Source organism: Lithobates pipiens, unplaced genomic scaffold (assembly GCF_037356315.1).
Source record: "Lithobates pipiens isolate NorthernLeopardFrog02 unplaced genomic scaffold, aLitPip1_a1.2 Scaffold_8, whole genome shotgun sequence".
Classification (NCBI taxonomy): domain Eukaryota; kingdom Metazoa; phylum Chordata; class Amphibia; order Anura; family Ranidae; genus Lithobates; species Lithobates pipiens.
The window spans coordinates 441,649,744-441,721,100 of NW_027507903.1; the positions used below are offsets into that span (position 1 = coordinate 441,649,744).

Here is a 71,357-nt window from a genome sequence, read left to right on the forward strand (position 1 = left end):
GAGGGGGGGACAGTCCGGAACTCCGTATCCAAGCAGGCGTGCAGCGTGTGTCAGCCTGCCCACTGACTCGTGCCAGTGCGTGCCCACGTGCACGGCAGAAGTCATGTGACCGGTTGCTAGATGCGGAGCGGCCCCTGCCTAGCAACCAGTCACTCGGCGGCTGAGGAGCAGCGGCGAACTACGCGCTGCATAGCCTCAGCCCTCAGGCAGCTAATGGGAACGGCGTTCCCGCTGTGGGAATAGTACGGGAACGCCGTTCCCATGCGTTCCCGCAGGACTCGAGCCCTGCTCATGTCCATTCAGTGATGGGACAAATACATCCCTCGCTGGCCCCTGTCCTCTCTGCCCCTCCTGGGCTATTTTTGGGTTCCAGATTTTTAGCCGAAATGACGTGCACACAGGAGATGGTCATTCTGGTTCAGCTGCAGTGTGCCAGTGTTGCAAACCTATCAGAAATTTACTGACACGGCACCCAAAATGTACTGGCACAGCCAAGTTTTTTTTACTGGCATTTCCAAAAGTTACAAAATTACAGTGTTAAGGGGAAATTTCAATAACTAAGCTACAAACTATGCAATTAACAATGTGATTTAAGGTAGATATTAAGGCAAAATATTTTTTTTTCTTATTTTATTTGCAATATAGTAAGTAGCTCAAGAGGGCAAGAAATTGGAATGGGCACACACACATGAAATTTACTCTCACAGTGACACTGACAGCAGTGTGCAGCAGTACAGATGATGATGCCTCACGGACATGGTACGTCCCCTTCTGAGTCACAGTGACAGTCTCTCTCCACACCAGGTGGTCCCTTTAGTCCACTCCAGTCCACACAACACTGACAGTCCGGCTCCCTGCTTGCCTTGCTCCCTTCCCAGAGACCCACACATGAGGCTCCGGCATCTCTGCTCAGCTCCCTTGCACCATGACATCTTGCAACATACTCAGGCACCACCTCCGCCGGTTTGGCCCTCCCACCGATGATGCCCAAATACACTGTAGCGGGCACTCTGATAGTCTTGGCCGGCTCCAAACTGTAACTATGCATGCACAGTTCTGAGCCGATCATAACAGCCATATTTTTTACTGGCGACCTTTTCCTGTCAGTGGCATTTACTGTCAGTACAAAATGGGCACTTTTCAACTGTCTGTCAGTAAAAATACAAACAGTTTGCTACCCTGAGCTGCACATGTATATGCATATATTCAATAGCAGACTTCAAGCCCCATACACATGATCAGAATATTGTTTATAAAATACTGCTTTCGAAGCGATAGTACACAGCTGTCATCCAAAATTTTATGAAGGTTCAAACGTTTTCGTCTACGATTTTCATTTAATCAGTACAGTTTTCGTCCGAAAATACATTACAACACATTACATCACTTCTGAAATTTTATTCCGTCGTAAGAGAAACTATTTTTTTTCAAAACTAGCATCCCAAAAAAAAAAAGGACAATCATTGGGCCGATAATCTCATGTGTACTAGGCTTAAAGTGGTTGTATACCCACATTTTTAACTTTTACCTACAGGAAAGCCTATAATAAGGCTTACCTGTAGGTAAAAAAAATATCTCCTAAACCTGTACGGTTTAGGAGATATTCCCCTCGGTATGCGCCGCTGACTGCAGCGGCGCATGCGCACAAGGGGTTTCTCGCCGTCAAAATCCGGCAGCAGCCGAGCGGCCGGACTGAAATCTCCCGCGTGCATGCGCGGGAGTGACGATATCGATACCCGGAAGAAACGCCGAGGGAGCATGTCAGCTCCCTCGGCGTGGATCAGGCCAGATGTCGGGGCCTCGTTCTAAGGTAAGTATTTCATAATGAGCTAGTATGCGGTGCATACTAGCTCATTATGCCTTTTGCTTTGCAGGTTTAAAAAAAAAAATGTGCGGGTTTACTACCGCTTTAAGTGTGCTTTTATTGCAGAATAGACAGCAAACCTCTTCTTCTGCAACAAAGAGCTACCTGCTTGCAGTTTTTACATTATAGGTTTAGTTCCACTTGAAAAAGCTTGAAAGTCCTGAAGACACAGGTATTGGAATACAGACAAGTCCATTTTACAGCAGCAGAGGGCAGCATAGTCCACTATTTACATGTAGATGTCATTCAATTGAAAAACTAATACTACACAGGCTTGGCAGAAATTACATGTCATTTGGCTGGTCACACTCTATAGGGAGAGAGATAAGGAAATAAATTTGTACAATGAGATTGTAATCTTAAGTGTTTTTCTTGGCCTTCTTCCTAGCTGCTGTGCTTTTATGTGCTGATAAGCAGTGATTGCAGTGTGGATGTATATATAGGGAGAGGAGATGTAGGTGTGATGAATCCTCATTGTAGATCCTGAGCTGCATTCTGCCAGTGGCTGGACTCCTCCTCTGTGCAGTAACTATGGCTAAGCTTGCCCTTTGCTTTCTGGTTGCTTTTGCAGCTCTAGCCCATTTCACTGATGCCCATGAGTGGAAGACCTGGAACCTTGCTACGGTAAGCGGGGAAAGGGGGTGTCAGTATTTTTTAGGTCAGCAAATTTTGCATCACACAATTCAGGCTTATTCTGTAAGCATAGCCCTCAACTGTCCCTCATTAGAAGGGACTGTCCTTGTGGAGCCAAGCTCCTCTGTTCCTCTTAAGCTGGGTATATACAGTTCAATTTTTTTTTGTTTAGCTGGTGGGTTAAATAATGAAAAAACAAAAAACGGATACCGCCACCCACACAAGCAAGGTGGATGGCGAAATCCTCTGCACTGTTCTATTTTATTCTGACAGCAAGGACACTTCTGTCAGAAAACAATGATCAGTGCTGCAGGGATTGATCAAATTTAAACCGGAACTTTACCCATAACAACTTGATAAAAAAAAAAAAATGTTCTCTAGCAAAGAACATACATTCCACATTAATAGCAATGCTACCAAAAATGAGTGTGTGCTGTAAATTGCCCCCAGCATGGTTCTGGCTTCTTCTTGCTGGAGGCTGCCATCTTGCTAAAGCCCAGCGCCCCTGAACAGCAGTAAACCATACAGCGGAACTAAACCCATCAGTTTAACAGTTTTAAAAAAGTTACATTCCTGGAATGCCCAGATTTCTAACTGTCACATTTGCTTGTGTCCTCAACCAAACTGTCAAACCATCAAAGCAGCTTCCTTGGCTGTAAAGTATAGAAGGGTTTAATTCCACTTTAAGGGCCAGTTCACACCACATGAAGTCCAGTGTGTTTTTCTTCTGCATCAAAAACACATGGGAAGCAGATTATATGGTTTTCAATGGCATAATTCACACCAGTACTTGCAGTTCCAGTGCTATCCAGTTCCAGAAAAAAAGGTAGAGCATGCTGCATTTTTCCTGTACTAAGCTGTACTGGAACGCTGTAAAAACTCACTGGGACACACCTTAATGCACCAAAAATGCACTGGAACACGCTTGCCCTTATTTAAAGTGGAGTCCCACCCAAAAATGGAACTTCCTCTTTTCGGAATACCCCCCCCCCCCCGGGGCACATTTGGCACCTTTCAGGAGGGAGGGGGGAGAAGATACTTGTCTACTCCAGGTATTTGCTCCCACTTCCGGGCATAGATAGCCGCAGTGGATATCTATGCCATGTCCGGCGCCTCCTCTGTCCGCCACTCCCCATGCTGTCTTCTGGGAGATACACAGGTCCAAGAAGACATCAGTGACCAGTGGGATCGCATAGTGCGACTCGTGCATGCACAGTATTGAACCAGGCTGTGAAGCCGCAAGGCTTCACTTCCTGATTCCCTTAAAGAAGATGGCAGCGCCTCCACCTGAGGGCCGAGGGACAGATCGGTTTGGGCACTGACATCGCGGGCGCTCTGGGCAGGTAAGTGTCCATATTTCCATCTGCAGTATTTGTAGCTGCTGACTTTAAAAAAATAAAATAAAATTTGGTGGAACTCCGCTTTTAAGATTAAGAAAAAAGTGGGGGGAAAAAAGCACTGGACTGTACAAAAATGCATCAAAAATGCACTGGAATGCATCAAAAATGTATCAAAATCACGCAGGCAAAAAAGCACCTGGAACGCATCCAGACTGCATTTCTATGGTGTGAACTAGTCCTCAGGCTGTCAACAGATCAGCCTCTACAAATTCGGCAGTGCCTAAAAATAGACAGCAACTGAGCATGTGCAGAGCAGGGTGAGACAGTGTATAACTGGATTTTAAAGCGGTAGTAACCCGCTTGGTCATTTTTACCTACAGGTAAGCCTATAATAAGGCTCACCTGTAGGTAAAATGAATATCTCCTAAACATGCACTGTTTTAGAGATATTCACCCTGCATGCAGCCAGTCATGTCACCGGCAAATGTGCTCTGAAGATCTGGCATTCCTTGCCGGACCTTCAGGGCTTCATGCCCGAACCATGGCCTCCCATACGCATGTGCGAGAGTGATGTCTTCGCAGCTCCGGCCAATCACATAGCCGGAGCGCACAAACCCAGAAGACAGACAGGGAGGTCATATAAGCCCTTTCAGCTGTGACCATACAGCTCTGGAGGGTTTCATTCCAAGGTGAGTATTTCATGATGTGTTAGTATGCAATGGTGCTATAGTCAAAAACATTGACAATATTGCACAGGCCTATCAGGGCTCCAAGATCCGCTGAAGCATATGCCTTATCCACGGTTACCTGTGCCAATCCGAATCCTGGCAGCCAATGTAAACTGGCATTATATAAGCAAATAGCAGTGTAGTATTCTTTTCACAGATCTTTTTGCCAAAACAACTTATATCCAACAATCACGTTTGGCTAGCATTATATACATCGATGTGGGTGACAGGGGCTTCTGCCATTGGTATTGTTTTTGACTCTCCAAGTCTTTCTTCTCCACAGCAAGTAAAAAGTATCACCTGGGAGAACTGTGATTCGGGAAAGCTTCCAGGCACAATCAAAAGTCTGTCCATTAGTCCTGACCCTGTATCCATCCCAGGAGAAGTGGTCGTCTCCATGGTACTGAACACTGAAGTCCCTCTAAGCTCTCCACTCCAGGTGAGAAACCATCCTCAACAGCCCAGTTTAGAAAACCTGCAAAACCAAACATACTGGAACCATTAGATGTAACCACATTGCAGTGTATATGCTGATAGACAGGGCTTTTTTTCTCAGAGAATACGTGCAGCACCCCCCCTCTTAGAGAATACAGAACCTAGTAGCATTCTGTGGTGCTAAGTAATTCTTATGAAATTTGTGATGCCCCGTACACACGACCAGACTTTTCAACATCAAAAGTCTGACGGAATGATTCCGGCAGACTATTCGAACGTGTGTGGGCTGCAGCGGACTTTTGATTTGCAAAAGTCTGACAGACTTTAGAAATGGAACATGTTTCAAATTTTTCCGACAGAACTCTGCCGGACCCAGAAATCCGCTCGTGTGTGTGCTAGTCTGACGGACTAAAACCGACGCTAGGGCAGCTATTGGCTACTGGCTATGAACTTCCTTATTCTAGTCCAGTCATACGTCATCACGTTCGAATCCGTCGGACTTTGGTGTAATTGTGTGTGGCCAAGTCTGTTCATTCTGAAAGTCCCACAGAACTCTGTCAGAATTCCGTCAGAACTCCGTCGAAAGTCTGCCGGACTTAAGTCCTGTCGTGTGTACACGGCATTAATGAGAACAAGAAAGGCATTAAAATAGATCCCCTGCCGTCAGCAATAGTAGAGCCCCCCCACCCACAACAATAGATCCTCCTTTGCAATAATAGACCCCCACATTAACAATTGACCCCCCCAACAACAATAGTACCCTCCCTCCCTCTACCAACAGATCCTCCTCACAACAAAGGACCCCCTGCAACAAAATAGTGTCCATCTGCAGCCTTGTCAGTGTCATTTGCAACCTTGTCATTGCAGCCTTGTCAGTGTCAAACTGCAGCCTTGTCAGTGTCCATCTGCGGTGGCTTTCGGCGGCTCACATTGGACTGCATGAGCGGCTGAGAGGCTCACAATCGGCGGGGATTCGCGTATAACACGCACTCACAATATTCCTCCGATTTTAAGGGGGAAAAATGCGTGTTATACGCCGATAAATACGATATTTAAGTTTTAGCTTTGCATAAACTTTAAAAGAAAATCCCAGTTTTAGTAGGGCTGGGCTAGCACATAAGATCCTTACTACCTAACCTAAACATGTGGCAGCGGTAGTGGCACTACCTGGTGAACAGGTTAAATTCAGTGCTTTCTTCATCTAGTGCTCTGACATGGGTTTGTTGCCTGTACCCTGTATGGACCAGGGCCAGCTTGAGGCATTTTTCACCAGGCTGCTATCTATACACCCGACATCACCAATATCCCAAGGTGCTTGGTTCATGGAGGGCCGGAACAAGGGGTGGGCGAGAGGGAGGCTGCCCTGGGCGCAATGGTTTACTGTAGGGATGAGGGCTGACAGGAGTAGTGACCGCTGTAGTAATTTTGACAGTCTGGTTACTGTTGAGCGTAGGATCCCCTAAGCCTGCACATCATAAATGAGTGGGGGGGGGGGGGGGTTGGTTTGACAACTTTGTCCTGGGTGCTGGATGACCCTGTCCCAGCATTGGGTTCAAGTACATGTATTTTAGGCTAAAATTATAAATGTTTATGTCATGATGTAGCAGCAACACTTTGGACAAGGTGTCTGCTATGTACAAATTTCGTTTTTTCCTCAGAACAGTAAAGGGGTTCTGAGGGCTGATTTGTGTAGGTTTAACTTTGGCATCAGTTTGGCTGGGCTGTGTTAGTGTTCTGCCTGGTCATGTGTACAGTTGGACAGGTGCACATGACAGGCCCAGAACCAGGCCTGGTTGGACGCTTTAGGTATCCACGTTCCCCAGAGCCAATCAGTGGGTGCGTCTGGCCCCGCCCAGGAGTCTGGGGAAGGGTACTTAAGAGGTTGAAGTGACATGTTCAGGGTTTGTTCGTGAGGCCATAGCTGCCTGTTCCTGGATCTAAACCGGGGTAGCCCCGCGAGGGGTCCTGGTCACGGGAGAGTGTGTCGCCCCACAACATGGTCGGTGTGACTAGCCCCATTAGACACGCATGGTCTGGGGTAAGGATCCATCTGTTCTCGAAGTCTCGGAACCGGCTGGTCTGAGGCGCAGTAACTGAAGGAGGATTCAAGCCGTCTGGGTGTGCTCTCAACTTGGAAGGGTACCGCAGCCCGTGTAAGCGATTGGGGGAGGACTCTTCGGAGGAGGCCCAACAAGCTGGCATCCCAAGAAGTGCCTGGTTGCTGGGTTGTCAAGGACACTAACGAATCCACGCTTTTCCAGTACTGCCGAGGAGACAGAGAAAGTTCCAGGTACTGAGGAAAGGTTCCTGTTCATTTTCGGTTGCAAGCTTTATTCAAGGTCAAAGACTTTGTAAGTTCTGGATCAAAGTGCTGACTGCCATAATCTCTGGCTAGAGATTTGTTCAGCCTTGAAGTGCCCAGCTGCGAGTGGCTACTCTCTGGGTTGTATTAGAGACTTTCTGGTGATTAGCAGTTCAAGGTGCCCGAGTTTCTTCACCCTTGCCCTCTGTTTCCATACGAGACTGTGTTTGTTGGATGTTACCCCTGCAAATAAAAACCCTTTCTAAAGGACTTTTACGGTGTCAGTGTCCAAAGTTGTTGGGTACTAACCCTGGGAACCCCTAGACGTGGAAGAACAAGCCAAGCGGAGGTAAACGGTAAGCTCAAAAGTCATGGCCACTACAATGGCTATTCAACCGGGCAGTGTTGTCTGGTCTGATCTTATTGTACATTATGTTTTCTGCTACCATTATTGGCTTACCATACCTTGTTTTGCACTGTTTCTCTGCGTAAAGACGGCCATCTTGGTAGAGTCAGGGCTTTGCCTCCTCATGTCAGAACCTCCAGCATGGAAAACAGTGAACAGCACAATAGTTACATCACCAAGCCTTGCCCCAAATCTTCTGAGATTAGCAGTCAGAGAGAGAGAGTCTCTATCATTTTCATGTACTTCTCCCATCTGAAATAACTGGTTGATCCTGCCAGCCACCTTCCCAGCCAACAGCCTGCATCTTGTCTGAGGCTGAACAGACTATGGAATACAGGTACAGTGTGTGTCTGCAAAGTGTCCTGTAATCCTGCCCCCACTTTCAGGAAAAGGAGATTCATAGTCCCATGACAGCACTTTTTAACCTTCTTAAAAAGGTAAGACATATTTTTTTTCTGAAACTAAGCAAAAGTAGTTAAGGTACCTGCATAGTTATAACTGTATTAGAAAGTGTCTATAACTATAAAGTGTCTATAACATTATATGTTCACAATTACTCTCACCGCTTGTGGACCACCCCACGTACAGTGCATTGAAAAAGTATTCATAACCCTTGAAATATATCACATTTTGTCATGTTACAACCAAAAACGTAAATGTAATTTATGTGATAGACCAACACAAAGTGGTACATAATTGCGAAGTGTAAGGAAAATGACTAATGGTTTTCCAAATTTTTTACAAATCAATATGTGAAAAGTGTGGGGTGCATTTGTATTCAGCCATCCTTCGTCAATACTTTGTAGAACCACCATTCGCTGCAATTACAGCTGCAAGTCTTTTTGGGAATGTCTCTACCAGCTTTGCACATCTAGAGAGTGACATTTTTATCCATTCTTCTTTGTAAAATATCTCAAGCTCTGTCAGATTAGATGGAGAGCGTCTGTGAATAGCAATTTTCAAGTCTTGCCACAGATTCTCAATTGAATTTAGGTCTGGACTTTGACTGGGTCATTCTAATACATGAATATGCTTTTGATCTAATCCATTCCATTGTAGCTCTGGCTTTATGTTTAGGGTCGTTTGTCCTGATGGAAAGTGAACCTCGGCCCCAGGTCTCAAGTCTTTTGCAGACTCTAACAGGTTTTCTTCTAATGCCCTGTACACACGATTGGAAATTCGGCCAGCAAAAGACCCATGAGAGCTTTTGGTCGTAAAATGCTACCGTGTGTATGCTCCATCGGACTTTTGCTGGCCAAATTCCAGCCAGCAAAAGATTGAGAGCAGGTTCTCTATTTTTCGGTCGCAAAAAGTTCTGATCGGAAATTCAGATCGTCTGTACAAATTCAGACGCTCAAAATTCCTATGCAACAATTCGACGCATGTTCGGAAGCATTGAACTTAATTTTCTCAGCTCGTCATAGTCTTGTACGTCACTGCGTTCTTGACGGTCGAAAGTTCAGAGAACTTTTGTGTGACCACGTGTATGAAAGGCAAGCTTGAGCGGAATTCCGACGGAAATTCCACTCGTGTGTACGGGGCATTAGATTGCCCTGTATGTGACTCCATCCATCTTCCCATCAACTCTGACCAGCTTTCCTGTCCCTGCTAAAGAAAAGCATCCCCTCAACATGATACTGCCACCACCATGTTTCACTGAAGGGATGCATTTTGCTTTTAGGCCAAAAAGGTAATTTATTTTGGTCTCAACTGACCAGAGCACCTTCTTCCATATGTTGGCTGTGTCCCCCACATGGCTTCTTGCAAACTGCAAAAAAGGATTTCTTATGGCTTTCATTCAACAATGGTTTTCTTCTTGCTGCCACTCTTTGATAAAGACCAGATTTGTGGAGTGCAGGGCTAATAGTTGTCCTGTGGACAGATTCTCCCACCTGAGCTGTGGATCTCTGCAACTCCTCCAGAGTTACTATGGGCCTCTTAGCTGCTTCTCTGTTTAATGCTCTCCTTGCTCAGCCTGTCAGTTTAAGTGGACGGCCATGTCTTGGTAGGTTTGTAGTTGTACCATCTCTTTCCATTTTCGTATTATGGATTGAACAGTGCTCCGTGAGAATTTCAAAGCTTGGGATATTTTTTTATAACCTAACCCTGCTTTAAACTTCTCCACAAATTTATCCCTCAGCGGTCTGGTGTGTTTCTTGGCCTGCGGATGCGGTTTGTTCACTAAGGTTCTCTAAAGCCCCGTACACATGAGAGAACTTATGTCCGACAGACTTCCAAAGGAGTTCCGACAGAGTTCTGACGGACTTTTCGACTGAGCGGACTTGGCCACACACAATCACACTAAACTCCGACGGATTCGAACGTGATGACGTACGACTGGACTCGAATAAGGAAGTTCATAGCCAGTAGCCAATAGCTGCCCTAGCGTCGGTTTTAGTCCGTCGGAATAGCATACACACGAGCAAATTTTTTGGAGGGACCGGGTCCGGCGGAGTTCCGTCGGAAAAATTTGAAGCATGTTCCATATTCTAAAGTCCGTCAGACTTTTGCGAATCAAAAGTCCGTTGCAGCCCACACACGATCGAATAGTCTGACGGAATCATTCCGTCGGACTTTGGATGTTCAAAAGTCCGCTCGTGTGTACGCGGCAAAACAATCTCCTCTGAGTGCTTCACAGAACAGCTGTAATTATACTGAGATTAAATTACACACAGGTGGACATTATTTACAATCAGCTTCTGAAGGCAATTGGTTTCACTGGATTTTACTTGGGGTATCAGAGTAATGCACGCTACGCGTTTCACATATTTATTTGTAAAAAAATTTGAAAAACCATTTATCATTTTCATTCCACTTTACAATTATGTGCCACTGTGTGTTGGTCTGTCACATGAAATCCCAATAAAATACATTTACGTTTTTGGTTGCAACATGACAAAATGTGGAAAATGTTAAGGGGTATGAATACTTTTTCAAGACACTGTACATCTACTGAAGCAGGGCGGCCCTGTGCGCTGGATCACGTATCTGGCATGCCCCCTGCCTCCCCGACTGCTGTGATGTGTTACAGCTCAAGCCAATCAGTGGGCCTCCGGCCAATGATTGATGACCAGCTGATCGGCTCCATCATTCACGGAAGAAAGCTCTGTATGGTAAAGAAAAAAGACATGACCTGGCATAGCTGCAGTACCAAGCCTCCATCCCTAGTAACATGCATAAAACATAAAAGAAGAATATTCGGACTTTAAATGAGGTATGCTACTGCTAAATAGAACAGTGTATGGAGTATTATATAGTAAAACCTTTTTATTTATCAAACGCAGTTTCTTTGGTTTAGAACTGAATGATACAGTTTCCAGAATATAAACACAATGGTCATACATACTGATATAGATAAACACAAATGCATAAATATATGTTGAATATAAAGAGTAAAAGCTGAATTGTCTTGACATCCCATCAATAAAAAAAGCTCTATGCGTTTCGGGAATCACGTTCACTCATCAGGAGTATGGATGCAAACATTCACTGTAGGTACAAAATCAAGTTTATTAATATGAGTATAAATATAAAAAAAAACCTTCAACCCGAAGGGAAGAATAAATTCCCTGGGTAGTTTTTTCTAAAATCTAATACTCGCACATGAGCTTATGAGATATATGTCGGCTCATGCGATGATGGAGGGATGAGGAAAGGGATCCCCACTAAAATGTTGGGTACAGAGCTGAGGCAGGAAAGACCAGATCCAGGGGACAAGCAGAAATCGGGTCAGGTGACCACAGTGCAATCCATGAGTTAGATGGTATAAAATGCAATGGACCGCATCCATCTGGAATAAAGGGTATAATTAAATATAGGTGTGAGTGAATGTAGTGATGATATGTGAAACGGTGAAAGGAGCAGTGATAAGTGTTATGCCGCGTACACGCGACCGGACTTTGACGGAATTGGTCTGGCAGACAATCCAACGGACTTTGCAGCTGAGGTCTTTCAAACGAACGGACTTGGCCGCACACGATCACTCCAAAAGTCAGACGGATTGGAACATGATGACGTAGAATAAGGAAGTTCATAGCCAGTAGCCAATAGCTGCCCTAGCGTCGGTTTTAATCCATTAGCACACAGATCAACGGATTGTCCGCTAAAAGCAAAGTCCGGCGGACAAATTTGAAGCCAGTCTTATTTCTAGGTCTGCTGGACTTTTGGGAAGAAAAAGTCAACTCGAGCCCACACACAATTGAATTGTCCGACGGACTCTGGTCTGCCGGAAAGTCCGATCGTGTGTACGCGGCATTACAAAAAAAATAAAAGACAAAAAATTGCTAAGCAACACAGAGCCCTGTACACTGATAGGTGATCTTGCTGATTATTTATTCCCTGCAAAGGGAAAAAAACAAGACCACTTAGTAAAAGCAGCACATATTACACATTGTAAAGCCTTGTACACACAATCGGATTTTCAGAAGGGAATTGTGTGATGACAGACGTAAGTCTAGCGTAAGTATGCTCCATCAGACAATTGTTGGCCAACTTTCCGCCAACAAATGTTGGATGGCAGGCTAGTAAATATTTGGCGGACAACAGTCTGTTGTCAGATTTTCCTATCGTCTGTACACAAGTCCAAACACGCATGCTCGGAATCAGTGCTCACCAAACACGACATTAGCAGAAGGTGCCCAAAGGGTGGCGCTCGAGCTGAAATTCCATGTAGTACGTCACTATGTTCGTGTTTGTTGGCCAACAATTGTGTACCATTTTTATGTAAGAAAAGTTCCTGGCACACGCCCCCTTCGAAAAAAAGTCTGGCGCTTTGTCTGCAGAAAATCCAATCAGGTGTACAAGGCTTTAGGCACACAGTTAACCCATTGATCACTCTTACATGTTAACCCCTTCCCAGCCAGTGTCATTAGTACAGTGACAGTATAGTATTAGCACTGATCACTGTATTAGTGTCACTATTGATGTCAATGTCAGCTAGTGTACCCCCCAGCCAGTGTCAGCTAGTTTCCGATTGTCCGCCACACAGTCCTACTATAAGTTGCGAATCACCTCCCTCATTAGTATAAATAAATAAAAACTCCGGAATATATACCATAGTTTATAGGTGCTATAACTTTCACGCAAACCAAATAAATGCTCACTAGGATTTTTTTTTTTTAAACAAAGACATGTAGCAGAATACATTTTGACCTAAATTCATGAAGACATTGTGTTTTTTTTTTTTCATTTTATTGGATATGATTTATAGCAGAAAGTAAAAAATATATATATTTTTTTTTAAATGACTTTTTTGTATATATTGCAAAAAATAAAAATACCATCAAAAGAAAGCTCTATTTATGTGAAAAAAATGATATAAAGTTAATTTATGTAGTGTTGCATGACGGCACAATTGTCAGTTAAAGTGCTGAATGGCAAAAAATGGCCTGGTCATGAAGGGGGTAAAACCTTCTAGAGTGCAAGTGGCTTAGGTCATTGTTGTAACCCCTTCACAGTGCCATGTCCGAACAATAAGAAAACGTTAAAATCATGTGTTTGATACCACAGCATGAGACACTCCCACAATAAATGCAATGTATTTTCACTTCTATAATATATATGGGTTGGGTAACATGCTGATGAAACATAATCCATTACGGAGGTGCCCATGGCTCTTTTCTAAAAGAAAGATGTGAAAAGGCAAAACAATTAAGTTTAACATTGGTTTTTCTTTTCCTATGAACAGATCAAAATTACTGCAGAGAAGGAGCTGTTTGGCGATTGGCTGACTGCCCCCTGTATTGATAAGTTTGGCAGCTGCACCTACACTGAGGTTTGCGATCTGCTGGATGCTTTCTTTAAGCCAGGAGAGCAGTGCCCAGGACCCCTAAAGACTTACGGACTTCCCTGCCATTGTCCATTCAAAGCTGTAAGTAGCCTCACTTCAGGCGGTTGGTATTGCATAAGGTGAAGTGCAAGTATAGATCAAACGTAAAACTTCATGTGCGTTTTGCATATGCTCCTGCAACGCACAAATGAGAACCTAGCATAATGGTGGCAGTCTCTCTTGTGTAGGTATTTAATTTCAGTGTTTAAGGTGAACATGTGCTATGTACATCAAAATATTTACATATTCTGGATATTCAGTAAAACCTTTTTAAAACAAGCCTGCATTTATCTCTGTAGCTAAAGGCACTGTGGGAGATTGCTTTTCAAAATTCACAATGGAAGCACTAAAATATCAGCTTTTTTTTTTCTAGCAGAGCAGATTTTGACAGTCTAAAAAAAAATTGCAAAAAAGCCCCAGCAGATTTCTAAGCTGTTAGAAACTGAATGAAACCCAACTTGAAAGTCTTGTTGTTCTCTTTGAGGATCTTTTAAAGGATAACTTCTCCCCCTATGGGTTTTGTTTTCAATGGAGTTATCCACAAAAACATATTCACATGCCCGGCAAGTCCAGCATTGCCCTGCTGTAATCTGTTGTTGAATTCTGGGTCTTGTGCTGCTATGCTGCTATCTTTCCTAATGTCATCAGAAGCCATCTTTTTTCCTCTGGGTTCTTGCAGCCCACCCCTTGGTGACACCCTCCTCCAGCTGCAGTGTGCAAGCAGATGCCCCACAGGATATCTAATGTGGCTATTCCAGGAGGCTGTTGGAGCAGATAGCAGGGGATGGAGTGAGAAATAAAAAATAAAAAAAGTAAATATACAAAAGAAATGTCAGTTTTTTTTAGATTTTTTTGAAATGAAGGTTCGCTTTATGAATGAATTACTTCATAGAACAAGCAGCTAGAACGGTTATTCTAACCTCTTCCCTGCTGCTCTATGGCCAATATATGGCTACAGCACGACTCTCCAGTTCTAGGAGGGCATTCCTGGATGTCCTTCCAAGAACATGTATCGGGAAGTGTCTGTGATTGTTGTGTCCCAGCGGATCACAGATTGGGGTAAAGGACCAATCATAGCGTTCCCCTTTACCATGTGATCAGCTGTGTCCAATCACAGCTGGTCACATGTAAACAGACTTGCCTGTTATGAGCATGCCCTTCCTCACACAGAGATAGCGAGTGAGGAAAGGAGAGCCAATCTGACAGGGCAAAGTGAGTACAGCATTTACGGTTATCCGTATAGCCCGTCAGTCCAGCTTTGTCAGTGGCTCACTAGCAATCCCTATCAGTGCAGCCTCATCAGTGCACATCAGTGAAAAAATTACTTATTTGCTAAATTCTTGGTCTTTTAAAATTTATTTAGCAGAAATAAAAACCCCAGTGGTGATTAACCGCTTGCCGACCAGCTGCTGTTATTATACTGTGGCAGGTCGCCATGATCCCGCAAGCTGTCGTAGCTATATGTTGGCTCCTTTAAGCAGGATAGCAGGCGCGCGCGGGCCACCGGAGGCGTGAGCACACGCCCACTGCACTGCAGGGGTCATGATGACCGCCGGCCACGAGTGATCGCGTGCATGAGAGGCAGAACAGGGACGTGTTACTTTATGTGAAGAGTGACAGATCGTGAGTTCCTAATAGCTAGGAACCACAATCTGTCATCCCCTCTAGTCAGTCCCTTCCCCCTACAGTTAGAACACACACCTAAGGAACACATTTAAACCCTTGATCACCCCCTAGTGCTAACCCCTTCCCTGCCAGTGACATTTATACAGTAATCAGTGCATTTTTATAGCACCGATTGCTGTATAATTGTCAATTGACCCAAAAATGTGTTGAAAGTGTCCGATGTGTCTGCCGTAATATCGCAGTCTTGATAAAAATCACAGAACGCCGCCATTACTAGTAAAAAAATAATAATAATGCCATAAATCTATCCCCTATTTTCTATATGCTATAACTTTTGCGCAAACCAATCAATATATGCTTTTTGTGATTTTTATTACCAAAAATATGTAGAAGAATACATATAGGCCTAAACTGAGAACATAAAAATTGCTTTTTTTTTTTAAATTGGGGATATTTATTATAGCAAAAAAGTACAAAATATTGTGTTTTTTTCAAAATTGTCGCTCTTTTTTTGTTTATAGCCCAAAAAATAATGTAGCACTAACCCCCAAAGGAGCTGCTGGTTTTATTGCGCTTACTGTTACCTTCTTGACTGCTTCTCCATCTAGGGTTTCTCATGGTAAATGGCCCAAGGAAATGTAGAAAACTGACACTGAATCTTCTTCTTTTGAGTTATTTATTTGAAGTATAAACAGAGTCTCTCAGTTTAGGGTAGAGGGTTTGGATTAAGTTCAGGTACTTTGGACTGCAAAAAATGATAAGTCTCTTATAGGAGAAATCCAGAGAATAACCGCTTCACAGCTGGATTTCACAACCCCCGGATAGACCTCCTCTCACTAGGCCTAGCAGCCGGTGGGGTGTTAAGTAAAGTCTCTGCCACAGACTTGAATGTAGAATACTTGAGAAAAGTCTCTGCCACAGACTTGAATGTAGAATACTTGAGAAAAGTCTCTGCCACAGACTTCAATGTAGAATACTTGAGAAAAGTCTCTGCCACAGACTTCAATGTAGAATACTTGAGAAAAGTCTCTGCCACAGACTTCAATGTAGAATACTTGAGAAAAGTCTCTGCCACAGACTTGAGTGTAACTGAGGGACATAGACAAATTTTCAGTCAGGCGATACCGTATGAGTGTAGATCCACGTAGTGTCCTTCAACTGATCCTCCAGGCTCCTTCAGAAAAGCCAGCCTTGCGCACGGCCTTCTCCTGAAGAGTCCTCCCCTGGGTGCTTCTCGAGTTGCTGGGCCTCTCCCTTAGATGAGACGGCACCGGACCAACTTTGAATCAATAGGACCCGATATGCATTCAGGCCTGTCCCTGCAGTTGTGTCGCCTAGCCAGCCCAGAGACTTGGAAATGCATGGTTCAGCACTCCAGGCCAGGAGGGCCATGGGGGCTGGTCAGGAGGACCAGAACCAAACAGACAGAAAATATGCTCTGGACCAGAACCCGGGGACCACGTGATGTCAGTACCTTAAATACCACCTCCCAGAATGCACAGCAGGAGAACACTCCCACTGGGCTGGTTCCGAAAGAAACATGGCATTCAATACACCCAGCTAGACTGCATTCCCAAACTTGCCAGCGGTGACAGCGACACCTGCGGTCAAGGAGAACCCAGTGCAACCCAGCCAGACTGGTATTGAAACCATACATTTTGTAAAATTAGCCCCAAAACCCAACACTGGTTTTAGGAGAATTAACTTTGAAAAACATACAGCGCATGCTCGTCAGGAGCCAGCGCTACAATAAAAACCGCAGAGATGATCAAATACCACCAAAAGAAAGCTCTATTTGTGGGGAAAAAGGACATCAATTTTGTTTGGGTGCAATGTCACACGACCACGCAATGGTCAGTTAAAGTGACGCAGTGCCAAATTGCAAAAAAGTGCTCTGGTCAGGAAGGAGGTAAATCCTTCCGGGGCTGAAGTGCCACCAAAAGAAGGCTCTGTCTGAAAGGATACAAATTTCATTTGGATACAGTGTTGTACGACCTTGCAATTGTCATTCAAATTGTGACAGTGCTGAAGGCTGGAAATTGGCCTGGGCAGGAAGGGGGTGGAAGTGCCCAGTATTGAGGTGGTTAAAGCTCCCTTTTTACTTGTTAAGAATATGCAATGTCCATGGTCTGAGTGCAGGTGCATTTTAAAGAGCCTGAACTATATAGTAATAGTATCCTTTTCTCCTTTTGTTTCTCTCATCCAGGGATCCTACAGTCTCCCCACCACCAGTTTTAAGATACCCAGCTTCTCTCTACCATCATGGCTTGCTGAGGGCAACTATAGAGTTACTGGAATTCTCAGCCACAACAATCAGGAAATTGGATGTGCCAAATTTACTTTCACTCTGGCTGAACCCTCCTCCTGGTGGTGGTAAGAAGGATGCCTATTTCACTGGAAAAAAAAGAAGACATTTTATCACTTACTTGATTAACCCTCAGCTCACCTATGACAATACAAGACTCTACCCTAGACAGCCTAGCATGGCCCCTGCCTTCCTCGTTGAGACTCGTAAAGCAGATTATATATGGCTGTCTTCAGTGCAATTTCATTAAGAATCAAATAGCTTGGAAAACCAATTAGAACAGTTGATTTTTCCACTCCAGGATCAGTTACTTATGGATTATTTTGTGAGATCACAGAACACCCACCTATAGACTTATTTTCCTTAATGTGGACCACCACATCCCCACCGCCCAACATGCACACTTGTCATTTCTTTTCTCTAGTTTTTCTTTCTAAAAGTCTATTCTGCAAAATGAACTACCTCCCTTGCCTCTCACTTGCTATAGAAGATCCTACGATCCGGCCCCCTCGACACCACAAAAGCGTGTCCACATGTCACGTGTGCAGGAGGCATAAACAAATATATGGCTGAATGACAGGATTTCTTTAATTTGTTCATTAAAATGGTATCTTCCTCCTGCACACAAAAGAAAAAAGTCTATGTAATGCTGTCCATACACGGTTCGAATTTCGAAAAATACGAATTTTCGCATGAATTTCACACCATTAGTGGGCTGCAGCAACGGTTGATTTTCGTGCGGCAATCAAATTTGAGGAATCGGACATGTTGGAAATTGTTTGAAAAACAAACAATTTTCTAATCCATGATGGGAGAATTGTGCGAGAAATGTAATAAGAAAAAAAATGCGCATGTGCAAGGAAAGAGAATTTCCAGAGAGAAAAGAAGATTCCCGGGCCACGAAAATTATTTTCTGTAAGTGAAATTGAGGACTTGGTCGGCGAATTTCGAAAATCAATGGTGGCACCATCAGATCACAAAAAACAAAACAAAACGAGCTTTATGATTTTGAAAAGAAAAGTCGTTCGAAATTCGACCATGTATGGCCTGCTTAAAAGTACCCGAGATCTTGCATTTTAGCTCCAAGAGTTGCCTGAAAGGAACTAGAGAAAACATCCAGGAGGCACAGACAATGAGAGGGGTAAATACCATTAAAGTAGGTGCGTTTGCTGCTAAATGCAGTGTTTCAGATGAACATTGTTTATGTTTTTCTAAATGCTTTAGAAGGACATAGCACATGAAAGGTCCATTTTAATAGACGCCATCTCATTCTCACACCAGAGCTTTAAAGCGTAATGAAACCCATAATTAACATGTAATATAGACTTAACAGTTCTTCAATATGATGACTTCCTTTTTGTTTCCTTTTTTAGACTTTCTTTTACTTGCACCTGGTGATCTGGCCATTAAGTCTGTTGTTTTTCAACAGAACAAGCTCTCCTGCAAACATAATGGATAATAGTGTTAAGACAAACCATTTACCACGGGGTACTTACAGTGATAAGCTTTCATTTATTCATGTAAAACCTTTACCATAAAAGAAAAAAAAAAAACCTGTTGCTGTAACTGCTTGTGTAACTGTAGTGTGAGCTGGAGTTTGGCTACAATTTATTAGTGTATCTAAATCTGCTAGAACATCGAACACTCCCCTCCCCATGACTGAGAATGCTGCTGCCTTAAAGTGTCCCCGTGCTCCTTTATCCAGAGAGGGGGCATTCTAATATAGGAGGTGTGTTACTGACCACATCACCAGGTGAAAACAGGTCAACCCCCCCCCCCCCCCCCAAAAAAATGTATCCACTACATCTAATGATTGGTAAGCTGCAGTATATACTTCCCCCGTCCTTGTGAGCAAGCCAGTAGTGGCGAAACGCGTGAATTAAAGGAATTAAAGGGGCTTTGGGGGTAGGAGACATTCATTTATGCAGTTTTAATCTTTTGGCAAATTAAATAGAAAGAAGAGCCAAGTTTTGGAGTGCAGCTTACCTTTACGCTGCAGTGAATATTACATTTTTGGTTTCTGGTTTAATACTGCTTTAACTTACTATACTAGAATAACTATATTTACTGGAATTGTAATCTTCAGATAAAGTAATATCATCTTTTCTCAATTATGCGTATTTGCTACATAGAAAAATATGTTATGGGTGTCTTGACATTCTAACAATAATGAGAATATTTTTGGCCTGTTAAATAAAAAAAGGAATTTGCAGTGATCGGAATCACCCTTAGCAACCAATCAGAACTGCTGATCTGTAGCAGGTGGATTACTGCACACCATTTGTTCCACCATTGCATTAAAGTTCTATGAGTCTAGAAAACATTTCTGTCGTTTCCATTGCCAACCTCACTATTATCTAAAATATGTATCTCTTTACACAAATGCTCCTGCTTATAATCATTATCCAATCAGAAACAATAAAAGTTCTTTCAACTTTATATCTGTTTGTTTGACGTTCTTTATTTTTAAACACATACATTTAGAGCTCATTCACACACTTCTCCATTGCAGCAATGCACAGTATATTGCATTTCCTACAACACACAATGCACCTGCTCTTTGGGTGATGCATTGCCTTACCATCAATTATAAATGGTGCTACTCCATCTAGACTGAACATGCTGTTGTCCAAAGGTGCCCCCTGGTCTCCTTCATCCAGAGTGAGGGCGCTCTAATACAGGAGGTGTCCTACTGGCCGGATCACCAAGTGAATACAGAGGGGGGAAAAAGGCCTAAAAAAAAAAAAAGAGAACTAATGCAGCCACCACATCTAATGATTAGTAAACTGAAATATATTACATAATTGCTTTTGGGTTTGATAGCACTTTAAATTAACACCAAAATTCTTTAGTCTCAAAAAATAATCTATACACACCCACTACTTAACCTCCTGCTCACATATGCAAAGAGGGTGGACTTTAACGCCCACAGATGGCACATATATGCCCAAAGATAGTTTTTATTCTATACAAATGATTGGGAGTGAATGGGACTAGCTGCTGATCATGTGACCACTGTGACAACCACACAGGATTTGCACTTATTCAGGGTGCGGGACTCTGGAGTGATTGTGAGAGGAGAAACCTAGTTTTCTCTGACTGGAGCCTGGAGCTTGAAGGCCTCAAAGTGTCTTGGGTGGGACAAGGCCCAGACTGGCCATAGGGCATTCTGTGCATTTGCCTAGTGGGCCAGAGAGTTGGCTAATGTGACAGAGAGCTCCAGAGGGTAAGAACCACAACATGAAATATGCAAATATATTACCATGTAACTGTCTCTCACCCGTGGGTCTCTGTCTGCCGCAGGCCATGTAGGCCTCTAGGGAGTAGCACTGACCAAGCTGGACTCTGAGTCCTCCCAGACCGGTCCTCTCTTTGGCCTCATCACGGGACAAGCCTGGCAGGGGAAGACAGAAAACAAAAACTGTTACATGATGTGTGTAGCCAGATTCTGTTTTCTAATTCCATACTGGGTCTGCTGCAGCCCTCCATGGAGGGACTGTAACGTGGGCAGGAACATACTCTGCTCGAGTAATCCTCCCGCTGCAGTGTGTCACCTCTTGTGGTGCTCAGTTGAGGGTGCCTGCGTTCAGGGAGAGACAGTAGGCTGGTAGCCTAGGCCACCAGTCGGAGGAGGAATAAAGATATATTAGGCCATGCACTTCGTGTAGTATATGCAATGTGCATAGGATACACTATGGGTGTAGCCAGATCTTTATTATTCTTCTTATTATTGTAATTTGGTTAAAAAAAATAAAAATGGACTGCTCAGTCTAGGGCCTATTTTTTATCCAAGTCCAGGCCTGGGTGGGACGAAGCTTTTAGTCCTGTGTCCAGGTGTTGTTACCCGAAGGTGTCAAAATAATATAAGGTTATGGGAACTACACAGAGCCCAATAAGAAATATAAGTCAGTACAGGGCATCCATAAGTGACAGCAAACAAAACACCTTCATACCAGCGCTGTTATCCTCATCCAGTACACTCTAGCGAACACTCAACCCATTACAAAGGTGCAGCCCATTGCACCAAAAACAACCATGAAGAATCTAAAAAAAATTTAAGACCGTTGAGATACAGGGGTGTCCCTCCAAAAATGACTGGGAGGTGTCAAGCCAGGGCTGCCAGACTTTGTTAAACTTCTTAGTGCCCGTTCACACTACCGCGACTTGGCAGGCAACTTAGCCGCCTGACAAGTCGCGCTCCGTTCCGTACTATGGAACCGTTCTAATAGGAGCGACTCAAGTCGCTCCGACTTAGAAAAAGGTTCCTGTACTATTTTTGGGGAGAGTTCAGGCGACTTGCATTGACTTCTATACAGTAGTCGTTTCGCGTCTGTGAGTCACGCTGCAAGTCGTGTCGCCCCTGTGTGAACGGGCACTTAGGGTAAACCCGGCCCTTGTCGATCAATTTAAATTTAGGTAACTCACTAACATGCGGAAAAAAAACTATTGGATGGTGAAACAGCATTCTTTCAATGCAATAGGATTCATTAACATGCGTAAAATAAAAGCAGATGGATCAGGATACGGGCATGAGTCGGAGGGATAAAGTCATTTAAAATACCTTCTTCTGGGGTCCGAGGCACTGGAAAATAGAGATATACGGGATACTGTGGACTGTCAAAACAGTCATCTCTCTTTTCTTTGTGTTTTGACAGTTCACAGTATATTCAGGCAGAATGATTTTATACGTTCTTAGGTGTCCGTTTATGAAGCAATGATCAGTGGAGATCCAGAGGATCGCCGCTGATCACAGCCCATAAACAGTATATAAACCAGAGATAATCGGGGGGAGAAGTGTTTGAACTTGTTCTCCCGCCGATTATTTCCGCACATGGAGAATCCACATAGACTGACACAGTAACGGTCACTTTATGAAGCTGTGATCTCAGCGCTTCACTGGTGATCTGTGTCAGAATTCACACGCCCCGATTCACCAACTCAGAGGTGGAGAACCGGGGTAGTGAAGAGGGAATCGGGGGGATCTGAGGAGGAAAGAGGAAGATAATTAACTTCCTTATGCCTCGTTCAGACCCCCCAACACTGTAACCATGTCCCCCTGTCATATGTATGTGTATACATATATATACATATATATATATATATAATGTGTATATGTATATATATATAATGTGTGTGTATATACATGTATATATAATGTCTGTGTGTGTATACATGTATATATTATGTAGGGGGACGCTTTATTTCACTAACATTAATCACACCGCGTGTCAGTGTATTGAGCTGTGATAATTTATCACTGCTTAATATATTGACATCTCTGTGTATCAGTGAATTTCTAGTACTGTAATCTCGTAAAGTCTCACGAGATTCCAGTATTAAGGGCCGTTCTCCAGTGTTAGAAGCGTTTGTAGATCGCTTCACTCCTCCAAGGGTGAAGTGATCTACTCCGCTTCATATAGTGGCACACAGAGGAGAAAGATCTCCTATGTGAATGCCGGAGAATGAAGCAGTGAATAGATTTCACTGCTTCATAAAAGGACACCTTAGGCTGGATTCATACCTATGCAGTTGTGGTGCTTTTTGCAGATTTGCACTACAGTCCATTTACCATGGTTTCCTATGGAACACGTTCTGTAGTACAAATCTGCAAAATGCAGAAAGCACTAAAAATGCATAGGTGTGAATCAAGCTTTAATGTTTGTATACAATAAAAAATATTTTAGATTATGTGTCTAATGATTTCTTCCTGGGAACTTTAGCAACTAAAAAGTCCTAGTGTTTTCTTTTTTCTTCTTTTTTTTCTATCTTTAAAATTAGCTTTGTAAAGGCCCGTACACACGAAAATGGAAAAATTAGTACGTTGAGCTGTCTGCCGATTTTCAGATTATTAGTACAGTGCTTTCGACAGCCAATTTTTTTTTTCGGCAGACAAAAGCTGGATATACAGATAGAGTTGCCACCTCATCCCTTTAACCTCCCTGACGGTATGATTATTTCAGATTTTAGGTGCTGAAAGCGGTACAATTATTTTGCATGGAAATTTGGCGTTTTATATTGTAGGTCTGCAATTCTTAGCCCTTGTACACACGACTTGTACACATGGTACGCTGGATCTCCGATGGCAAAGGAACCGGATCCTCCTCGCTCACTCTTGCAAGTCTGCTGCACTTTCTGTCATCTCCCTCCTAGACTCCTCTTCCTCCGACCACTGTTCCAGCAGGAGCTCCACCTCTTCATACACACTCAGAGCTCCTCCTCTTCATACACACTCAGAGCTCCGAGGAGCTCTGAGTGTGTATGAAGAGGTGGAGCTCCTGCTGGAACAGGAGGAGCTCTGAGTGTGTATGAAGAGGTGGAGCTCCTGCTGGAACAGGAGGAGCTCTGAGTGTGTATGAAGAGGTGGAGCTCCTGCTGGAACAGGAGGAGCTCTGAGTGTGTATGAAGAGGTGGAGCTCCTGCTGGAACAGTGGTCGGAGGAGGAGGAGTCTAGGAGGGAGATGACAGAAAGTGCAGCAGACTTGCAAGAGTGAGTGAGGAGGATCCGGTTCCTTTGCCATCGGAGATCCAGCGTACCATACTCAGTCAACAAGAACCAAAAACGATTCCTTCCAGTACTACGCTTCGATCATCATACAGGTGTGATCTATGGTCCATGGCTGAGTACCTAGAGGGGATTGCCTGGGATATCTATACCAGCTGAGAACATCCACTTTAACCATTGGAACGTATTGCTGTTTAACTGACAGCAGTGAGGTAAGGTACCCACTGCACTCAGTGTGTGAGCACCTGTCTTGAGGATTTGGGAGATCACCGGTGGAATTATCCCGTGTTTGTCCATAGAACTAGTCTATTACACAGCACAGTGTGGACTCACTTATTTGCATGACCTGATACGGATTGCCATTTTTTCTATAAATAGAGACACTTTAAGGCCCCCATACACACTATCAGTTTTTCTGCTGAGTTTTTCCTTCAGATTTACCAAAACCACATAATATGAGGTCAAACCTTAGGAGTTTCAATGTGTATGCAATCAGGCAGACCCTTCTACTACATGGTTTTGGTAAACCTGAAGGAAAAAATCAGCAGATAATCTGATAGTGTGTATGGGGCTTTAGAAATTTTTTTGGATTGTGTTTTTATATCTATTTTAACTTTTTTGTCTATTTATTTATTTATTTATTGATTTTTACTCTTACGGTATATTATATTTTCTTACGTATATATTTTTAATATTTGTTTCACTTGGATGCACTTTACGGATTGAGACACATTTTGGATCGCACACTTTTTGTATTGTTATCATTACTATTTGTGATTTTGCTACCTATTGTTTCACTTGCACTTTACTAGGAATATGTGTACTACTTGAATATTTATACTGGTCACTTTATAATGATTTTATGTATATAGGGTATTGATATAATCAATTGATCTGTAATAATCGCATAGGTGTGTTTTGGATCTTGTATGCGATTATTCATTCACCACTATTGAATTTAATTTAGTTCTTGTGTGGAGCGCAACACCATTTTTTTATCACTATCATAATTTGAGGGGAGGGTTTGCACCTCTGTCGGTGTTTTGCTGCAACCATATTAGCTCTTTTGTTTAACCATTGTAGCGCGAGGATAACCAATAATTACCGATTCTAATTTATTATCGCTGTTTTCTAGCTGGTCTAAAACCACTTTTGATGTAAAGGGACAGTTTTGGTTGCTATGGACAATCTCCAGTTTCCAGGCATAAAGAACAGTTTTTGTATTATAAAACTGCATGCAGGACACTGGGCAGACCACTAGGGACAAAGGGGATGTGAAATTATTACATACAGCAATGTAATCTGTAAAATCACATTATACTGTATGTAATGTGTGTTTTACTTTTTTAATTTGGTCCCCGTGCGTCGCAACGCTCGCAGGGAACGGAGCCCAGCGATGTGATAGATCGAGCGGAGGACAGCTCGCTCGCAGTGCGGGGGGACATCGCTGGATCCAGGGGACAAGGTAAGTAACCACTTCCTGGATCCTGCGATGCGATCCCGAGTCTGACTCAGGGTTACCGCTAATGGTACTAAATTTTCACCCCGAGCCAGACTCGGGAATACCGCCAGGGGCTTTAAACCTGAACACATATGAATTACACAAGTTCTGAGGCTAATTTATTGCAGATAAGGCACCAAGTGAGTTTAATTACACAGAACCTGTGTAAGGCTGGGTTCACACTGCTGCGATCCGGGAACGCTGCAAATCCGCTGTGGGTTCCAGCATCGCATGCCTCCCGATGGCAGTTCACACTGCCCTATGCGAACTGCTGGGAGTGTCAGTGAAAAGTTAATGGCACCCCCAGATCAGTTCGCATATCGCAGTGCGATCTGAAAACTCGGATAGGAATCCGATCCGATTTTCAGGACCAAAAAAAGGGTCCTGTGCGAGTTTGGGCCGGATGCGATGCGAATTCAGCCATACTATCTGTATGCCTGAACTCGCATCGCACAGAGATCGGATGTGATTTGCACTGCAGTGCGGTGCGAATCACATCTGATCTCGTCACCGCAGCAGTGTGAACCCAGCCTAATTCATATATGTTCAGTTTTAAAGGGATGAGGTGGTCATCCTATGTGCAGTCTATAACATTTTTTTGTCGGGTGTGAACTCAATGTCTGATTTTCATTTCATTAGTAGGGTTTTTGTCCGAAAAAAATCGTAAGACCCCATACACACTATTCGATTTTCTTCAGATTTACCAAAACCATATAATATGAGGTCAAACCTTAAAGCCTCGTACACACGATCGGATTGTTGCTCAACAAAACCGTGGACTTTTGTCCGAAAGGCCCAATCTTGTCTTGCATACACACGGCACACAATTGTTGGCCAACAATCGCGAACGTAGTGACGTACTACATGGTTTTTCAGCTCTTTAGCGCCACCCTATGGGCTCCTTCTGCTAATTTCATGTTAGTAGAAGTTTGGTGAGTGTTGATTCATGCTTTTCATTTCGCGCTTTTCATTTTGTGCTTTTCAGTTCGTTTCTGAACGGCCGTTGGTCAACCAGACATGTTGTGGAATCGTGTTATTTATTATTGGCCTTGGAGTTATTGCTTTGACATTATTTTTTGGTTGAATAATAATGATTTGATTTGGTATATTTTCTATATTTTTGGATGCATAGAATGCACTTTTTGGTTAAGTTCTATTGGCAGATAGCATGTGTAATTTTATTTGTTTTCTTTTTTTTAATGCACAATAAAAAAAATTATGTAGAATAATACTTCTCTATGTGTTTTACTTCAAATGACAGTTTGGGAGTAGGCAGTTACATTTAAAAAAAATACAATGTAAAACTGACAAGGGACACCAACATAGTTTTATCTTTGATCTTAAAAACTACAGGATAATGGTGTTGTGGTAACTTGCACCAAAAAAAAAAAAATTATAATTCTTGATATCACTAGAAAAAAAAAGCCTTTGAAAATTAGTTTTGCAATAACTCCATCAGTATCACCAGCAAAGCAGCTTCATTATTATCCCATTATAGAAGAAGAGAATGTGCGCTGCATTTAGAGATTTCATAATTTGCCACGTCACCAATATTAATTCTCCATTACGAACGCTAGTTTACAAGACCCGACCGCTTCTGGCTCATCCTTGGTTCCGAGCATGCGTGTTTGTACTTTGGACTTTTGTCCGCCAGACTTGTGTACACACACTCGGAAAATCCGACAATCGACTGTTCTCCATGGAAAATTTTAAAACCTGCTATCCAAAATTTGTCCGTGGAAATTCCGACAATAATTGTCTGATGGAGCATACACACGGTTGGATTTTCTGCCAACAGCCTGTCATCACACATTTCCCATTGGAAAATCCGATCGTGTGTTCGAGGCTTAAGTTTCAATGTGTATGCAATCAGGCAAGCCCTTGCACTACATGATTTTGGTAAATCTGAAGACAAAAATCTTCAGAAAATCTGATAGTGTATATGGGGCCTAAGAGCGAGACTATGCATGCTCAGAAACGAAAGAACAATTACAAAACTATTCAACGCATTACGTCACTTCAGACGTTATATTCTGTTGTATGAAAATTTTCGTATTGTGAGTAACCTCTTTACTTTCGACATGAGACGAGCATGCCACAAAGAACGAACATCGGTCGCCCGAAAATCTAAGCGTGTGTACAAGGATTTAGCCATATGTGCTGTCGCCTTTTATAATTCTGTTATTTTCAGCTTTTACCAGCAGATGGCAGCAGCACACCTCCTGCATGTATAGTCACTCCCACAATCCTCCTTGTTGTACAATGACACATAACAACACAGCCTGCTGATCAGTAGAGTCATGTGACTGCCTGTCTGCCTTAGGGTTGGGAGGAGGTATCATTTATGAGCAGAAAGTCACTGTTCCAATACACAATTTCCTGTTTCTTGTATTATCTCTTATGACCCTGGTATATTACAGTGAGGACTGGCAGCACCTACTTACTGCACATTTGGAAACAGCAGCAGATGCAGAGGCAGCAAGGCTCTCTATAGACTAAGCTGCATCCCTTTTGCTGAGCCTACAACAAGCAACCATCCACCATGGGGCAGGTGCATTATTATTTCCTCTTTGCCTGTGTTTCCTTAGGGTACTTCAATATGGTGAGCGCTACAGGATTCGTCATCAACCGGACACCACTGAGGGTCACAGCGGTAAGATTTAAAGTGTCATGCCAATTAATGCTAGTTTAATAAAGTAACAAGGTATATGGAACGTGCAGTAACCCATAGCAAGCAATGTTATCCGACCTTCACTGGTCTGGGTTCAGCTAGTTGCATGCAGAGGGTTAGGGTGCTTTAAACATCAGCATTGTGCTTCGTGCTGCTTTATTAATTTTATAGTTATACAGTGATATATAGGAGTGTGCGTGTTTTTAGTGCTTAGACTTGTTGTCAATCAGAAAATTAGTCATAGTGTTATTGTCTTGGCCTGAATGTTTAAAAAAAAAAAAATGCAGGTCACAAGAGAGTTAAAGGTGTGTTTTTTTTTTTTTGTTTGTTTTTTTGCCCGTGGATGCCGCAATTTTGTTGTTCCTGGTAGACCTTAGTTTTACCCTTGTAATTTACAGAAGTTGCTTTCTTCTTGGCTGGTATGATTTCATTATTAAAAGGGTAACGCCACTATTGTAGGGAGGTAAAAAAAAAAAATAATAATATGGCATATACAATTGTGATACAAGCCATATTGTAGCGTTATTAAAAATCATCTTTCCTTTTCAATCTGCAGAGCTATCATTTTTATGTAAAATGCAATGCGTTTACCTGGAAGTGGTCAGAACGCCCCCTGAACATGTAATTTTCTCCTGGTAGGATTGGCTTGCTGGTTTTTTGTTTGTTTTTTGTTTTTTTTAACAGAAGTCTGCACTAGGATACAAGTCGGATTTGGGGCAACCCCAGCAACAACAAAAAATAATCAGTTTTGGTGAGATGCTAAAGGGTTAATCACTTCTAAAGGAATGCAGACCCTGCCACTTTCCTTGTTAGAGCCACAGCCTTACAGAATACGGCTGGATTCACACTGATGCATTTTTAGTACATTTTGCAGATTCGCACAACAGAACGTGTTCCATAGGAAACCATGTTAAATGGACTGTAGTCCAAATCTGCAAAAAGCACTAAAAATGCATAGGTGTGAATCCAGCCTAAGTATCCAGGAGAACAAACAGCTTTTTTTCTTCTGAGCAGAGGAATCTGTAACAAAGTTTGTTAAAGTGCAAGTAAAGTTGTTTTTGAATCAAATTGCTGACAGGCAGGGTATTTATCACAGAAGAGACCCTATTGGTCTCTCTTGCTATAAATGCATCCTTCTGTCTGTCAGCTGCGCATTCGCAGCTCAGCGAACATGATCAGCCCCGATCCGCGTGGCGGCGATGTGACTCCTGTGCTCGTGCGCAGGAGTGGCGTCATCGCGGCCTGGCCTATCAAATGGCCGAAGGCTGGAGGACACCATATGACAGGTAAGTCTGCCATAATGTACTAATATGCTGTGCATACTAGTATATAACCCACCTGGGGGGGGGGGGGGCTTAAAAAAAAAAAAGTGTTATAGCGGACTTTATTTCCGCTTTAATAATCCATGCAATGTACATTGATCACTCAAAGTTTTGTTTTCTTTTTAGTTTTTTTCCTCAACAAAAGTGGAATTACTCATTAATGCTGAAGTGCAATGTACAAATATAATGCCTTCCCTTCACCCCCCCCCCCCCCCCCCATCAACATGCAGTTTAAATGTTTTACAATAAGATCATTTTGTTTTCAAGAACTACCTCTATTGATACCCAGGGTCTTCATCCATGGGCAACTGCAGTTTTTTTGTAGAAAGCTCCAGTAAACTTCACAGAGCATTGCCTCAAATCTTGTAACAAGAACAATATATAAAAATGCACATCCCTGGGATCCTTTTAGGCATGCATGCACCTTCCTACAGGACACTGGGTGCTGCAGACTTTAGTTGTGCAGTCTACTATTTGCATGCACATCTAAAGGGATGCCGGGGATGTGTTCTTTCATGTAATGCTTGGGAATGAAAATATTGATGGCAGAGAAGGCTTATAGTTGTGATTGATGAATAATTGAAGTTATTCAGACAGGGAGTGAAGGTGTGCCAAAGATAGCTACTGCAGCTTCAAAGGGTTATATTGTGGACATGGAAATTCACAGGGAATTGGACGTAATCACAGGTGAGGACTTTCTACAAATGAGGAAGAAATAAGTAGGGCTGGAGTTCAGCTTAAAGTTCACGCTACAATCTGACCATACAGACAAATCCACTTTAGATTGGATTTCTTTGGTGGTATTTGATCACCTCTGCGTTTTCAATTTTTTAATTTTTTTTCGCTATAAACAAAAAAAAACCTGGCAATTAAAAAAAAAAGTGTACTATACTTTTTGCTATAATACATACCCCCCCCCAATATATTTTTGTTTAAAAAAAAAAAAGATTTGCACAAAACTTATAGCGTCTACAAAATAGGGGCTAGATTCATGGAATTTTTATTATAATTATTTATTTATTACTAGTAATGGCAGTGATCAGCGATTTTATTTATTTATTTGGACATTTTATACAGCAATTAGAGCTAAAAATAGCCACTGATTACTGTATAAATGTCCCTGGCAGGGAAGGGGTTAACACTAGGGGGCGATCAAGGGGTTCCCTAGGGAGGTGTTTCTAACTGTGGAGGCAGTGCAGTGACTGGGGGAGGAGACTGATCGCTGTTCCTAATCAATAGGAACAGCAGATCTGTGTTTCGTCCCCTGACAGAACGGGGATCTGTCTGTTTACATTGACACATCCCCGTTCTGTCTCTTTCTCTCTCCAGGAGTGATTGCAGGTGGCCGGCGGACATCGTGGCCGCCAGCCACGCGCATCGGCTCCGGGGTCATGCCGCGGGCACGTGCAGCCCCTAGTGGTCTTAAATCGCCCGATGTACCATGACGGCGATTTTGCCCAGGAGAGCCAACCTGCCACAGTGTAACTGCAGCGGCTGGTATTTAAGTGGGTAAAAAGTCCCTGACCCTTTCCAAAACAGTGGCTGGAAAAAAACGCATAGATGTAAACATGTCCCATAGGAAACCATGTTAACTGTAGTGCGTTTTTGCAAAAAGCGCCCTGTTGGTGCCCTGTTGGGGGGGGGGGGTGAAGCATTGCAGGGTATAAATAGTCCTTGACCGGCACAATATGAGAACTGAGGATCAAAAAAGATGTGAATAGAATTTTAAATAGTTGTTACATTGCATCCTTGCCTTCTAAAAATAAAGACTTCTTTGCAAAGTCATTACATGTTCATTGTGCCCAGCAGTGAGGGCTCATCCATACATGCCAGCTGTGTTTATCTGCAATCAGTTGTTTTCTATGTGACCTGTTAACACGATACATATGCAGTGTCATTCCCTGCGTAAAAATGCACCATGGCTGTATTTGTATGCAGCGCAACTCACCGCACACCTGCACATTGCAACATGCTTCCATGCATAGACTTAACTGTAATTTGAACATTTTAAATAAAGTTAAAAAAAAAAAAAGGTAAACAATGTCTCACATTTTTAATGATGCAAAGTAGTGCCCCTGCACAATAGACACCAGCCTGCACTCATTTTGTTGCAGGCTGGCATGAACAAGTCCTTAACATGTATGGCTATATTGCATCTCATTTATTTCTAGGTGTCATTCAGATGCATGTTTATTTGGCTGCCATTTCATCTTTCTGTTCCTCTTGTGTATAGGTAAATGGCTTCTCCTGGGCTAATTGTGATAGCGAAAGTCTGCCTGGGAAAATACAGACGCTCACCGTTCTCCCAGACCCGCTGCTCTTCCCTGGAGAGATAACGGTGTCTACTATCCTGAATACTACAGTAGCACTGACCTCTCCCGTCAAGGTATGTACTCTGTATATCATTAGGATGAAAGATTTGATAAAATACTTTATTTAGGATAGGCGTTTCTATATTCTTGGATAGCTAAATAAAAATGGGTACCACGGGTGGAAGGAAAGAAAATCGCTTGATTTTTTATTTATTTAGAAAGGCAACAGTAACCACTCATTACAACCAAGGTATACAGCACATCAAGCTTGGAAGCAGATGGGCTACAACAGCAGAGGACCACACAGGGTGCCACTGCTATCAGCTAAGAACAGGAAACTGAGGCTACAATTCGCACAGGGTCACCAAAATTGGACAATAGAAGATTGGAAAAACATTGCCTGGTCTGATGAGACTTGATTTTTAGCTGCGTTAGTCACGCGGTAGGGTCAGAATTTGGCGTAACAACATGAAAGCATGGATCCAATTAAGCATTGTTTAAATGCCACGGCCTACCTGAGTTTTGTTGCTGACCATGTCCACCCCCTTTATGACTACAGTGTACCCATCTTCTGATGGCTACTTCCAGTAGAATAATGCACCATGTCACAAAGCTCAAATCATCTCACCACTGGTTTCTTGAACATAACAATGAGGTCACTGTACTCCACAGTCGCCAGATCTCAATCCAATAGAGCACCTTTTGGATGTGGTGGAACAGGAGAGTCACATCATGGATGTGCAGCTGACAAATTTACAGCAACTGCATGATGTGATCATGTCAGTATTGACCAAAATCTCTGAGGAATGTTTCCAACACCGTGTTGAATCTATGCCATGAAGAATTAAAGGGGTTGTAAAGGTTCGTTTTTTTTTTTTTTTTTCTAATTAGTGCATTGTTGGTTCCCTTACCTTTTCCTTCGATTTCCCTTCTAAATAAATTTTTTTCTTTGTCTGAATTTCTCACTTCCTGTTCCTCCTCTGTCAGCTTGCCTCCATCATCCAAGCCGTTCTGGCTGGGGGTTAGTCAGCGTGCTCGCCCCCCTCCCTTGGGTCTACATCCCTGTGGGGAGACGCTGTGTACGTTCACAGGCACAGGAGGCAGGGAAGCCGCGGGCATGTCTAAGACATTGTAGCTCTGCCTCCCATGTCATGTTATTGCAATCAGAATGACAATCTCAGCAGCACAGCCTTTACTTCGCCCCCTTTACGTTTATTCAGTGTATGGGCATGCTGGGGTGGCAGGAATGGGCGTGGCTGCTGGGCAGTGAGAAATGAGAACAAGGCTCGTTCTCCTTCTTTGAAACCGCTAGGCATCAAGGGAATTGTAGTTTGTTTGAAGATGCAATGTTGCTGCATGGAGCGCGCTCTAAAAACCGGAAGCTGGGGAGATCATGGATACACTAAAGGAGGAAGTTCAGAAAAAGCATATGCATATAACAGGTAAAGCAAAATTTTTTGCAGAAACAACAGCTATATTCCTGATCTATGCTGCATATAGATCAGATATTGGAAAAAAATTTAGCTTTACAACCCCTTTAAGCAGGGCTCGACAAAACCCGGGCGCCAGGTCGCATTTGCGACTAGAATTAGCGACCTGGCGCCTGGGGCAACACAGCTGGGGGTATCCTGTCTCTGTGGACCCCCGGCGTGATCGCGTTGGGCCATGCCGCCGGTGGCCGGTAATTGAGGCCACGGCTTTGAGGCCTTCTGAGATCCTATGGTTCCTTCTGGAATCTGGCGCCCTCCTGTGGTGGCCGTTGGAATGACAACCAGCAATGCTAATGGACCTTCCCTTTACTTAGAACCCCTAAACATTATATATATTTTTTATTCTAACACCCTAGAGAATAAAATGGTGGTCATTGCAATACTGTCTGTGACACCGTATTTGCACAGCGGACTTACAAGCGCACTTTTTTTGGGGAAAAATTATTTATTTAATAAAAACAATAAGACAACAGTAAAGTTAGCCCAATTTTTTTTTTATATTGTGAAAGAGTAATTCGATACCCAACATGTCATGCTTCAAAATTGCGCCCGCTCCATGGAATGGCGACAAACATTTACCCTTTAAAATCTCTATAGGCGACGTTTAAAAAATTCTACAGGTTGCACATTCTAAGTTACAGAGGAGGTCTAGGGCTAGAATTATCACTCTACCGATCGCAGCGATACCTCACATGTGTGGTTTGAACACCGTTTTCATATATGCATTCTGCACGCAAGCTTGGCTGGACAGGGCGCATTTAAAAAAAAAATTTTTTTTCTTATTTTAACTTTTATTTTAATTTTTTTCACTGTTCTTTTAAAAAAAAAATTGTGTCACTTTTATTCCTATTACAAGGAATGTAAAAATCCCTTGTAATAGAAAAAAGCATGACAGGTCCTCTTTTATATATGAGATCTGGGGTCAGAGAGACCTCTCATCTCCATATTTACACTAAAATGCAATTTAAAAAAATTCATCATTTGAAAAAAAATAATAAAATTGTCCCTCTAAGAGCTATGGGCGCACTATCTTCCCCTCACTCGTCTCCATGTCAGGCCAGGGACAGGTCCAGATCGCCGTCACGGACCTGGCTCCTAACTTTTTTATCTGGCCCCTAGATTCCAAGCAAATTTGTCAACCCCTGCCTTTAAGGCAGTTCAAAAGGGGTCCAACTTGGTACTAGCAAGGTGTAACTGATAAAGGGGCCGGTGAGTGTATAGTCGAGTTGTCTGAGGTGAATAAGGCTGCACTTATTGTGGAGATAGCTTACATACCAGTCTTATCACCTTGTTCAGTCTGAGAGTCTGAGGGAATGCTGATTCTCTATAAACAATCACACTGAACTCTGCACACAAAGTAATCTATACAACCACTGGAAGAGGAGGAGAAAGGGGGCTATCGGGCTGTGCACCTTGTCACTGTTTAGAATCACCTCTATATGGCCCTGTTATTGCCAACCTGATATTGGTGACAACAAAAGCTTGGGAGGACTCAAAAGAGCACCCCCCTCACCGATGCTTCTTCTGCCTTGTTGTATTCTGTCTGTCATTTCAGTATGAGCCGATCAGGATACGCAAGTTAACCACTTCAATACCAGGCACTTGCACACCTTCCTGCCCAAACCAATTTTCAGCTTTCAGCGCTATCGCAATTTGAATGACAATTGCACGGTCATACAACACTGTACCCAAACCAATTTTTATCATTTTTGTTCCCACAAATAGAGCTTTCTTTTGGTGGTATTTGATCACCTCTGCGATGTTTACCTCTGAAGGTATGCTGTGGTATCTGGCAACAATCCAGCAACACCTCAAACTCATTGTTGTGTTCCTCAACCATGCCTATTTTTTCAGTGTGGCAGGGCACATTATCCTGCTGAGAGTCTACTACCATCAGTTGATACTATTTACCACTTACTTTACACAAGTTCCTCCACCCAAAACTCAGTCATCCGTGTCTTTATGAACCTTGCTTTGTGTACTGGTCCAGATCATTTGGTGGAAGGGGGATTATGGTGTGGGGTTGGTTTTCAGGGCTTGGGCTTGGCCCCTTGGTTCCAGTGAAGGGAACTCTTAAAGCGTCAGCATACCAAGACATTTTGGACAATTTCATGCTCCCAACTTTGTGGGAACAGTTTGGGGATGGCCCATTCCTGTTCCAACATGACTGCGCACCAGTGCACAAAGCAAGGTCTATAAAGACATGGATGAGCGAGTTTGAGGTGGAGGAACATGACTGGCCTGCACAGCAAGTCCCGACCTCAACCTGAGATGAATTAGAGTGAAGACTGCATGCCAGGCCTTCTTGTCCAACATCAGTACCTGGCCTCACAAATGTGCTTCTGGAAGAATGGTCAAACGTTTCCATAGACACACTCGTAAACCTTGTGGACAGCCTTCCCAGAAGAGTTAAAACTGTTTATAGATGCAAAGGGTGGGCTAACTCAATATTGAACCCTACAGACTAAGGCTGGAATGCCATTAAAATGTGTGTGTGTTTGCACATTTTAAGCTCTTTTATCAAGTTGTTGTAACTGATACGTTTGGGCAGCTTTTTAGATAACATTTTAGATCCAATTGACATACATTTGTTCTCTGTCATTATTTCACTTGTTCCTTTTTTACTTCTGTATGAACTTGCTGCCTGGCATGCAAAAGGAACTGTCCGTTACAAAAAAGAGGAAGCAATAATTTTATATTGTAAGAATTAATAATATAAGCAGAAGTGTGTCCATTTGTGAAATGTGGGAAGGTGGAAGAAAAAACAAAGTACTTCTTCTAAACAAATCACATAAGCATTTACCTTTTTTGTATTGCACAAAAAAACAAAAAAGAAAAACGTTTCCTATGTGGGTGATATGGCAATAATATATCTAGGAGACTAATAAAGAGATGGTCCTCATTGCCTGTAACACCCAGTTTAAAATATCCACATGTGACCCATTAATTACATTGAATCTTTTATTGCCATCCAGAATTTACTGCTACCTCTAGAACCATGGAGATGTCTATTATTAAAACTTTTTGTATTAAAAGACATAGAAACATTACAGTCATAGATTAGACAAAAAATTGCCCAGTTTGCCTAAACTGCATTTCATTAGGAATCAAAATTTAGGCAATGCAGTCTTTATGGTGGCAGTACAGGTTTTCTGTTTTTTTTTTTTTTTTGTATTCTCCTTAGGGGGCGTGTTCTATGCCTACATATCTTTTTGTAATAGGTGTCCTTCATTCCCATCTCAAAAAGTTGAGAGGTATGCACATACACTACAGCAAAGTGCAGCACAAACAAACCGGTAAGCTCGAGTATAAAAACAAATTCACTCAGTGGAGGTCTTCAGCATTCGTCCAGGCATAATGATCACTGTATTGTTATAAGGATAATCCCTTAGGATGCTTTCACACTGAGGCGGTTTACAGGCACTATAGCACTAAAAATAGCGCCTGTAAAGTGCCTCTCCTCTCACTCCAGTGTGAAAGCCCGAATGCTTTCATACTGGAGCTGTGCGCTGGCAGGACGCCAAAAAAAGTCCTGCAAGCCGCATCTTTGCAGCGCTGTAGGAGCGGTGTACACTCCGCTCCTAAAACACCCCTGCCCATTGAAATTAATGTGCAGCGCCAGCAAAGCACAATTGCAGTGGTGCTTTGCGGGCCTTTTTTCACCCGCTAGTGGCATTTAAAAGCACCCCACTAGTGCCCAAAAACCTCTGCAAAAATTACGGTCAAGTGCCGATGCCCCAGTGTGAAAGTAGCCTTATGATCATCGTCTCCATCTAGTAGCTGAAATTAAGTATTTTATTTCAGGTCCATGTGAACAAGGCCTAAAAAAAAATGCATGTCTTTTAAGGGTGAACAAAAACGATGGTTTTCTAGGTGCCCCATTTACACCACAATGGAACAATGCAGAGTGGAGAGGTGCGGAAAAATACTCCATCCAACATTTCAAAAAAGTAGAAAAAAATTTAAAAAGTTTGTAAAAACTGAGGAACACCGAAAGCACTACATTTTGCGATGTACGTATAATTTTGTATCGAGGGCTTGATATTATTTTATCATTTTAGCAATTGAGGTCTTATTGATTTTTGTTTTATTTTCTATCGCTGCTTTTATTGTGGGCGTTCTACTTGGCCTAGAATATTTTAATATTAGATGTAAAAAAAACATGCCGGGTTCTCGTCCCAATAGTTTCCTGTTCCTTCGTTGTTTACTTTTCTCCTCAAGTTAATTTTTGAAAAATGCCAACCCCATCAGCGGTCCCTGATTAAACACAGTGTGAGCAAAGTGCACTATACATTTACAGAAATACTAAAACCAGTAGACATGTGCGGTTGGTTCGTTCGTTCCAAATTAATACTCAGACATATTTTTCGTTATTCAGACATATCCGAATACCCGAATTACAATAAACAGATTTTAGCGAATGCTCCGAATAACGTAACTAAATTAGTCAGAATTTCAGAAATTTGAAATAATGCTGTTTTTGTTAAGCCAAAGGTCATTTAAAGAGTCATTGTAATCATTTGAAGATTTTTCTTTGGTTTGTTCACTTTGCTGCATTCAAATAGAAAACAATATAACATTTTCTTTTTCTCCGATTTGAAAATGTATTGGTTTGAATGTTTTGAATCAAAAAAATCAGTAAATTCGAAGAATACAAATTGAATAAATCAACCGAATTGAACTAAAAGAAATAACTAGATTATCAAATTAAAATGAAACATTCTTTTGTCATGCACATGTCTACTTTCCAGCTAAGATTGTATGTTTGTTCAAATCCAGCATTACAACACAAAGGACCATTCTCTTACTTATATTTTTTATTTCTGAATTTTATTTTTTTATTTTTATATTTTGTTTTTTGCCAGGTGAAAGTCACTGCAGAGAAGGAGTTTATGCATGAGTGGATAAAGATTCCCTGCTTGGATGAGGTTGGCAGCTGCACTTACGATGATTTTTGTGATATTTTGGATCAGCTAATTCAACCAGGGCAGCCCTGTCCAGAGCCTCTTCATACCTATGGATTACCCTGCCACTGCCCCTTCCAATCAGTAAGTGTCACCAGCTTGAAACTCAAATAATAACACCACGCAACAAAATAAGGTTTGCTTACCTTTAACCCCACTCTGTGAATTTTTTTTTTTTTAAATCATACATTAGGAGAAAAAGCAAAAATATACTTGCCTTACAATCCCCTCTTCCACCTATAGTGGCAGCTAGATGACAGTGACATCATACGACTTCCCCTAAGATCCTGGGAAAGCTATTAATCCAAAATCTGATGAAAGGAACACTGTGCAAGAGCATCTTCTCATGGAATTTGGCATCTCCAGCTTTCCCAGGATCCCATTGGAAGGTCTGTGAAATTCACCCAGTTGCCAAGGGCATAAGTCATGACTTTATGAAGCTTGATAAAGTACATTGGAATATGTATGGTAACATCATGGTGTAGCGTGGCCACTGTCTAAATGTCTGAGGAGCTCTAGTAAGTGAATGTGCTTATAGGGTAAAGTGGAGGAGTATATGAATGAGCATGTATTGATTGCAGTAAAAGTGTCCCCAGCTTGTTGCATTTATGTAGAGGTCACTCGTATACCAAAGGTGCATTTACTGATTTAGCTCTCCCCAAGTAGCAAAAGAGGTCCCATTTACGGGTTCTTGGGGAAGCAGGAACCAAAATTTAATAGTGACCATGTCTCTTTTAGGAACCATAGGTATTTTATAAGGAAGTTTCTCTTTGATTTCCACTCACATCAGCTTATTATGTTTTTTATATGTACTTACCAATGTGTAACGCAATGTACAATGTATACATCGTTTGCTTCTGTTTTACCACAAAAAAATATTGAACAAAGGTGCATTTACCCTTCATGCTTATTGAGGTGAGAAATGGACATGATGTCTGATTATTGTTGTTGTTTTTTTTTTTTTTTTTCTCCTTTTGGAAAATAAGGAGAGAAATGGACATGATGTCTAATTGTTTGTTTTATTCTCCATTCGGAGCTGGAACTAGAGGTCTCTACAGTTGCCTCTCTCCATAAGCTAATGACAATAATCATGTGAGATTCCTGGTGCCCAACATAAATCTCTGGGCATGAGCCAACCATGCCTGCATGGCTAACTGCACTCTTATGTCTATGATAGACTGTAGGTTGAAGACTAGGCCGTTTTTCAACTCCACCCAGGGGCCTGTCCTGAACAGATTACAAAAGGCAAACCTCTGCAAACGAAATGAGCCTTTTCCAATCTGTTCACTCAAATGTCCGCATTTTACTAGGCTTTAGAAGTGGTGCTTCCTCTAATTAACCATAGCAATCTGTGTACTTCGTTCTGTTTTGTGGCGCTCTCCCCCCCCCCCCCCCCCATGAATATGCAGTTATGCATGGTTTTGATCTGTGTTACTGCATGGTTCTTTATTTGTTTTGTGTGATTTAAATGCATATTTATGTGCATTTTAAACTCGCCCTTATGTCCAAGCATTGTGCTTGTACAGTACCCTTTTGCATTTGTTGCTGCCTGAATGCACACAAATGATAGAAGCCCTATTCTTTTCAATTGCATGATATGCTACAGGTATAGGTTTGATGTAGCCACGTTGTGATACATTGGGAATTCATCTGAAGAAGTTGCCTTTCTGGTGGCCCTTGTATTAAAAAGCCACTGCTTCTCCACTTCCCAGTCCCACTGCAAGTATTCTACATTATGCAGCTGCTGTTTCACATTCATCTCTACAGAAGGTATGAGTCAGATGGGGGAAGCACGTATCTGATTCGTCCATGGACTGAATACTTGCAGTTACTGGGAAGCAGAGATGTGGCAGTGTTTCAGTGCCTGGGCTGCCATCAGGCTTGGTTCACACTTCCGACACTTAGAATCCAATTTGTGAGACCCAAGTCGCGTGACGTGAAATTCCATGTTGTCAATAAGAGCTGTCTTTATTAGCACTACTGAAGTCACTCCAACTTTAGAAAAGGTTCCTGTACTCCTTCAAGGTGACTTCTATCCGACTTTTACCCAAAGGCTTTAATGCCTTCAAGTCAGATCCTCATCTGTATTGATGTGATTTGGATCTGACATTACAATAATATTACCCAGGCATTCCCTGAAAGTTGCATCAAGTTGTACTCAAGTCACTAGCAAATCGGCAGGAAGTTGCCTGGCAAAGTCGTACTGTAAGTTTCACAAATTTCAGGTCACGACAGTCTGAACCCAGCCTATGCCTAGGTTCACACTGACAGCAGGAATTATATTCTGCGAGTTCAGCTGAACTCGCACGATTTCATACCCGCATGTCAGTCTCAACTTCAAGGGCGATTTCAGAGATATCTGTGCGGGTTTCTGCACAGATGTCTATTGAAATTACACCCCGAAGTTGCCAAAAGTAGACCGAAACTACAGAATTGGTGCCACGCTGCATTTGTACGGTGTCATTTGCACAGTGCCATTACCAGCATTAGCCACCGATTTGGCTTGTAAAATTGATGTAATGTGAACCAGGGCTAAAGGTGAGTAATTTTCATGCTTCTTTTTTATGCTATTTGTTAAAATTCACCAGGGTCACTTTAAAATAGACAAAAGTATAAATGGGACCTCGGATTCTGCAGCCACAAGGCTTAAACCTGTTGTGTCCCATGGAAAATGGGGCCCAATTTATTGGTATATAACTGTGCCCAATTTTGATTGACTAACCCAGTGTTGTGTTTGTGTGCTTTTTTTCCAGGGTTCCTATTATCTGCCTGTTACCAGCTTCTACGTCCCAAATATACCTCTGCCATCTACGTTTACTAGCGGCAGTTATCGTGTCACTGTTCTCCTGAGCCATGGAGACCAAGAAATTGGATGTGCCAAAATCACTTTTTCTTTAGCTAGCTCTTTTTCTCATTGGCCATAAATGGAAACTCGCAACCATGAATGCAGATGGCATTTTCCTGCTTATTCAATAAAGCAATGCCGAGGACAAGGGCCGTGTGGAGAGTGTAGAAATGGATAACTACCAGTCTGAATTTGGTTGATCGTAGCTAGAGCATGGATGATTTTTATTGGTTTTACATTTTAGCTCTGAGATTATTTTAATCAGTCGTTGCATTTAGTGACACTTTGCTTTGCCTTACTGTATCAGCCCAGTTTTTCTGTAGATAGCCCGTAGACATGTAGAAGTCAAAAGAACAAAGTGTGACTTTTATATAACATTATTAAATTTGTTCACGTAGTCAGCTGTTCTGTTACCGTTAACCACTCGCATGACTACCAGAAGACTGGAAAACTATTTCCATGCCAATTTTTATATCTGTTACAGGTTCATCTTTCTGTTCAGCTCAGAGAGCAATAACATGAACTTGTTGGATCACTTTTTACTGTTCGATTAGTGTGATGATGATGAGCCCAGTTGGATCATTAATGACAAGAGTTCCTCTCCACCACTCTGACAAAGGGCACAATTGATACATTAAGCCAGCTTGTGATTCAGTTTGTCCATTATAGAAATATTTGTGTTGGAGGGAGCTGTCCTTTAAATATAATCTCCAGTCAAATTTGAGACAACCAACTGATGAAAGCCCAATTGAAGTCTTGCACCCTTTTTTATCGCTTCATAATCCGGTTTCCTGGAAGGTTATTTGCCATTAAAGTACCATGTCACTCAGTGCTTCCTCCTTCACAATTCAGTGCTCTGTGCAAAGCTGGCTATACATTACTCAGTCTTTTCATTCAGCCAGCTGGCTGCATAAAAAAAAAAAAAAAAAAAAAAGCCATTTTATATAGCCACACATTTTGAGGTGGGATATGGAAATCCTCCCGCTGTGTTTTTGTACTCTGACAGCAGGATTCCCCTACTGACAGAATACACTGAGCAGCACTGCAGCCCATTGGCTGCACATGGTGCTCAAATGCCGGTTTTTCCAGCAGGACAATTTGACAGAAGCTGGTCAAACGACCTGCTTCTGTTGAACAGATCGCAATTCAGCTGGTTTATCCTGAACCGTAAAAATTTAAATCCCTGAATGGTCAGCTTAACAGTCACACTCTTCAGCAGAGGTTTCCTCATATAGACATGTAGCAAAGAAGGGGTGGCCATTCTCAGACCTTGGGGTTGATTTACTAAAACTGGAGAGTGCAGAATCTGGTGCAGCTGTACATGGTATCCGCTTCTAAATTCAGCTTGTTCGATGAAGCTTTGGCAATAAAACCTGGAAGTCGATTGGTTTCTATGCAGAGCTGCTCCGGATTATGCATTATCCAGTTTTAGTAAATCTCCCCCCATGACTTTTACAAAGAGCTGTTTAGAGTGCACTGAATCTAAAGTCCTGGTACACACGGGCTGAATATTGGCTGGTTCAACAGAAACCAGCCTGTGTGTACATCAGCCTGTCCAGTTCAGCCGGCTTCTGGCGAACAGGCATGCTGGGAAGTCAGCATCCGATCAGCACTTGCAGCCAATGGTGTTTCTGGCGGGGGGGCAGAACACAATAGCTCAGCGGGGAGGTCTCTATACTAAAGTTGCATAATTGCTACAGTGAGTTCTCTCAAGCTCCTCTGATTTTTTTTTTCGTTCAGCCCGTTGGTTGTGTACCAGGCTTAGATCTGGTGCCTACTGGACTGCACACTTATGTTTAGACACCCTACACAACTGCTGTAGAAATAAGGCTAGAAACATGGCCGCTGTTAGTACAAAGTCTTTATACCTGTGTGTGTGTGTGTGTATATATTATTTATATATATATGTGATTTTGGTGCCATTCCTGAAGTGCTCAAATCCAACTCCGTACTTTTTTGTTAATAATTTGATTATCTGAGAACACCTCTTTGTGATGCAAGAGAAACATTCCAAAAAACTCCTACAGCAGGTTCCTTGCTGTATCTTAAGGTGGCCATGCACTTGTAGCCCTTGTACACACGGTCGGAATGTGTCCTATCGGACCGTGTTGTCGGATAATCCGACTGTGTGTGGAATGCATCGGACTGTTTCCGTCGGACCAAATTTTCAAACTTGCTGGAAATATTTTCTGACAAACTGGTCCAATAGGACATACTCCGATCATGTGTAGAGAATTCCGATCGGACAAAGTGCCACGCATGTTCAGATCAAATTCCTACATCAAAGCTATTGGCTACTAGCCTGAACATAGTCCCATCGTAACGAAATTACGTCATCACATTCTGAAAGATTGGATTTTTCCAACCGTGTGTATGCAACAGTTTCGGACAAGACCTGACGGACAAAATCCGACGGATTTGGTTGTCGAAATGTCCGACCGTGTGTACAAGGGCGTAGACTTTCAGATGGACATTTGTATGAATATTTGTATAAACAGTCTTATAAAAATTCTCAGCACTGTCTAGAACTTGACGAATGACATTCGAAAGTTCTTCAAAATTTAGTTTGCTGTTGGTTTTAGAATGAATGGCATTTCCCAAATAACGACATTCACGGTTAGAAATGTATTTTTTCAATAAACATTTTCTATCCTGGTCCTTAGAATTTCCTCCTCATTGGGGTTAAAAACGAATGTGAATTTGACAAAAAAAAAAAATTTCAAACAAAATTCTTTTAGTGTACGACAAGCATAAGAAGTTTCAATGTTTGAGAGGAAGTTTTGGTTGAATGATATAAAAAAAATGTGTTTGCCTGGATCAGACAGTGAGTGGCTGAGAGCAAGGGTCAGAGACCATGGGTCTACCCATTACTGTACATTGAATGGTGACGAGTTATGTCGCTACTCATTTTACAAAGAACTACAGTGTACAAGACCTGTGGCCTGGGGGGTAGCGTGCATAGCGGCCACCAGTCTTATGAACAGGATATTTTTTCGGGAGCAATGATGGCTGGGCTTCTAATTGCTAGTAGGACTGTGTATTCTAACACAAAATATTATTTAAAGGTATGAAAGCTTCGTTCTACACATTTATTAACATTTCTGCCCAAGGTCCACCTTTAAAAAAAGGCAATGCACTGTAGCATCCAACTGAATGTAATCTTTCATCTATCTGATTCATTAACCAAACTGGTAAAAGTAGATTTCTGATGAACTGCTATGATTTTCTCTTACCAGTGAACTTTTTACGTTTTGTCATGAACTAAACCCTTAGCCCTTGTACACACGGTCGGACATTCCCGACGGAAAATGTCCAATCAGACCGTGTTGTCGGATAATCTGACCATGTGTGGGCTACATCGGACTGTTTCCGTCGGAATATCCGACCGACAAAGTTTTAGAGCTGGGCTATAAAATTTTCCGACAACATGATCCGATCGGACTTTGTCCGATCATTTGTAGAGAATTCCGATCTGACAAAGTGCCACGCATGTTCAGGTCAAATTCCTAGACCAAAGCTATTGGCTACTAGCCTGAACGTAGTCCCGTTGTAACAAAATAACGTCATCACATTACGAACGATCGGATTTTCCGACAACTTTGTCAGTTTTCGGACAAAATCTGACGGATTTTGTTGTCGGAATGTCCGACCGTGTGTACAAGGGCTAATGCATCGCCACAATTAACATCCTGTACATTATGAGGAAAAGCAGCTGGATCTTTAAGAAGAATATTGGGGGGGGGGGGGTTGTGTTAAATCTAAATATGCATAGCTAACTACTGTTACTGAATTTAGAAGCGGGCTCGGGTTTTACAGATTTGACAATGTGTCCTGGGAATGTCGCTGGTTTTCAACACTGAACAACTTTTCCAATAAAAACTATAATATATATTTTTTTCTACTGTTGAATAGCATTCTTACCATTAATTTACACTGCCCTGGTTGTATTACTTATTCTTTATTGTATTTTTCTTCTACGTTAGCATATTTCCTAGAAGTATTTAAGATGTGAAATAAAATATTTTATAAACCAGTTTACTGGAAAAAATAAAGTTTAGTACATATTCTAGAATGATCAGTTTAGGAATGCTGCAGGAATTTTAGAATGTTTTTGCGACAATGAGCAAAAGGAAAGTATTCCGCACACACATGGATTCTTCATAGTTTTGAGGTTTGTAGTTATTTACTTTGTAAATACCATATAATGCAAATTGGGTGTGTATAGCTGTCTAGTCCAGTTACTTTGCTTCCTTGTGCATAATATGCACCTTGCTCTGTTCTTTTGCACACGATACACTGGAAGACATTCATCAAGCAATTTGTTTAAAAAAAAAAACTAGATTCAAATTTGGCTACCTCCATTCAGTCTCTATGACAGGTTTACAATGTAGAGTGCCTTGTGAAAGTATTCACCCCCCACAGTATTTAGTTTTTCCTGTTTTGTTTCATTTATATCCTGGAATTGAATGGATTTTTTTTTTTTAGGCTGCATTCACATCTCATCATTTTGAATCGCAGGCAGATTTGCTGCAATTCTGCTCGCGATTTTAAAGCAGTGAGGTGTGAATGACAAATTGCAGAAAGTGCATTTGACATGGCATTCATTTGAATGGCACCTTAAATTGTGGTCCAGTTCTGCCGCGATTCTCATGCTGCAATTGCAGCTACCTGCATTGCGTGAAGCTTGTTGCCCAAAAAAACGTTCAGGAGCTAATTTTGGACGACATGCTTCACGCGATGGGGGTTGCCGTAATTGCAGCACGATTTATTGCACAACAAAACCGGACCACAATTTTAGGTGCCATTTAGGCTCTGCGATTTGTCATTCACACCTTACCACTTTGAAATTGTGGGCAGAATCATGGCAAATCTGAATGCGATTCAAAACGCAGAGATGTGAATGCAGGCTTTGTGCCATGTGATGTACACAACTTGCCAATGACTTTGAAAGTCCAAATAAGACAAAAACTCAAATATCTTGTGTGTGAACCCCTAACCCCCAAAAAAGTAAATACTTTGTACAGGAGACCCACCATTTGCTGCAATTACAGCTGCAAATCTTGTGGGGTATGTCTCTTTTAGCTTAGCACATCTACCCACTGTGATTTTGCCCATTCTTCAAGGCAAATTTGCTCCAGTTACTTAAAGTTGGATGGGCTGCGTTGGTATGAGAGAAATTTTCAAGTTGTGCCACGGATTCTCAATTGGATTGAGGTCTGGGCTTTGACTAGGCCATTACAATGTCTACCTTTATCCACACCAGTGTATGCAGAACACTTTTCAGAGACCAACACAGGTATAAACAAGCCCTAAAAGTATGCATAAAATTGACTTCTGTACCTTTACAATGAGATCTAACTTATGTTGCGTTTTGCAGTTAATTTAGAAAAAAAAACAATGAAATTTAAAGTTCACATTTTGCAAAGTGTATACAACTCACGTATGTTGTCAGTGTTTAAGTCTGATTTAACAAAGTTTACAATATCATGATTCCATGTCTTGCAATAAAAGAAAGAGAATTCTGAATTAAAACACGGTAGATTATGTTTGATGTTATACTTTATGTGAATGAAAAGATGGCTAATGGGAGTTAAAGAAAAGGAAAAAAAATATTTAAGCTGTCATAGGCCCCAAAAAGCAATTTAAGCCTTGCTCTATATATTATGTATGTCAAACACTCACTACAACAATCCTAGAATACACCTTTTAGTACATTAACAAGTATGCAGGACCAAATTCCTAATGTGTCACAGTGTACAGCAACAATGCTTTAATTTTTTAAATCTTCACATTTTATGAATAAAGCACTCATTGGGCCAAAGCCATTTAACTTTGTATAGGCCCCAAACACGCGATTAGATTTTCTGCATATTTTTGTCTTCAGATTTACCAAAACCATTAAAATTTGTATGCAATCAGGCAGGCCCTTACACTACATGATTTTGGTAAATCTGAAGACAAAAATCTGCAGAAAATCTAATAGCGTGTATGGGAGCTAAAAAAGCCTCATACACGCGCTTAGATTTTCAGATGACCGAACGTCCTTTTTTTTGTGGCATGCTAGTCTCATGTCAAAAGTGAAGAGGTTACTCACAATACGAAAATTTTAGTATGACAGAATACAACGTCAGAAGTGGCGTAATGTGTTGAATAGTTTTGTATGTATTCTTTCGTTTCTGAGCATGCGTAGTCTTGCTCTTATGATTTTTTTCGTATGAACATCGGACGTTGAGTTCACATCATATACAAATGTTATAGTCTGCACATCCAGCTGTTGTCTCATGAAAAAAGGGAAATCGGTTGTCGAAAGCACTGTACTAAAATTGGCAGACAGCACGTCGTACAAATTTTGTGTGTACAGGCCTTTATATTTTGGCATTAGTCTGCTACAGGCAGAAGGAAGTCTGCAGAAGGGGGGGGGGGGGGGGTAATATGTACATGTAGGGCAATGGCATGTATCATTCAGATGGAAGAAAAGAAAATCAGTTGATTTTCTCATCAACAGTCAGTGCTCATGGAGGAGTGCCTCCTGCAGCGCTATTGCATTCTGCTGATGGGGCGGGAGGGGGGTGACACGGGGAACCATCCTGGCAGGCAGAATACAATGATTACTGCTAATGGCTATAACCGCTGGCAGTAATTGCATGCAGGCTGGTTGTACCCAAGTTGATCGACGGATTGACTTCGGTACAATCAGCCTGCACATACATGGTTTGAAATTTGGCCGATCCTTGCTGAACCAGATAAATTTGGTCCATGTACGGCCAGCTTAAGTGTTACATTTACATGTTAGCATGCATGCAGTTAACATGAAAAATATATTAACATTGCAGCTATTGAATTTTGCATGTAAGCTTACAGATGGCCCATATCCTACTTGTCCAGTTTCATATAGGCAATGATATTGTGTAGTTGGCTATTATCTTGCTAAATCTATAGTTGCTCTTAAACCTAATTTTTTAATAATCCTCAATTACAGTTGGAAAAAATGGAGGCCAGTCTATTTTCAGGTCCCCAAGACTGTCTCCTTTAATTCTCAAGGAACGTGTACAGTGGAGAATCACGTGACAGGTGGCTGAAGTTACTCCTAAGCACAAAACAAATTCTGAATGTGGGAGTGGAAGGGGATGTCAGAATATCTACATATATTAAGACTTGGGGCAGGCTTTCTATATAGTATATGATACATTTAGATGATCGCCAGAGCAGTACTACGCATAAGGTTGGTGAAGGGCTATTTTGGTTCCTTGTAGGGCCACAGCATTTATATTCCCAGCAAGGTGGAGAGCTTTTGCAATCTCCTAGATAGTCCTCAAGCAGTTCAACCACTTTAAAATCAGGTATGCTTGTGGGCGAAGTCGACTCGCTCAGTACATATGAGGCCTTTTACTCTCACTCCTCTCCTTCCCACAAACTATCCAGTGTGTTTGCTCGCTAACGCCGGAACCTGGCGGGGCCACGTTCATGTAACATTAAAGCAGGATTCCACCCTAAAGTGGAACCTCCGCTGATCGGATCCCTCCCCCCCTCCGTTGGAGTCTACGCCATTTCCTGCCCTGCCGCGCTGTCTGCTGCGCAGTAGGGAACCGGGAAGTGAAGCCGATTCGCTTCACTTCCTGATTCCCTCACCTAGAATGGTGGCGGCAGCAGCCGAGGGCCGAGCGATCGATCGGCCTCGGCTGCCGGCATCGCTGGAACCCGGGACAGGTGAGTGTCCATTTATTAAAAGTCAGCAGCTGTAGTATTTATAGCTGCTGGCTTTTAATATTTCTTTTTTTTTGGTGGAATCCCTCTTTAACGTGAGTCATTATTTTTCTTAAATTGTATCTAAAGCTAAAACTTTTTTATGTTTTGGGTAAAGACTAGGGATGAGCTTCAAGTTCGAGTCTAAATACTAAAGGAAAATCCACTTTGCACTGCAGGTGCACTTGAAAGTTAAAGCGGGATTCCACCCTAAAGTGGAACCTCCGCTGATCGGATCCCTCCCCCCCTCTGGTGTCACAATTGACACCTTTCAGGGGGGAGGGGGGTGGAGATACCTGTCAAAGACAGGTATTTACACCCACTTCCGGGCATAGACTCCCGTGGGAGTCTACGCCATTTCCTGCCCTGCCGCGCTGTCTGCTGGAACACACACGGGTCCCAGTGACAGCGCGGAGATTTCCTATTGCGTGGCGCAACTCACGCATGCGCAGTAGGGAACCGGGAAGTGAAGCCGTTTCGCTTCACTTCCTGATTCCCTCACCTAGAATGGTGGCGGCAGCAGCCGAGGGCCGAGCGATCGATCGGCCTCGGCTGCCGGCATCGCTGGAACCCGGGACAGGTGAGTGTCCATTTATTAAAAGTCAGCAGCTGTAGTATTTATAGCTGCTGGCTTTTAATATTTTTTTTTTTTGGTGGAATCCCTCTTTAAGGCGGTACCTCGGGCTCCCTGAAGCTGTCCTGGTCTAATGATATATACATCTGCTCAGGATGTGACATTTTGAAGGAGACACCGCAGAGCAGTTTCCCATTCCATTAGTCCCCATGCGCATGCATAAATAACTTTTTCATCTCCCGTACCATGTGGCTAGGTCCCTAGGGTCTCTGTCCTGATTGCTGGGGCATGATGGCTTCCTTCACTATGCATGAGACCCATCAGCCCTGCTGGTACTGCACTCTGGTTGTCTGGCTGTCATATCATCCTTCTCTTGTAATAGCAAGTCACCACTTCACCCTATGTGTGTGTTCTTCCATACGACATTACCACTATGCACCCCCTTTAAGTAACTTCAGACGAGACATGACAAAGTTTCAAAAGCTTTACTGTAAAGTTTCAGCATAACGGTTCCAAAACAACGTGAACAGTCCTTTTGCTAAACTAATCTCTAACTTAGGCTTGTGGATGCCCCAGCATACCTGCACAGGCAAAAGTACATACACAAGGGAGTCCACATTTACAGATCACCAGAATTGGTGTTCTTCAGGGTGGACTGCAGGTCCCAGCAAACGTGGAAGGTTCCTAGAGGCAGACAAGGCTTTCTCTTGTAGCTCCATCAGCTTTGTGATCTGGCTGGAGATTACATGCTGTGTCCTGTCTGTGTCTTCTCTCCCATGCATACTGTCCAACTGGGTAGAGCCCTCCTCCTTTTATTATCAGCAAGGGAGAGAGGCAGAGCTCTGTAGAAAGTGTTGGAAACAGGTTAACTGTTTCCCTCGCAGCTGGGGCAGCAGCTGTCTCACTAATCAACATTTCAAAATGCTTGGAAATAATTATGGAACATTCAGGGCTGGATTTACCCTAATGGTGTGGGCCAGTGCCTAGGGCAGTTGTGTTGGAGGTGCTACACCAAGCCTCGGAATGTATACATTTTATTAAATTTCCTCCTTCTGGTAACCACTGAACATTTCTGGCTACATTCAGCAAGATAACTGTGTAGGCAGGAGGCTGCAGGAGATGTTGAGAAGAGTTAGAAGGCTCTTCATAGTTCAGGAATCAGAAAACATCGCTCCTTTTTCTTGTGTGTTGGTCTCTACAGTTATAATGTAGATGGAAACATAAAGCAAAGCTAATGTTGCCTCTAATGGTGTATTTTACCTCCAGATTTTACTACATTATTAACATAACTCAAGAGACAGAGTTTGCCAAGGGCTGAAGAATGTCTGAATATGGTCACGACCTCCATTCAAGTACTGGGAGTGGCACACTCTTGGAAAACTGTTGACAAGGGCTGCATAATGTCTAAATATGGCCATGGCTTTTTTCAACTACTGGGAGTGAAGAAAATACTTGCTAAATCTGGATAGGTGCAAGTGGCTCTCTCCCCTTTCTCACTTGTGGCATCACTGATGCTTGGTGACGGGCCTGGTGCTATTATATGGTAACTGAAAGACAATCCTCAGCTCTGTGTAAACTATGAAAATAGTGATTAGGAATTTCAACAGATTTCTTTCCCCTGGTACCTGAACAATGGCCAAGGGAGCAAAAGAAAGGACTCACTTTGCCCTGCTTGGAGAACTAGCAGGTTTGCTTTAATATATGTAGATAATAAGTGAAGTGGCGTTTCCCTTCTGTTTGATCATCTTTTTAGTTATTAGGGTATTAGGGGGAGCCATGTTGCTGCATAACAGACACTGTAAGTGCCCTGTCTTACCTCTGCCTTATTCTCACCCTTCCTAGTTGCTCCCACATGTCTCTAGCAGGCCCGGATTGGCCATAGGGCAAACCGGGCACTTGCCTGGTGGGCCGCGGCCGCCGGGGCCGCCAGGCTGCAAGTCCGTCCGGGGCTCAAGGCTTGAGCTTGCGCCGCTCATCCAGCCTCTCCTGCCCGGCTGCCAGTTAAGCTCAGCCATCGGCACCGGGAAAGGAGCTAGATAAGACGCCTTCGGCCTCTGCACGGCCGCCCATATAGGTCAGCCATCGGTGCCGGGAGGAGGAGCCAGAGCAGACACCTTCTGTTGAGAAGTGCCGGAAAAGAAAACGTGAGTTCAGCCCCCCCCCCCCCCCTGCATAGGAGGAGCTGTGGGGGCGGCTGCATATAGAAGAATAATTCTGTCCATCTTCCTCCTGCAGTAGTGGAATGCCTGCGAGAGGTAGAGGAGAAGCAGGCATTCAGAGACTGCAGGAGGAGAATGGAGAGAATTATTCTTCTATATGCAGCCGCCCCCCACCCCTCCTCCTATCCTGCTTCTCTCTGCTGCTCCCCAACATACTTTCCACCTCCCCCCATGCTCTCTGCCACCCCCCATACTCTCCACCTCCCCCCATGCTCTCCGCCACCCCTCATACTCTCCACCACCCCCATGCTCTCTGCCACCCCCCATGCTCTCTGCCACCCACCCATGCTCTCTGCCATCCTCCTATACTCTCCACCTCCCCCCCATGCTCTCTGCCATCCCCCCATACTCTCCGCCCCCCCATGCTCTCCACCTCCCCCCATGCTCTCTGCCACCCCCATGCTCTCCCCCACCCTCCCCATGCTCTCCACCTCCCCCATGCTCTCCGCTGCCCTCCCCATGCTCTCCACCACCCCCATGCTCTCCGCCACCCCCATGCTCTCCACGAGCCCCCCTGTGCTCTCCGCCGCCCTCCCTGTGCTCTTCACCTCCCCACATGCTCTCCACTGCCCCCCTGTGCTCTCCACTTCCCCCTATGCTCTACGCTGCCCCCCTGTGCTCTCCTCTTCCTCCCTGTGTTCTCTGCCTCTCCCCTGTGCTCTCGCCCCACCCCATATTCTCAAGGTTCTTCCCTGTGCTCTCCAACCCTCCATGCTCTTTCCTGGTCCCACCTCACCCCCCCCCCCCCACACCTCTGGTGGGTTCCCCCTCCCCTCTCAGGGGATCTCTCAGGGAGGAGAGTGGGGAAGGGGCCGGTTAACATGTCATGCGGTGCTCAATGCAAAATGCCCGGGCCTATTTTTTGTCCCAGTCCAGGCCTGGTCTCTAGTTACTTCCAGGTATGGGACCCATATGTATAGCCTCCATGGTACTCTCACAATGCAGTTCTCAGTGTCTTATTGCCATACCCAAGCACTTTCACTTAGGGGACAGGGAACACAGTGATTGCTGTTTCTCTAAAAGTTAGACATTGCATAATATTTTCTAAGGCTCCAGCAGTGGATCTCTGCAAACAGTGACCAGCTTCTGTGGTCACTTATTCTAGCCCACATATATTTATTTATTCTCTCTCTCTCATCTAGTGAGGTTGCCTATTGCAGTGATGGGCCTGTAGTGAGCTGGGAGGAGGCAGGCCAGAGGAAGTGACCATGGAAGCTGTCTGTGTTTGCCTAGAACCCATATTTGTGCCATCACTGGGATGGGCAGGCTTACTCACCAATAACATAGCTCCCAACCTTCCCTGATTTGGAACACAGTCCCTTGGTCCCTATTGCCTCCTAATTTGTCCCTCGTTTTGGTCTGATCTATATAGTTGTATATAAAATGCACTACTTTAAAAAAAATATTTTACAATTTTGCATCCAATTTCTAAATTGTTGGATTTGTAAAATTCAAAAGCCAGTATAAAAGGAATATTAGTGTTAAAAAAGCACTTGTGGGTTTAACTAATAATGTTTTATGTATAATTCTCTTTTAAGAGGGGGCATGGCAGGAGGTGTGTCCTATGCCTACATACTTTTGCTAATAGGTGTCTTTCATGCCCATCTCAAAACGTTAGGAGGTAATGCAATACACAGACAGACTAGACCATGAAACCAAATAACATGCTTTTTGTCTGCAAGGGGCACCCAGTAATTCAGTGATCCCAAGGAACTGGACAAAAAATCTCATAATTGGCTTATTGAGATGGGAATGAGGGACACCCATTAGTAAAATATGTATCAGGGGCATATGTTAAAGTCCTATGAGACGAAACGCGTAGGGCGTGGTAGTCATGTTCCCTGTATTGCTTTCTTTTATGTGATCACGCTTTTTATTTTCATTTTAATATTTTATACATTTTTGTATTTGCTGAGTTTATGCCAATAAACAGCCATTCAATATTTTTCATCTACACTATGGGAAGCTGTTCTTTTTTGTCCCTCATGTGATCTTCTATATGAGTTTGGAGCCATTCACCATTCCTGGTTTTTGTTGGAGTTGAGCTTTCTTTCTGTCCATTCCACCGGGGCCCTGGAGAAACAGGCATCTTGGGGACGATACGGATCATTCTTTCTATGACCAGTGGACCTCCGGTAACCTCAAAGGCTGGTAGACCTGTGGAGATCCACCCATCTTTATATGCTCATATGACCTCATGGTTCTGGTAAGAGTACCCATCTTGTTTAATTTCACTGAGAATTCACTGCTTCAAGATGTCTTTATGATCACCTTCCAGTGTCCATTTTATGCGATTTATCACTATTCTTGTCCTGTGAGGACTCTAAGGACTTTTTGTATTTCACTGAATATTTGTATTTATATTCTTTCTCTCCTTTTTCACTATTTGTCACATGTGCTTTTCACAGTCTTTTTTTAGCGCTACATTATATTGTTGGAGGATTTATATAGCGCCAACAGTTTGCGCAGTACTTTACAGCATGGGGCAGATAGTACACTTACAATACATATCAATACAGAAGGGATCAGAGTGCCCTGCTCGTTAAAGCTTACAATCTAGGAGGGAGGGTCAAGTGGAACAAAAGGTAATAAATGTGGAGGATGAGCTTATTGAGAAATGAAAGTACATGTTTTAGATGTGGGTAGACTTCTCTGAAGAGGAGGGTTTTCAGGGATCGTCTAAAAGCTAATAGAGTAGGAAATAATCGGACAGATGGGTGTAAATCATTCCATAGGCTAAGTTGTGGATGGCTTTGTAAGTTGTTGTTAGTATTTTGAATTTAATTAAGTAGGAAGAGAACCAGCGAAGAGTACAGTCACAGAGACCAAAGGCATGGAGTTTTTTGAGGAGGAGGGGGTGGCTAACCGTATCAAAGGTAGGAAGCGAGGTGGACACTCAGCTGGTTGTAGACCAGACCTTCAAGGAGTTTCGATAAAAAGGGGAGCAAGGAGATGGGGCGTAGGTTGTCAAGATTGGATGGGTTCAGTGAGGGCTTTTTAAGTATTGGGCTGACAAGTGCATGTTTTCGAGAGCTGGGTGAAGATGCCAGAAGAGAGGGAGAAATTTAAGATGTGGGTTAGAGAATGCGAGGGAACAGGATCCAGAGGGCAGGTGATAAGATGGACGTTAGCAAGTCGTTTAGCAACCTTGTCTGTAGTGGTGGGAGTGAAAGAGGGAAGTAATGATTGTACCTATAGGCATGAAGTGTAAAGCGTGAAGGGTATCTGAACAGTAGAGATCTCCTTGCGAATTATATCAATCTTCTGTTTGAAGTGATTGACAATCTCCTGGGCAGTGAGTGACTTAGTGGGTGGAGGCAATGGAGGAGAAGGGCATATTTATGTTGGCTGAAATCTTTCTGAGACTTAGTCTTATGCCACAGGTGCTCATGAGCATGACTATGTTTATTCAGACTTCTAGTATCATCTGTTTGCCAAGGTTGAAGGGGTCGGGGGCCTAATTCTGTGTGTAGTGAGGGGGGCCAGTGAGTCTAGGGAGGCTAGAAGTGAAGCATTTTAGACAGAAATGGCTAGGTCATGCAGGATGGGGTGAGATTTTGTCATAGAGGTCGTAAGTAACAGAGCAGAGAAGAAACGGGTTGAGATGACATAGGTTTCTGCGGGTAACTTTAAGGCGGTTGGAGGGAGAGGAGTCAGAGGAGAGGGAGAGAGTGAAACGAATAAGGTAGTTATCAGAGAGAGGGAACAGATAGTTGGAGAGGTTGCATGGCGTGCATAAGTGGGAGAGAACAAGGTCAAGGGTATTGCCTTCAGAGAGGCTAGGAGCATGTATCCACTGCTTCAGGTCAAAGGAGGAGGTTAGGCTGAGAAGTTTGGAAGTGGCAGGAGTGTTAGTAATAATAGGGATGTTGAAGTGATCCCAAATAATTGTGGGGATTCGAGAAGAAAGAAAGAAGGGTAGCCAGGCAGAGAAGTCATCAAAAAAGGTTGATACTGGTCCAGGGGGCATGTAGATCACAGCTATCCTTAGAGAAACTGGGGAGAAAAGATGAATGCTGTGTGTTTCGAAAGAGGAGAGTGACAGAGAGGGAGGAACAGTCCCTCGAAATCAGGGACAGTTGGGAGCTATGGCTTAACACTAAATGGATAGCCCCACTAATCAGTAATAGACAAGAGGGGGCTGCCCAGAATGACCAAAAAAAACCTACATTTTTAGTTTGTTCAAAAGACACCTTACTATTCCGGGATCCTGGAGGATAGAAGAGATGCATTTTACCATTATACTGACTTAAAACAAAACCCTGTCTCAGCTGTTTAGGGCTCTGATACTACACCAATGGAAGCTTTAATACAATATAATTATGCTAAATGGACTTTTATGGTGAAATCTCCCATAGTTCCCAATCCTGCTTTACCTTCTGTTGTACCAGTCCTGGTTACCCCCACCTCGGGATCCTAATTCTGTTGCCATTTTTTTAAATAAAGTCAATTAAAAGTCTGACAGGAAGGATGAGACTTTTTTGAATCCTAGAAACTAAAGTTGAGATGACAAATGCAGGTGATTCATAATATTGACTCAATACCAGCTGCATTGACCTTTTACTGTTGTGTAATTCCACTTATGTTAAGACAAAAAACCCTATGCTGATTGCAAGGATTTTAACAAACTTTGTTGCAGATTTCTATCTTTTTTTTTTTATCTCTGAAGATCTAGCTCTTTTGCACCATGTGCAAAACATCGGCTGTTTTTTATTGTACAGGCCGATGTTGCCCAGCATTCGGATATCTGCTGAGAGACACCAATTACACAAAGCTTGTATACTTACTTGATATATACAAATACCTGATGATTTTCACTGACCTGATGTGTGTGTGTTATAATAAGCAAACATGAGAGGAAAGCCAGGTAAAGTGGGTAGAGGGGCTCTATCTGCTGTGAGTCCAGGAGGTATTCAGTGCTATATGTCAGCAGAAACAAGTATATCAGAAGACGGGCATGGTAGTCCGAGGCAGGTAGTCTCAGCACAAACAGGGGGAGATAAACAAAAAATGACAGAAGAGGATACAAAAGTAGGAAAGGTGGATGATACATCTGTGGTACGTCCAAAAAATGTTGGGAACACTTTCCAAGGAAACTCTAAGGCCGCGTACACACGGGCAGATTGTCTGCCCAACTTAGTCCGCTGAACCGTGTTTCAGCGGACAATCCGCTCGTGTGTGGGCTTCAGCTGACTTTTTCAGCGGACAGTCTGACGGACTTTGTCTTTCGAAATTTCCGTAATTTTGTCCGCTGAAACTTGGTTTTGTCCGTCCAAACTTGGTTTCAGCGGACAGTCCGCTCGTGTGTAGGCAAGTTGGACGGACTAAGTATGGCGCATGCTCAGAAAGGATTTACACGGCCGAAGGTTGCATTGCAGTGTATTGGACGTCGTTTTTCTAGTCCTGTCGTACGTGCTGTACACGTCATTGCGCAAGTTTTTCAGCGGACTGTCTGTTCATCGTGTGTGGTCAAGTCCGTTCATTCAAAATTTGGACGGACTGTCTGTCGGATTGTCTGACGAACTTAGTTGGGCAGACAATCCGCCCGTGTGTACGCGGCCTAAAGCACAAAGTGGAGGCCAGAACAAAAAAAGAAGGTGTGGATCCAGAGATGGAGGAGGATTTAGGATCAGAAGAAGCTCAAGTAGGCACACTTCAAATTAAAGAAATGTTGGCAGAGATGCTGGCTAAAGTCGAAATATCATTAAAAACAGACATTGCGGCAGTTAGAGCTAATATTGGGCAGGTTTTGGGTCAAGTAGACGAAATGGAGGAAAGAATGGATATACAATATATGATCAAAGGCTGGAGGAAATGTATGAACAAATGAAGGTTATTCAAACAGCAAAAAGATCACTGCTGTATAAAATGGAAGATCAAGAAAATGGAAGCCGTCCAAAAAATCTACAGATAAGAGGATTATCAGAGAAAATGAAAAATTAAGAATTAACAAAGGTGATGCAGGAACTGTTCAACCCCATGTTGGGGAAAGAAACAACAGAAATATTGAAAATAAGGTACATAGGATCGTGAGACGCCAAGTCCAGGCGGATGACAACCCAAGAGATGTAATAGTTAGGCTTCACTATGCTGAAGAGAAATCTAAAATCATGGAAGGTGCATGGAAGGCAGCAGGAATCCTATACGAAGGAACGGAGCTGCAAATATTCTCGGACTTATCAGCAGAAACTTTTGCAAGGAGAAGACTTCTCAAGCCTCTGACAGAACAAATGTGGACACTGAATGTGGCTTATCAATGGGGATTTCCAGCGTGTCTTAAGGGGAGGAAGGACGGTCGAAATGCAGTACTTAGATTCCCTGAAGATCTCCAGGACTTTTGTAGTAAACTGGATCTTTTACCTCCCCCTCTACCGGGATGGGAAGAAAACACTGGGACAATATTGATTCCAAGTAATAGGCAATGGACTCGTAGTATTGTATTGGAAGAGATAAAAAGGAACACTAGGGTGTAGGTAAGAATATGATAAATAGATGGGGGGGACAGGGGTGGGGGGTGCTTGAGGGCCAGTAGAGGGGTCAGTAAGGTCAGGAGTAACCTCCCCCAGGAGGTATGGGAACTGGATGATATCTGGATAGATAAAAAATACTATACATAAATATACGTGACTCAGCGCATAACCTCAGTGGTCCGTCTACTGCACAAAATACACAGATATTACTCTACCATATGTTCATCAAAAAACATTAATTCAAACGTGTTCAATAAATAAAGTGCATCAAATGAATAAAGTGCATCCAATAGTCCAGTATATAAAGTGCACTCCTGCTGGTAGTAATACTAAAGTGCACCCAGTATAGTCCAGTGATAAAGTGAATTCATATAGTACACTCCGCTAAAGGCAGAGATAAAGTGCTAATCAAATAATTATGTGCAAAATGCAAAGCTTATTAAAGTGCAAACAAATTCTGTGCCAAAAAAATGGAAGATCCAAAATGTTGTGTCCTTTCACTCCCAATTCCAGTGGTGAGGGGTGCGTTGTGAATCCAATAAAGTGCTCTCAGTGCCCTTACCTCATAGTCGTGGGAAAAGCGCTCTAATAGATTACACCGATCTTGTCCCCACTTCCATATATGTAGTTCAGTCAATTCGGCAATAACAGTTAGGTATGGGAGATGAATATCAGCTTAGGCCGCGTACACACGGGCGGACTGTTCGCCCAACCTTGTTCGGCAAACAGTTTCATCAAACAGTCCGCTCAAAATTTGCATGAGCGGACTTGCCCACACACGAGCGGACTGTTTGACGAACAAGGTTGGGCAAACAGTTCGCTCAACTTTTGAAATGAACGGACTCGCCCACGTAAGGCGGAGGCAAATCCGCCCATTTCGAGCGCGTGTACAGGTAGGCGGGGCCCGCGAAGGAGACGTCGCGGGCTCCGCCGCCTGGAATGGGCTTAAAGGGAACCCCAACGCCGAAAAAAATCGGCGTGGGGGTTCCCCCCAAGTCCACACCAGACCCTTGTCCGAGCACGCTACCCGGCCGGCCAGGAAAGGGGGGCGAGCGAGCGCGCCCCCCCTCCTGAGCCGTACCAGGCCGCGTGCCCTCAACATGGGGGGGTGCCTTGGGGAAGGGGGGGCCGCGCGGCCCCCCCACCCCAAAGCACCTTGTCCCCATGTTGATGAGGACAAGGGCCTCTTCCCGACAACCCTGGCCGTTGGTTGTCGGGGTCTGCGGGCGGGGGGCTTATCGGAATCCGGGAGCCCCCTTTAAGAAGGGGGCCCCCGGATACCGGCCCCCCACCCTATGTGAATGAGTATGGGGTACAATGTACCCCTACCCATTCACCTGTGAACTAAAGTACAATAAAAAACACAACACAGAGAAAAAATATTTTATTGCACAGCTCCGGGGGTCTTCGGGGGTCTTCTCGCCGGACTTCTCCGCTATGTGTGTGTAGCTCTTTTGCTAGCGGAGGAGTCCGGCTTTCTTCCTCCCCGCCGCCGGCCTCTTCTCCCGACTTCGGGGGTCTTGTCCCCCTCTTCGGTTCTTCTGCCGGGCCACCGCGCCTGGTCCGGTGGCCCGGTCTTCTGTCGCCGTCTTCCGTTCTTCTGTCGCCGCCTTCGGTTCTTCTGCCGGGCCACCGCGCCTTCTTGTAGCTCTTTTACAGGCGGTGGCCCGGTCTTCTGTCGCCGCTGTCGTCGCCGCCGCCGCCGCCTTCCGTTCTTGTTCTTCTTCTTGTTCTTCTTCTTCTTCTCCTGGAGATGTTGACTCGACGATCTCTCCGGCCGGAATGCCAGAGCCGCGCTGTGCGGTCACTTATATAGTGACAATGGGGCGGTGTCACATGGTATATGTCACATGGGTTGGTCACATGGTGACCCCGCCCCCTTACGATGTCATAGTCCCCATGTGACATCAACCCATGTGACCAACCCATGTGACATATACCATGTGACACCGCCCCATTGTCACTATATAAGTGGCAGCGGAGCGTGTCCCTGGCATTCCGGCCGGAGAGATCGTCGAGTCAACATCTCCAGGAGAAGAAGAAGAAGAACAAGAAGAAGAACAAGAAGAAGAACAAGAACGGAAGGCGGCGGCGACGGCGGCGACGACAGCGGCGACAGAAGACCGGGCCACCGCCTGTAAAAGAGCTACAAGAAGGCGCGGTGGCCCGGCAGAAGAACCGAAGGCGGCGACAGAAGAACGGAAGACGGCGACAGAAGACCGGGCCACCGGACCAGGCGCGGTGGCCCGGCAGAAGAACCGAAGAGGGGGACAAGACCCCCGAAGTCGGGAGAAGAGGCCGGCGGCGGGGAGGAAGAAAGCCGGACTCCTCCGCTAGCAAAAGAGCTACACACACATAGCGGAGGAGTCCGGCGAGAAGACCCCCGAAGACCCCCGGAGCTGTGCAATAAAATATTTTTTCTCTGTGTTGTGTTTTTTATTGTACTTTAGTTCACAGGTGAATGGGTAGGGGTACATTGTACCCCATACTCATTCACATAGGGTGGGGGGCCGGTATCCGGGGGCCCCCTTCTTAAAGGGGGCTCCCGGATTCCGATAAGCCCCCCGCCCGCAGACCCCGACAACCAACGGCCAGGGTTGTCGGGAAGAGGCCCTTGTCCTCATCAACATGGGGACAAGGTGCTTTGGGGTGGGGGGGCCGCGCGGCCCCCCCTTCCCCAAGGCACCCCCCATGTTGAGGGCACGCGGCCTGGTACGGCTCAGGAGGGGGGGCGCGCTCGCTCGCCCCCCTTTCCTGGCCGGCCGGGTAGCGTGCTCGGACAAGGGTCTGGTGTGGACTTGGGGGGAACCCCCACGCCGATTTTTTTCGGCGTTGGGGTTCCCCTTTAAGCCCATTCCAGGCGGCGGAGCCCGCGACGTCTCCTTCGCGGGCCCCGCCTACCTGTACACGCGCTCGAAATGGGCGGACTTTCCGAGCGGGAACAGTCCGCTCATTTCGAAAGTACAGCGGACAAGCCCACACACGGGCGGACTGTTCGCTCAAACACAGTTTCAGCGGACAGTTTTTCGGAATTTCCGAAAGACTTTGTCCGTCCAACTGTCCGCTGAAACTGTCCGCTGAAAGCCCACACACGAGCGGACTGTCCGCCCAAACACTGTTCAGCGGACAAGGTTGGGCGAACAGTCCGCCCGTGTGTACGCGGCCTTAGACTCCATAATAGGATCCACATGTAAAATAAATGGGTCCCCAATAGTGCATTACCCAAATAACATACATTTTATTTCTAAAAATGTCTGCTTCCATGTAAGTACCGTAGTTGAAAATCAGGCCAGACTCAAAGTACAATGGCGTTCCACGCCACTTCTTACGTTATTTCCGGTCCAAAAGAAATGTATAGATGCCGTCGGATCCATACATTGAACATATATGTTAAGGGGGTGGGTTGGCAGTGGGATTGATTGAGGTGGTGGGTGGGTATTTGGGGGGGTTCCTTTTTTTTCCCTCCTCTCTTGTACATTTTTGGCCTGCCAGGTGCTCTCTATAATAAACTATGACCACAATAAGTTTAGCTTCTTATAATGTAAGAGGACTGAACACTTCAAGTAAAAGATATAAGGTAAATAAAGAGTTGCCTTTCATTGGGGCAAATTTGGTCTGTCTTCAAGAAACACATTTTGCACATGCCTCTGGGCACAGATTGTCCTTCCACTTGTTCCCCATGTCGTTCTACAGTGATTATGTATCCAGCCATTCACGAGTTTTGACAAGACCGCTGTATTTGCTGTAAAGGAGCAGCTGACAGACCCGGAGGGTAGGTTCCTTTTTATAAAGGGGAGATTGTGTAACATGGAATGTACGCTGGTGAATATTTACTCCCCAAATAGGGAACCAGATAAATTTTTTAGGAAAGTTTTGAAAAAAACTTGAGGTATTTAAGGAAGGTAAACTCATAATAGGAGTAGACTTAAACTTGAGTATAGACCCTCGGGTAGATACTACGGGGGGCCCCTCTCGCTATACAATGTATAGTGTACAGTGAGTGTCAGCTAGTAGATGCATGGAGGGTCAGGCACCCAGAGAAAAGGGATACCGTATTTATCGGCGTACAACACGCGCCGGCGTATAACATTCACCCCAAGTTTAGGAGGGAATTTTAAGGAAAAAAACTTTTAGGAGGGAAGTTTAAGGGGAAAAAAAAACTTACATTTATATGCCCATCAGTGTCATCTGCAGCCTTGTCCACCATTGCAGCCTTGTCCACCATTGTAGTCTTATGCAGCCTTGTCCACCATTGCAGCCTTGTCCACCATTGCAGCCTTATGCAGCCTTGTCCACCAGTGCAGTCTTGTCCCCCATTGCAGCCTTGTCCACCAGTGCAGTCTTGTCCCCCATTGCAACCTTATGCAGTCTTATCCCCCATTGCAGCCATGTCTATTTTATTTTTTAAAAATGCCGCTGCCGAGATACAGAGTATCTCGGCGGCGTTCGGCCGTTCTCGGAAGCTTTCAGCCGCCGAGAAGACCCGAAGGCGGCCGAAAGCTTCCGAGAACGGCCAAAGGCGGCCGAAAGCTTCCGAGAACGGCCGAAGGTGGCCGAAAGTCGCCTTGAAGAGCCGAAGTTGGGATCAGAGTATAACACGCACCCACGATTTTCCCCTGCTTTTAAGGGGAAAAAAGTGCATGTTATACACCGATAAATACGGTACTTTTTACTCCCCAGCCCATGGGTTATTTTCAAGGATTGACTATGTCCTCATAGAACATCAACTATTAGCGTCTCTTAAAAAGGTGGAGATTAAAGCGATAACCCTCTCTGATCATGCCCCAGTAGTGATTCAATTAGAAATATCACAAGATTTTACGGGGCGAAGGTATTGGAGATGAAATAACTCACTTATTCCGGATTCGGTGACAAATAAGAAGATTGAGCAAGAGCTGGAGAATTTCTTTTCGGTTAATGATACTTCAGAAATTCCCCGGTCAACTTTGTGGGAAGCACACAAGGCCTTTATAAGGGGAATATTGATAGGGGTTGTAGCAGGAAAGAAGAGAGAGAGGGGAGAGGAGCTCAGTACCTTATATATAGAGGGATATATTATTTAGAACAAGCGGCAAGACCCCAAGGCATTCCAGAGAGACAAGAATTAATAGCAAAAAGAGAGGAATTAATACAACTGTTTGAACAGGATAAAAAAAACATGCTTTTCATATAGTAAACAAAGAGAGGTATCAACGGGGTAATAAATCCAGGAAATAGCTAACCAGAGCAGTAAAGGAGAAAAATTGCTTATCCTTTATCCCTAAAATTAAAAACGATATGGGGAAGACCGTATATTCATCTCCTGAAATAGCGAAGGTATTCCATGCATATTATAGCTTGTTATATAAGGTGAATCAGAGAGGGGAAGATATAGAGAAACACAATGTAGAAGTCTATGAGTACCTGCAGGGCCTAGACTTTCCCATGGTGCCGAAGGAGGAGCTTGAACAACTTTAAGCCCCGATTACCCAGGAAGAGGTAGCAAAAGCAATAAAAAGTATAGTCCAGGGAAAGAGCCAGGGCCCCGACGGGTACTCTATCCTGTATTATAAAAGATTCCAAAAGTTTCTGATCCCTAAACTATGTGAATATTTGAATACTCTAGCAGAAGGAGAGACTCTGCAGGAGGAATCATTATTGGCCTACATAACTCTCATTCCAAAAGAAGGGAAGGACCCAGCAGCCCCAGCGAGTTATAGGCCAATATCCCTGTTAAATACAGATATAAAAGATGTAGCACTAACCCCCGAAGGAGCTGCTGGTTATTTTTAGGCTTACCGTTACCTTCCGTTCTCCTTACCCAATAACTTGAGACTGATAATAGATACACTTGAATGGATTTTATTTGCAAAAACTCAAACCATTGAACAGTCTTTCAACTTGGGATCAGAGGGTTGGAAAAGGTAGTTCAGGTACTCTCAATGTCAAAGTCCATAAAACGTTAAAGAACTTGCTTCCTTTGACTGCATCCAGAGAATAGCCATTCTCAGCTGGATGAACACTCAGGTTGGACAGTCCCTCTCTCACAAGGCCTAGCAGCCAACAAGGTGCTTACTCAGGAACAAAGTCTTTGTCGCAGACTTGTTGCACAACACGTAGGGAAACTAAGCTGTCCACAAGATCGGATTCTTTCGGTAACTGCAGCCCTTCCAGGCTCTTGTTAAGAAAACCAACCCGTACGTGGTGTTCTTCTGAAGAGTCATCTCCTTGAATATTCGAAGTACAATGGATCTCTCCCGAATCGGAGACGGCACCCAACCACCTCAGAATCCTCCTTTTAGTTTCCTTGCCCTGGGCTAGCCAGCCCAGAGGCATCAAAGTCAGGTGGATCCGCACCTCAGGCCATAGCCTTCCTGGGGGCTGGTCAGGAGGACCAGGACCAAGTAGTCAGCACATCATACCGGACCGGAACCCTGAACCACGTGACGTCCGCATCTTAAATACCCTCTCCCAGAGGGCACAGCGAGAGGGTCACTCCCACTGACCTGGCTCCGAAAGAGAGTAACTTAAGTGCCTGACCAGACCATAGTTCCACGCCTGCCACCCCGAGACAGTGTCCCCTGTAGCCAGGCTGAACATCTCACAGTCCAGTCAGACTGATACAGAAGTCTAATTTAGGCAAATAGACCCAAACCAAACTGTAGTTTGGGTAAAGTTTAATTTTGAAAAACACATAGCGCATGCTCTTCAGGAGCCCGCTGCTGCAAAGATACTAAGAGATTAAAACCGCTACTACCGAACTCTATACATAATGATCAGGTAGGATTTGTAAAAGGGAGAGAGGGAAGGGATAACTGCCTTAAGTCAATGTTTTTGATTCATGAAATACATAGGGGGGAGACCCCAGTCACATTTCTGTTGATAGATGCTGAAAAGGCCTTTGACAGGGTGGACTGGGGGTTTATGCTTGGAACATTAAGATACCTAGGTTTGGGGGTTAGGATGATGAAATCGATATCTGCTTTCTATCATCACCCAACAGCTAAAATTAGAATAAACAGGAACCTATCCCCATCCCTTGAACTATTCAACAGGACAAAGCAGGGGTGCCCCCCTCTCCCCAGTGCTGTTTGTAATGGCATTGGAACCTCTGTTAGCAGCAATCCATAAAAGTCCGGACATCAGAGGGGTGAGAGTAGGGGAACGGGATTACAGAGTAGCCGCTTATGCAGATGATCTGCTTTTTTCTGTCTCCAACCCTAGGATAACAATTCCAATTATACTAAAAAAGCTGAGTAGATATGGAAAGTTGTGTCATTTTAAAATATATATGTCCAAATCCGAGATTTTGAACATTACCATCCCAAGGGAGGAACAACTGGCAATTCAACTGAAATTCCCTTTTGTATGGTGTAAAGAGGGACTGGGGTACTTGGGAATAAAACTGACTCCATCTTTGGGGACTATGTTTGAGGCCAACTACATACCAGTGCTTAATAAGATTAAGGAACATTGAAAACATTTGAGATATAAGCCTCTCTCATGGATAGGTAGAATTAATGCCTTAAAAATTACCGTATTTATCGGGGCATAACACGCACCGGCGTATAACACGCACCCCAAGTTTAGGAGGGCATTTTAAGGAAAAAAGTTTTAGGAGGGAAGTTTAAGGGAAAAAAACTTACATTTAAATGCCCGTCAATGCAGCCTTATCAGTGTGCATCTGCAGCCTTGTCCATCATTGCAGAATGATCAGTGTCATTTGCAGCTTGCCCAGCATCATTTGCAGCTTGCCCAGTGCTGTTTGCAGCCTTGCAGAGTGTCATTTGCAGCTTGCCAGTGTCATATCCAGCTTGCCCAGCGCCGTTTGCAGCCTTGCCCATGTTTAAATATCCCGCCGCTGAGACAGACAGAGCAAGCGCCGCGGAAAAAGACCGAGCGCCGCGGAAAAAGACCGAGCCGTCTGCTCGGCTCCGCTCGTAGTCCCGCCTCCCTGCTGTTTATGGAGCGAGCGCTCCGAAAAAGACCAAGCCGACTCTACTGTGTATTCGGCTTGGCTCTGCTCGCAGTCCCGCCCCAACTGTACACAATACAGTCGGCTCGGTCTTTTTCGGCAGCGCTCGCTCCAGAAACAGCAGGGAGGCGGGACTACGAGCGGAGCCGAGCAGACGGCTCGGTCTTTTTCGGCGGCGCTCGGTCTTTTTCCGCGGCGCTCAGTATTTTAGACTCACAGACAGTGGGGATCGGCATATAACACGCACCCACGACTTTCCCCCGATTTTAAGGGGGAAAAAGTGCGTGTTATATGCCGATAAATACGGTAAATATCTCACCCGAGATGATTACATTTTTCAAATGATTCCAATAGCAGTACCTCAGGTGTATTTTAGGAAATTAAGATCAATGATACAAAAATATATATGGGTACATAAAAGCCCTAGGATTGCATATGCAACATTGGTGAAGGAAAAAAGGGCAGGGGGACTAGAAGCACCGGATTTTGAGAAATATTAGCAGGTGATTTCTGTCTCCCGGATTGCAGAGTGGATGCATAATAATGAGGTGAAAAGTTGTGTAAATATAAAGATAATACAAAGTAAGGTAGATCTATTAAAGATGGTCTGGATACCATGGCAATATTGGGATTTAGCTGCTAGTACAAACCCACTAATGAGAAACACTTTTAAGATTTGGGATGGATTAGGGAGATTGCACCACTGGGAATACAACTCAGCACTTACCGGTATGTCTATACTGGGCACAAATTATTTTAAACCAGGGAAAGAGGAACACATATATTTCACTAGATGGGCAAAAGAAGAGGAAATATTACTGCAATATGTGATGAAAGGTAATAGGATATATACGTATGCTGAAATCACACATGAATGGGGAAATAAGCCACTAGACAAACGGAGGTATGCACAATTATCACTATCAATCACTATCACAACCGTTGTGGGGAAAAGGACACATGAGGTTAATAGAGAAGTTATTATGTTCCCCTCTTAGTTTAAACCGAAGGATATCTAAAATTTATAAAATTTTGATTAAGGAAGTAGAACCTGAATTTCCCCCAATCTGGGAAAGTGGGAGGAGGAGATGGTTTTCTTAGGGATGAGGGACATAAAAGGAAAATCCTTAGGACAGTTTTTTTCTCGTCAAGTGATATAAGAACAGTGGAAATGTGCTATAAACTTCTGGCGAGATGGTACGTGACCCCACAGAGAGCACACAGGCACAAGGCCCCCCAACTTGCTGGAGGGGATGTAATGCCCCGGGGACCTTTGCGCCCCTGTGATGGGAATGTACAAAGATACAACCTTACTGGTGTAGAATTATAGCAGCAATCCCCCAGGAGAAGGGATTCAGAATGATCCCTGGGAATGTCTATTTCATGATACGAGAAAGACGGTGGCCCAATAATACCTTAGTCCCATACCTTCTAAATGCAGCTAAAGGTCTGATCCCGAGCTTATGGAGAACCCAAGAAGTGCCAAATATGAAGGAGTGGGTAGTAAGAGTGGAAACGGTGAGAACCATAGAGGAATCAATCCATACAGTAGAAGATTCATTAGAGATATATTGGGGAAAATGGATGGAGTTTAAAAAATCAGAGGGTTGGAGGAATTTGATAGAGGTTTATAAGTCCGGGGGGGGGGGGGGGCAGAGGAGAGGGGGTTCCCTTTTTTATTGGAGCAGGGGGGAATAGGGAGAATAACTGTATAATATAAGCAATGTATGTAATAAGGAATGTTGACATAGCAGTGCGATTTTTTTAAAATGTATTTGTGTATCATTGTTTACATAATAAAAGAGAGAATAATACACAAAAAAAAATGGGTATGCACACTTGTGGAACCACATTATTTTATTTTTACCCCCCCTAAAAGTTTTCAGTTTGCTTTTCAGTTGAGTTGTAAAGTTTATAGGGCACATTAAAGGTGGAAAAAATTATGAAAAAAAAAAAGTGTTCTGATGAGAAAAGCTGCAGGATCAGCTGCCCATTGGCAGTATTTAACCCTTGGGGAATATTTCACCAAAACTGAAATTCCTAGTGCAGAGGGTCCCTAAAATTTGAAATGTATCCTAATGCAGGCTTTAGAGAAAATCTGCAAGCCCATCACACCAGCAGGAAATGTTTGAGGGTGCTCCATACACCAGGTCGCCATATTGCTTAGAATTTTACAAAAAATGACAGCAGATACTGATTTAAAAGAAATTATAATTGTTTTTACCTTACATTACAATAAGGCTTTTGTAGCAATTATATACGCTATATTTTTATATTAGGATATATAAATAAAATATACTTTTTTATTTGCTATATTTTTGCTATATTTTTTCCACATTATCAGCCCCCATGTACAACTGGAAAATAAAAAAAGTAGAAAACATGCTCACAGTGAACAACCAGGTTTTGTCTTTTATTCTTCTAAAAAATAAAAAATAAAGTAATTTTTCCCTTATCTTAGTAAATACTCTGAGCCTTCTAGTTACTTAGTAACTCTGAAATATTTACAGCTAAAGGGAGACCTCTGCTGTGTTTTTCTTGCTAATGCATTTACAATTTTTTTTCTGGTTGAAGGCAGAAGGGTCCTTTCTTTTACTGTTCTATACTTTCGCTATAACATGTAAAATGTGACCCACCTACATAACTGTGCTGCTATATCATCCTAAAATAAATGGTTTGTAGCCAAGTACTGGGCTACAGCAATATGGAGATGAAGACATTGCCTTTTTTCTTCTCTCCCTCTACTGAAATACAGAACTGAACTCTACTCTTGAACAGAACTGTGGGAGAGAGGGTTATGGCCAGGACGCCCTTGCAGATGCAACCATAATTGTCAGACTCCGAGATTTCTATAAGCAGACAGCTATACAGGTGAAGGCCTCCAGCTGGACACCGTTTCTGTATAGGTAGGGCTGCTGTCTCCTATGGCAACAATCTTGTGCAAGCTACTAACGGTAGTTGTATTAAACTATTGGCAACACAAACAGTTCTCCTTACTCCACAGTCACTCAATATGGATCTTTACTCAATGAACTCCCAGTCTTTCACTAGACTTAAGATCCAATAGCCACTGAATCCCTTGCGCTCTTCTGCTTTTAGTACTCAGTATCTTCCTCAAGCATCCTCCCCGCTTTCCTGCTGGGTCCCTGGCTTGGCACTCACAGATACTCTTCAAATGTCAACCCCGCTGACACGCTAGGTCTCTGGCTTGGCACTCACTGATGCTCCACAAGCGTCACCTCTGCTGTCCCGCTGGGTCCATGACATGGCACTTTCTGAAGTTTTCCTACTTCTTCACCGTCCCCGGCTGGTGAGAAGTCTGCTCTGGTACTGTCCCCAGCTTACTCACATTGGTCTCCAGCAACAAGGTGGATGGTCCCTTAGTGACGACAGCTTCCCCTCTACCTACGATCACTGCTGCTTCCCCAGTTGGCAGAACTGCTACTTCTGGTTGGACTAAGAAACCCGCAGTCCCAACCCTGCACTGCTCCTCCTGCTTCTGGATAGACTCTCAGATAGCCTATCAGCCAGATGTCCTCGGGATAGGCCTCAGGCTTACTGCCTAGCAGCCCAGGGTAGCATAACACACGTCCACCCAGACAGCCATCCAGGTGGCACAGAAACCCAGATCGCCTAACTTCACCCAAATAAATAGGTGCTCCCAGCAGGCCAAGGGACCAAAGAAAATCCCTGACCATTTGCTGAGACACCCCATTCATTCATAATCTGTCCTTACTATGCCATTCTCTTATCCAATGTCACCAGCTATAATGCCACCTAGTGACAAAAGAGAGAAGTGCAGCAATTACAGAATTAGGGGGAAAAATTGTTGATCTCCTAACAATTGGCCAAGGCAACTATCACCTGGCAACTAAATTTGATAGCAGCCCTGCCTAAACATCAGGGTTCTACAGAGGGATAAAAATCAGGGAAATGTCTCTTATGCAGTCTGCTCACTGCATCAGAACGGAGGTGTTCAGGTGCAAGGCCTTCCTGATAAATAAGGTTTGTTACAAGCTCCTCTTGATACTTCAGATAGTAGCCAGGTCTTTCTGTGGATTAACAAAAAGGTTTGTACATGGTAAATTGGAACAGTATTTGGAGGAAGCCCTTGGGTTTTGATTGCACTGTATCGCAGGCTACAGTTTGCTGGAGATAAAGATGGCGGGAAAGTGTCAGCCTGGTGTAAAAATTGGCCACATAGAGATGATATCCCTTATAGAATAGGGGCAATACAAGGTCCCACCCAATTTTTCCTCTGCTCCTCATATAGGTTGGACATTCAACAGGCTCCAGCTAGCTGTCTTTTCTTTCATAAACCAAGTCATATGTGTACCCTGATGCCCTGTAAAATGAATGAGGGCAGTGGTGGCTGGTGGAATTTTTTTTTTTTTTGGGGGGGGGGGGGCTGCAAACAGTATGTCACCATCCCCACCCCTACTCTCGGGTCAGTTGGTTGGTAGCACTTACCCCATCACTGGCGGCTTACCCTGCTCAGCGGCCTCCTGTTCTCCTGTGGACTCTCGCTCTCCGGGTCATCACGGCAGCTTCCCTTTCATCCCTCCTCCTCGGGGGGCCACTCGGGAGTCTTCTCTTTTTGGCCAATAGGAAAACGGGTTTCACACCCGCTTCTCATTGGCCGGATTGAGGATCAGTGTTTCAACAGCGAATATATTTATTGGGATCGGAGTGCACCCTCTGCATCCAGAGCCAACACGATTTTGAAGCCTATTGGCTCTAATCAGGTGCTTAAAAAGAAAAAAACACTGCTGTAATTCATGCACCCGTCGGCTGTAGATAGATTCAATTACCATATAGCCATTGCTATGCATGAATCTATCCATTACCATATAGGAGGGTGGAGTGGAGAGAGGGGGCGGCGCCCGGGCGCCCCGTCACCGGATGAGGGTCTAATTTAACACGGATATATTTGTAGAGAGAATACATTTTGGGCAAAAAAACTGTTAAGGGACCTCATTTTGTACAGGATAATTTTGTATGAAGGATGATTTTAGAGAGGGCACAGGGAATTTTCACTGAAGTTCATTGCAAAGAGTGCCCTGGGCATAATGGAATGGAGAGTAGCATATGACGAATATGGTGTGTGAACCAATTGGAGTGAAAATCATTTTTTTAGTAAGTCCCATAATTAGTGTAAGTACAAGAAAAAATTAATTCGTCAACCATGACAGGTTTCCCCTGAAATGGATGGACATAAGACAAGTTTGGATTATTGGTGACATGGTGCTGGGCATACAGATTGCTCTGGTCCACAATTAAATTGAATAAATCATCAGTAAAAAAGGAATAAAAAAAATGAATGG

General features: G+C 43.6%; 2 protein-coding genes across 2 annotated transcripts; both read left to right on the forward strand.

Annotated features, from left to right (window-relative positions):
* The first annotated feature begins 2,303 nt into the window (after positions 1-2,303).
* On the forward strand, positions 2,304-19,905 carry GM2A (ganglioside GM2 activator). Its single transcript, XM_077468332.1, has 4 exons — positions 2,304-2,488; positions 4,849-5,004; positions 13,395-13,577; positions 17,368-19,905. The coding sequence occupies exons 1-4, from the start codon at positions 2,396-2,398 to the stop codon at positions 17,536-17,538; spliced, it is 603 nt and encodes a 200-aa protein (XP_077324458.1). The 5' UTR covers positions 2,304-2,395; the 3' UTR covers positions 17,539-19,905.
* A 7,860-nt stretch (positions 19,906-27,765) lies between these two features.
* Positions 27,766-44,964, forward strand: LOC143960056 (ganglioside GM2 activator-like). Its single transcript, XM_077468333.1, has 4 exons — positions 27,766-28,122; positions 31,696-31,848; positions 38,130-38,312; positions 40,982-44,964. Exons 1-4 carry the CDS (start codon positions 28,012-28,014, stop codon positions 41,150-41,152), a joined length of 618 nt encoding a protein of 205 aa, XP_077324459.1. The 5' UTR covers positions 27,766-28,011; the 3' UTR covers positions 41,153-44,964.
* Positions 44,965-71,357: the final 26,393 nt, after the last annotated feature.

What these genes read in the sequence shown, in the direction of transcription:
- LOC143960056 (XM_077468333.1), top strand. Translation starts at nt 28,012, where the DNA reads ATGGGGCAGGTGCATTATTATTTCCTCTTTGCCTGTGTTTCCTTAGGG. An exon ending in CACTGACCTCTCCCGTCAAG is followed by an intron (nt 31,849 to 38,129) that starts GTATGTACTCTG and finishes GTTTTTTGCCAG; the next exon opens with GTGAAAGTCACTGCAGAGAA. An exon ending in GCCACTGCCCCTTCCAATCA is followed by an intron (nt 38,313 to 40,981) that starts GTAAGTGTCACC and finishes CTTTTTTTCCAG; the next exon opens with GGTTCCTATTATCTGCCTGT.
- GM2A (XM_077468332.1), top strand. Translation starts at nt 2,396, where the DNA reads ATGGCTAAGCTTGCCCTTTGCTTTCTGGTTGCTTTTGCAGCTCTAGCC. An exon ending in AGACCTGGAACCTTGCTACG is followed by an intron (nt 2,489 to 4,848) that starts GTAAGCGGGGAA and finishes TCTTCTCCACAG; the next exon opens with CAAGTAAAAAGTATCACCTG. An exon ending in GCCATTGTCCATTCAAAGCT is followed by an intron (nt 13,578 to 17,367) that starts GTAAGTAGCCTC and finishes TCTCTCATCCAG; the next exon opens with GGATCCTACAGTCTCCCCAC.